The sequence below is a fragment of the Nelumbo lutea genome, chromosome 1, assembly GCF_056320005.1.
Source record: "Nelumbo lutea isolate HS-2025 chromosome 1, American lotus-T2T, whole genome shotgun sequence".
Classification (NCBI taxonomy): Eukaryota; Viridiplantae; Streptophyta; class Magnoliopsida; order Proteales; family Nelumbonaceae; genus Nelumbo; species Nelumbo lutea.
Genome location: NC_142684.1, coordinates 9,895,323 through 9,967,411, shown reverse-complemented (window position 1 = coordinate 9,967,411; position 72,089 = coordinate 9,895,323). Strand labels below are relative to the sequence as shown.

The window sequence follows — 72,089 nt, the reverse complement described above, 5'->3', positions numbered from 1 at the left end:
AGCAGGATCTTGATAGCCTTGAGCAAGTTAAACTAGACCTAGTTGAGCTATCCCAGAAGTGGCAGACCATATTTATGTGGCAGGATGGACCTCTTGCTGTACGAACAATGAAGGATGGGGATCTACTTCTTGTGGATAAGATATCTTTGGCTGATGATAGTGTGCTTGAAAGATTAAACAGTGTCTTGGAACCTGAAAGAAAATCGGTGGGTTGATCTTCTTGTTTGAGATTTGTTTTTATTTTCAGTTTTTATTACTATTAAAAAATTCTGATTGTACTTGGTGGGCATGGTTATTTGTTAGTGTTCAAGACACGTTTATATATTTGGACCTTTGTATGATAAAATAAAACTTGTTACTGTTTGATATTATGGCAAATTTTGAATAAACAGTGGCCAGCTTAGTGGACAGGATGTAATAATACGAACAGAATTATTCAGAATTGCAGAATGCAGATAATTATGCTTATTTTTCTTGTGGAAATTATGAAATGGTGCTAGTCAGAAAATTTAGTCTTTTTTGTACGGCAGTAAGACAAACTAAAAGTAAGAGTGCATGGGAATCTCCTTATTATTTGCATATATATTAGAAAACACTTTTCCTAATAGAGATCTCTTATGAATCATTTTGTGCTTTTCAGTTAATGCATTAAAGTAAATAAATATACTTTATTATTCCAATAAGTCTTATACTAATGCATAGCTTATGACTTGGCCATTCCCTATTAGTAATATTATAAAATTAAAAACATTGGAACGGCGCATTCCATGCCTATAAAGGATAATTAGAGCAGTTGTCATCCATTTGGAATTGTATAATTATATATTAATATATTATATATCTAGGGGTGCAAATGCAATTTGGGCGGGCTCAGGTGGGCAATTTGTTGAAATTTGAATGCACCTAGTCTGAAAGCACGTGGTCCAATGCACTGTAAATTCTTCAAATCGGATATTTTTAATTTAGAGGAACAATTTGGCAAATCCCCAACTATTGCTAGTACTCTTCTGACTAGCCATTTCCTATCTATCTCAATCGTGGTCCAAAGCAAGTTTTAAAGTATCAATTTATTTGATAAATTGATAGGTTTTCTATATATATATATGTGTGTGTGTGTGTGAAATCTTGGTTCAAAGCATTGATACATGTAATATGTGAATTTATTTGTGGTATGCAAAATATGCATATTGCAAGTTTTCAAATAGTATTGGTACTCATTTGCTTTTTCTTATTTTTGTTAAGTATTTCAAAAATAAATGCATTAGTAAGGAATTCTAATGTTTAAATTAGGGAAGATTTATGATGCTGGAAAGACATGTACCAGAAAAGCTTTGACCAATCACCCCTTAATTTTGATAAATACCATCCTATTGGTCAACATGTTTATGATACTGTTGATTGGTCACAAGTTGTTTTTTTTTTATATCCATGGGTTTGAAAAAATATACACATCAATACTTTGAACCATGATCCCAAACGTAACCACCTTGTTCTTACTTATTAGCTCTCTCTATGTCTCTCTCTCTCTAATTTTCATTGTTTTCGGTTTTTTTATTAACTAGTAAACATGTACGTGCATTTGCATGTGACAGTATTTCTAAAGCCATGTTCGTTTTTTGTAAAGTGGAGGGGGGAAAGTTTGGTCAATGGGACTGTGAATCCCATTGACCAATTTACCTGTGTTCAAATTTTAAATTTATGTGGAACCCACACAAAGTTTTATTTTCCTGGGTATCAGTTCCCTGAGTAAATGATATCCTTGCGACACTTGGGTAAATTGGTTTCCGAGTGGAGGGTAAATAAATAAAAAGTAAAATCTCAAAATTGCCCCCACAAGATAAGAATCTCTTCAACTTTTTTTCCCCAGATCTTGGCTCTACGTTTCTCCTCTCACCTCTCGGTTCTGCATTTCTTCTCCTCCATTCCGTTTTTCTCCTCTCACCCCTCAGCTCTGCATTTCTCCTCCTCCATTCTACTTCTCCAAAAATCACATTGTGTTTCTCCTCTTCCACTCCATAATCTTGTTGTGCGACATTGGTCCTCTTAGTTGTTGTTCCACTTAATCTAGTCATCGACTATTGGTTCTCTCAGTTGCTGTTCCGCTTAATATAGTTATCGGCTCCATCGTTGATGCTTCATCCTCCTCCACTCTGTTGCCGACACCATTGAGCTGCTCGCTGCTCACTATTTTTTTCTCCATTGAAATGGTAAGAATGGTGATGTACATAATGCATCTTTTTTTTATCCAATAATGCATCTTATTGGTCATCTTTTATTACTATTTTATTTATTTCCTTTTTATTTTGACTGTTTTCATTATAAGAAAAATCAGTTTTAGCAACGGACCAAACCGTTGCAAAAAATACTAAAAAACCGTTGCTAAAAATTATAGCAACGGTTTTTTGTCCGTGGTGGATATTGGCGTGGCTAAAACTTATAGCAATGGATATTGTACACCATGGCTAAAAGTATATATAGCCACGGTTTATACTGTTGCTAATTGTAACATTTATTGCTACGGCTTTAATACGAAATGTTGCTGCAACTTGATATAGCAACGGGTGTGTTCATGGCTAAATGTATAGTCTATTATAACGACTTATAATGAACTGTTGATAATGGTACTTTTAGCATCGGTTTAAGTAAACCGTCGCTAAAGTTTCATTATTTCATTTGAATGCCTTTGCAACTTTAAAGAAAGATTACTTTCACCTATATCTGTATGGTAAAAGTGATCTTTACAAAGAAAACCTTTACACATTTACAAAAAATATCCATAGTAGTATTTGTTCAATATTCACATTTACTCAAGTCATTTCAATACAAAAAATAAAAAAAGAATTAACAAAATTTCTTCATTGTCGTCTGAACATTTGCTTGTATACGCGTGCATTATACTCAAGACCTTTGTTTTGAGTCATAAACTTCAATCTGCGAAATTCAACAAAAAAGAATATATAAGGATTAATATCAATAATTAATTAGCTAATTAATTTCTTACATAAACTTCAATCTTTCATTTACATAAGTCATTTCAATACAAGCTGATTCCTTCCCTAATCAATTTCTTACATGGGTCTAGACTCTGGACCCAAGACTGCATATATTATAATCAACCTATGCATTTCCTGGTTTCCTTTAAGTTGCAGTAGAGCTCTTTCCCACCAGACAAATGAACCCAATAATATGTATATAGTTATGTGGTTACGGGTTGGCAATCATTGGTTTGGCTTATTATTAGCCCATCCAATCTCTGAAGTTGGTCCGATTCAATATGTGTGCACTTCTGCTAGACTGCTACAAACATCTCAAATTGTTGAACTGCCTAGATTGTATTATGGATCATTTAACAACCCCCACCCAAATCTGAAATATTGCTTATTAATTCTGTTCTGGTATCTTGATCTGCAGTTGCCTAGGTGATTTTTTTTAAGTAAAAATTATCCTAGGGTAGCTCACTAGGTTCCATAGCAACTAGCAATTGTATTTCCGTGATAATTGTCCATGATTTTCATAAGTGTAAACTTAAAGTATAGAAACTCAGCAACGAAGAATAATTTTATTACATTGAGTAAAGTAAACAAAGACTGAAAGGATGGCCAGCCTCAACTAACCTTCAAATTCATTGTTAAGTACAAATCCCCCTTGTTGCATTCCCCAAAACATAGAACTCGTCACCCTCTGTTTTGCCAGCAATTCAACTAAACCATGGCCCCATAATGATTTGTTTATATGCTTAGCAAATATATTCATGGCCAGATTGAGCAATCTCTAGTCTGTGGGCAGAAATTACTGTCTATTCTTTCACATAAATATGCAGGTAGTTTGAATGTCTGACCATTCAATATCCATTCTAATTCTTAAGAAATCCTATACAAAATTAGCAGTTGGATATGTTAATGACGGTGATTTGATGGTTATTTTATTTTTCTTGCATTAAAATATAGAATGGAATCTGTGATTCATAATCTGTGGTCAAGGATATGTTAATGATATCTAACCTTCCTTCTGTTTGAACTCAACCTGACAGGATTGATGAGAACATGGATGACACACTGGCAAATGAGAACATGGATTGATGAGAACTCAACCTCAACAGTATCTCATCCAACCGGTGGTTGGTGATTAAGATAATCGTTGTATTGATTGTATTCCTCATGATTTTCCTATTTTTTGGGGGCATAACATTATATCAAGAATAACTAAAAAGAAGAAATAGAAAGAAAGTGCCTTTTCAAAGGCCACGGGCCTTACACCGTCAAGTGATCAAGTCTCATCCCACATTTCAAAAATTATATTTGCAGTTTTGCACTGCCTTGTTGTACATAACATCATAAGCTTTTTGTGTGTATATACAATGAGAAGTCTACCATTATTCTTCCCTTATATTTTCTCGGGTAAGTTGTTGCTAGGATGACATGTCTTCATAGCTTCTTCTTCAGTTCTTTCCAATTTGCATTTCATTAGTGTGTTTGTGTGTTTGAAAGTTGAAACAAAGAGCATGATTAGTATAAATTCATTGAGTGGTCATGCTTATTCTCAGTTGACATTTGTGAATGAACAAAAGTACTAACTACTAACTATAAAGATTATGCATTTGGTTTGGCGAGTTTAAGATGTATCAATTATTGATTTGACTGTGAGACTGATGAACTCCAGCAAATTGTTAAAATATTGGTGGATGTTGATATTGCATTTTCTTGGAACTCCAATTGTTCTCATTGTAGTTTCATTTGACTGCAATCTGGTCTACCTCTGTCTTTCTTTACTTTGCTTCATCTTTTGTTTTTCTTGATCCATACTGCAAACAAACTAACCCATGTTGAAACTCAAAACTAAAATAAACCAGAATTTGCACTCAATAGTCAATTTGTTTACAAACATGGAAATGGGATCGCACAGATAACTAACAAGTAACAAGAGGGGACTGGGGTTCCTCTTAAGAAGTAAGAGTTAAGAGGAAACAAATAGGCCCATACTTTAGCCTAGATTAACTCCTAGGCAGAAGTCACATACCTAGATTTGCCCTTAACACATGAATATAATTCTCAAAAGATTTGACCCATGACCCAACAAGGATTTTGGTTTTGTATCAGGTCTGAGTCTGAAAAGAACTAATCCAAACATTACCAACTAAGATATTTACCACTGTTAATTACTCAATTTTCATGTTTAAAAGAACTGATATTTAGCCATCATCGTGTCTAAAGAACACAGGCTTCGGTTCCACCAAATGGACTTAATTTATAACTAAGTTTTAGGAAATGGACTTATATGTTATACACCCAACCGTTTGCCAAATCCTTTAAAATGCCTTTACATTCTAACAATTGACTAATTGTATCAATATTGTCACATTCCATTGGCACGTGATTGTTGTAACTTTTTAAAACCCAATTTTCTCCTTAAAACCATTCACATTCCATTGTTGTTAGATTTGACAAGGGTCACCAATTTTCAAGAACCTACACCTAGCTATTTCTTATAACTTCATGTGGACCAAACTAGATTAGATTTTAAACTTTTTACTGATTTTCAAGGGGAAATTTTCCAAGAGATGAGGGTTATGTAAGCCATGGAGCTACATGGTGCAGTAGCATAACTAGGGGTGCAAATGGATCAGATCATGATCCGATTTGATCCTATTTGATTGAATTTAGTTCACCTCTGTTCAGATCTTCACATCAGATAATATGATCCGACCAGAAAGTGGATCAGGTTAGGATCAACCCAATTACAAAGGGTTAGCAAATGGAGAAGATATGGGAAGATGAGGAGGATGAAAACAGACCTTTGTAGAAGATGAGGATGAGAACTCCAATTTCCAGAGACGAACTTGTGTTCCTTGTCTGCTAAGCACCTAAAACACATGGAAGGAAAAACGTTCTTGATAAAAAAAATGCAAAAATAAAACATGGATGATGTGCGAAATGGAATTCTGTCTCCTTGCCGTCTAAGAAGACGAAGACAAGGTTACCTTCTCTAGAGAAGACAAAGACAATATCCTATCTCCTTGTCGTCTGAGATCTAAGATCAAAGTTGATGGAGGAAGAGAAGGATGTTTTTCGTAGAATAAAACACCAAATAGCATGAAAGCCTGAAAGGGGATGTGAGTATTTACCGGAGGTCGTAAACCTCGCTAGAGATGAAAGATAAAGTGGTTGGAGTTCGGACCGTTGTAGAGGTGGGAGATGAGAACAGTTCACCCTCGACAAAATTTTCTCACTCGTCTTGCAACTTTTGTGTCTCACTAGGGTCACACCTATTTAGTGAGACCCGCGTCTCTTATTTTGAGAATACTAATCCCATCTCATCGCATCATATCTCTCAAAACAAACATGAGAAAATAGAAATATTGGCGAATATTCTTATTTTCTCATCCATATTGCACGAACCAAACGGACTGCAAGGGAAATGTTCTATATTTTTCCTTTTATATGTTCTAACCTCACCTCTAATCTTGCCTCCTTCACTTTTGCTTCCCCACTCCTTTAACCCCTAACTCTTTCTCCCCTCCATTCTCCTCTACTGAACCTCTATCCCCTTTTCCTCCTATACTCCCCAATAGCTCTTCCACATCCCTTGTTTCCTTTGCCCCTTCAACCCCATCCACCTCATGTCCTTTTCTTCTCCCCCTTTTCTGCGACTCTACTTTCAATACTTCTCGACAAAGGCAAAATAATCTCTCCACTCTATTTTTTATTACTACCATATGTTTTAAGGGTTCAGTTTAATACATGTGTTGGACATTATTGGTAACCTAATTTCACATGTTCATATTTGTAGGTTTATTTGGAGTGAACCCATCTATAAATCCTTATCCACGAGTACAAAATGTTCATATTGCCTGGAGTGAAACCATCTATAATTTCACATGTTCATATTGCTTGGAATTTGTAATAGCTTGAAACTTGTTTTACATTGTGTACAAAATCAAATCAATGGTTGTGCATTTTGGTTGGTCCATCATCATCTGGTAAAATTTCAATTGTTAGGTTACTTGCCCAGCTCACTGGAAATGTGCTAATGAATTAAATCTTTCATCTACAACTGATATTTCTGAATTGCTGGGTGTTTTGAGCAACACAACGCTTTTCGCAATTTTCGTTGTGTTATTGTACAAATTGAGTAGTACATTGGTGAATACTGTGATGCTTATTTTGGAATCATCAAAGGAGGCATTTATAATTGAGAGTGAAGATTTAATATCCAAGTGGCTAGATTTATCGTCCAGCTCCAAAATAAATGGGTATCTTTCTTCAAGTTCCACTTCTGCGTATGCAGATGTTTCTGATGGTTCCTCATTTTTCTGGATTCGTCAGTCCACATCATTGAACAACTAAAGCTGGATTTGGAAAATATCAGGTACCCGTATCTTGGACACACAAGGACCTGAGTAAGACTATGAAGAATATCCTAAACCTGCAAGAGTGTTGCAATAAACAACCATTTCTACTCAAAAGAAACTTATCTTTTCTCTCTCTCTCCCATTAACTCTTTTAATAATATCTGTTCATTAATTATGCCATTAACTCTCTCCATCCATAACTCATGCCACTACTTCTCTCTCATCTCAGTTACTCTATTAAATTGCACAAAATACGTTAACTTTATTTATATATCCATTTCAATTTAACTATATTTATATATATATATATATATATATTAGATATATTTGCATGGAACTATAATTACTATTAAAGATTAATTATATTGAAATTGGGATATTCCATGATATATAATTGCACTAAATAATCTACTTCCATTTAAAATTATAATCCATTTATATTCCATTTGAAAAAAAATAAAAATTAATTAACCATAATAAAAATATTAGTAAGTTCCTTAAATAAAACAAATAATTAATTTTATTGATACAAATATTTTTATTAATATAATAAAAAGAATTTAATTAATGAAAGGAATAAGATAAATTAAAAACTAAGATGGAATTATCAAACAATTATTAGTTTTATAATTAAATTCAATTTAGAACCAACTTAAGTTCTAGTGAAAAATAAAAATTTATATAGTTAATTAAATTTCCTAAGGAATTTAAATTTAACAAAAACTTAATATACTTAAATGAATTCAATTTTTACTAATTTAAAGAATTAATTTTAAATATAGTTTGTTATTTTAAAATCAATTTAAATTCAATTAAAAATAAGGAAAATTGTAAAAAAAATAAAAAAACTCATTGGGTTCTCTAAAAAACTTATGAAACTCCCCACTTTTTTTACCTCAACAAAAACCTTCACTATTGTTTTGAAGAAAATGTGCAAATACCTTCCTTTTGTCAGCATTCCAAATAAAAAAAATTGGATGTAATGCATGAATTTTACTTCACATCAACCTTTTTACCTTTGTCCAAGAAGAGTAAGGAGAATTATTCTTTGAATGTTGTCTAGTAAAATAAACTAGTGGAAGATAAAGTTGAAACTCTAATTATGTATGATAATGCACTAAGAAGGATAATAGTATTTTGATAACTTCAATGCCTTTGTTGCCGAAAAGCCAAGGGAAATGAGGTATTTGCACTTTTTTTCTCAAAACTATAGGGGAGGCTTTTGCTAGGGTCAAAACACAAAGGTGGTTTATAAAATTATTATAAGAGGATAATTTTTTTATAAATTTACCTAATAATAGTATAAAAATAATAACAAATAAATAAAATTAGCATTAAGATATAAAAAAAAATACAAAATTATTTAGAGAATAGGAAATTGTCACTCTCATTAAAGCGGAACTTATATTGTGATTGGATAAACCAAGCAGAACCCCCAAAAATAATACTTTAATTGAACCTAGATGGACACTATTTAATTAAAAATGTCATAGAGCTTCATCTTCAACTTTGCTTATAAATAAAGTCCATGTGTCATATGAGTCCTAACTAGTCTTCACCTTATTTTCCGTAGCCGTAACTGCAATTTTCTCTCCCAAAGAGAGAAAGAGGGGAAATGAAAAAAGTGAGGAGAGAGAGAGAAGGAAATATATTTCTAATAAATAGTAAAGTTTTTGGAGGAGATTTTTGGTACACATGTTCCATAGTAGTAAAATAATGGCGCTCCTATTTCATGCCAATTGCCAAGTTTGCTGCACTGGATGTAACCCACTGGTGCTCTTATTTCATGCCAGCTGCCAAGTTTGCTTTATTGGATGTCGAATGATCCTAATAGTAGCTAAAAGTTTTATGTTAAACTCTGCACAATACATCGGAACCGTGTATTGGGAACATCTACCAGTAGTAGTGACAAGTACGGGAGACGTTACCATAGATGTGCATGTAGGACTGATGTGATCTCCCAAGTTTGACATAAATCGTTGTTAGAACTTAGAACTGTCAATTGTCTCTAATGCTGCTGTTGGACTGCTAAAGTTGATGTCACCACTTCGCCAACTACACCAACACCATCCACCGATGTACCGATGTAGGCGACTAATTCAGCACTGATCTCTTGACGATTAACTCATGAATCATGTCCTAAAGCCCTATGCGTGCCTCACTTTTAGAATCCATATTTACCCACAACACCTGCACCTAAATTTCTATAATCTATTCAATCAGTTCTTGTTGTTTACCAACCGCAAGGAGAGAGCAAAAAGAGGGAAGTTGCTGGAGAAAAAAAATGTCAGCGAAGATACTCTAAGCAAGGTTTAAGACATGATTCAAGCCATGAAAATAGGGAATTATTTGGGCAATATTTGGCAGCCAAGTTACTAAGAAAAACAACCACTATAGCTGAACAAAACAACTTGATATTTTGGGATTCTTTTCATGAAAATATTGGCCAACATAACCTTTGGGTATCTTTAGGAGCTAAAACATTGTAAAAAAATGTGCTTTTTTGTTTAAAATACCAGTTTGTTTTGTTATTGTGATCACGAATGACCACTGTAGCTAAAAAATGAGTGAGGAAGGAGACATTGCGTTGGGTTTGGACAATTCAAACCGGATCCCAATCCATATCCATGTTTACATTAGTTATATTCAGTCTAGTCAATCAGTCTACGCCGTTTTCTAAGTCCAAACAACTCAGGCCCGACCAACTTGTCATTCATTCTATCAATTCAGGCCCTATTAACAATGGTTTGACCACACTTGTCAATTTAGGCCTAGTTAATAGTGGCCCGACCAACCCAAACTACGGGTGTTCACAGGTCGGGTTGGGTCGACTTGAGTGATTTTCTTAAATCGATCTGACCTTGTCGGTTTACTTATTGATTAAATCGAAACTGACCAACACAAACATGAAGGGTCAGTTTCTCGATTTAGTCGATTTTTAAATATATTTTAAACTGAAATATTTATATCAAAATATCTATTTATATTTAAGTTTATTTTTTTAGTTTTTATGCAAAATCAAAATATATATTTAATTCGATTAGTTTTCTTGTACAAAACTGATTTTTTTGTCAATATATATTTAAATTTATACAAAATTGAACTAAATATTGTACCATTACATTATATTTGTATTGGTTTTGCATTTTTTTGTTTTTATCATAAGTAACCATAATAAAATATATCAACATTTAACATATAAGGTAGGGACTAATCAGTGATTACATAAACACAGTATCGGTTTGACTTTCACACATGAAAGCCGAAACCGAAACTGAGTTGGTTTATTTTCTCACACAAACTGAAACCGACCGGTGGTTTTGAAAAATTGATCAACTCGGGTTGGGTTGGGCCAATTTGGTCGATTTGACATTTAATGTGAACACCCCTAACCCAAATTATTGTTAATAATTAATAATTCTAGAAATACTATTAATAATTATAAAAAAATTTTAACATGAACAATTTACCATAATTTTTAGGAAAATATTATTAACAAAACCATCATTATATTACTTCCTTTAAATTATGGAAAATTACCTATACTAATTATTTAACTAATCAATCAATATTAAAATTATCAAAATGGTTATTAAATTAATCATCTATGTTAATTAATATTATTCAAAAACCAACAATTGAATCAAGATAATTAGTTAATGATAATTAATATTACATTAATATATCTGATAATTTTCGATAATGACAATTCATATTAAAATTAATATTTCAGATAATTAGTAGAAAGTGAAAATTGATTTATGACAATTTTTATAACCACTCAAAATTATTTGCTACAATATGTTTTATTTTCTATAATAATTATTTGAAATAGTAATTAATAATTATCAACTAACAACAATTAATAGAAATAAAAAAAAAATATTCATGATAATAATTTTTTAAAATAATATTGATAGTGATATTAATAATCCTTTGATAATATCTGATATTACTTATTTTTTTTATAATAGTATTGATATTAATAGTAATTATTTATCTTTGAAAATATTAATAGCAATTAGTACTTATTAAATATTTATGAAAATTCTACAATTTCTAAAAATATTACCAATTTAATAATATATGAAAATATTAATAATTGATTGTAATTATTGTTAATAATAATTAATTAGTATCATCCTAATAATATTTGATATTTCTTAATATTAATAAATAATTATAATAAATTAGTTGAAAATAAATTACTAGAACCTACCAAAATAATCAGTAATTTTTTACAATAAATAAATAATTATCATTAATAATATTTTCTATCAACCATAAATTACCAATAATTATCATAAATTAGTAGAAAATGAATTACTAGAAATTACACGAAATCTTCAAATAAAATAACCAAAATAAATTACCAATGATTGTAAAAAATTATCATAAAATAGTAGAAATTTCTAGGAACTAGCACAAATTACCATAGAATAGTAAGAATGTCCAAAAACATCAAGGTTTTTAAAACTGAACCAAACAATAACCATTTTGGGGACCGGTTCCTGGTCGAATGGTCCGACCGTTTGGTCCGAATGGACGACCATTCTAACAAAAAAAAAAAAAGAAAACAAAAAACAGAAAAAAAAATCGTTATTCAAGCTGACGATTCGATGGTTTGACCACTCGGGTCAGCGTTTTGTTGGCCAAATCAATGGTTTTTTTCCAAAAATCGGTTTTGGGGTGAAACAGAACCTGTCAGGTGACAATTTCCTAGTTTCCGGTCCAACTGTTTGGTTTGGCCTGGTTTTGAAAACACTGAAAAATATAACTATACAATAGAAAATACTAAAAATTAGGAGTCAAAAATAACCTGTTATTTCTAGAAAATACAATAAATTACCAATAAGTTATCTTATAATTAGTATAATTAGTAGGGGGTGGCAGGAATTGGTTTTCTCATAACCAACTCTGCTGGAGCAGTATTGTGGGCTTATAGTGGACCTATTGGCATTACAGACGTGGTTGAAGCTAAAGTCAGAGCTCTTTTTATGGGCTTAACCGCTCAAGGATGGCTAGAACTATTCACTCTGCCCCCTTTGTGGTGGAGGGTGATTGAAGAAATGCCATAGGATGGGCTGCTAATCAAGAAGGGGGTCCTGGGGTTTTGGCCTGCGTGCTCAACGACACTCAAGAGCTTTTTGTTCTTTTAGATGGGTTTTTAGGGAACTGAATATGGCTGATTCTTTAGGAAAATCAGGGGTGGATAGGGCTTCATTGTATAGTGATAACACATTTCCATTGTAATATATATGTATATATTTTTTCTGTTTAGCTTGTTTGGGCTCTCTGTTTAAAGGCACAAATTTAAAAAGTTTGGAAAAAGACTGTATTTGGTTTCAAGTAAAAGGTAGGGAGAGGAAGGGAAAGGTAGGAGACCTGTAGTTCCTGTACAAAGTTGCAAACCAAACCTGTAGGGAATTGATTTTATTATTTTCTGATCTTCATTATGGGTTCATTATTTAAAAGATGATGATATGCAATTGCTATATACACAGAGAGAGAGAGAGAGAGAGAGAGAGAGGTGGACTTGTTGGGATTTTCTTTTAAGCAATTGTTAGGCATGCTCCAATGTTATTATTATCTCCAATCAATATTATCCTTGTATTGGTTTCAACTTTCTCATGAAGTAGATAGAGTTACTGAATTGAATTTGTTCTCTTCATGTGCTTATTGGTTTTATAGTCAAATTGCACAATTGCATTTGTGTCTACATATATTGGTATCATCTTACCAATCGTAGACTGTTGAAACTTGAAACTTGGAAATGTTTAGCTAAATGGAAGTTTGGATAATTTATCCATAGTGCCTCAAAGCATGCAGCTGAACTAGCTTAGTTAAATATGATTTTCATAAGTGTAAACTTAAAGTATAGAAACTCAGCAACGAAGAATAATTTTATTACATTGAGTAAAGTAAACAAAGATTGAAAGGATGTCCAGCCTCAACTAACCTTCAAATTCAGGTTCATTGTTAAGTACAAATCCCCCTTGTTGCATTCCCCAAAACATAGAACTCGTCACCCCCTGTTTTGCCAGCAATTCAACTAAACCATGGCCCCATAATGATTTGTTTATATGCTTAGCAAATATATTCATGGCCAGATTGAGCAATCTCTAGTCTGTGGGCAGAAATTACTGTCTATTCTTTCACATAAATATGCAGGCAGTCTGAATGTCAGACCATTCAATATCCATTCTAATTCTTAAGAAATCCTATACAAAATTAGCAGTTAGATATGTTAATGACAGTGATTTGATGGTTGTTTTATTTTTCTTGCATTAAAATATAGAATGGAATCTGTGATTCATAATCTGTGGTCAAGGATATGTTAATGATATCTAACCTTCCTTCTGTTTGAACTCAACCTGACAGGACTGATGAGAACATGGACGACACACTGGCAAATGAGAACATGGATTGATGAGAACTCAACCTCAACAGTATCTCATCCAACCGGTGGCTGATGATTAAGATAATCGTTGTATTGATTGTATTCCTCATGATTTTCCTATTTTTTGGGGGCATAACATTATATCAAGAATAACTAAAAAGAAATAGAAAGAAAGTACCTTTTCAAAGGCCACGTGCCTTACACCGTCAAGTGATCAAGTCTCATCCAACATTTCAAAATTATATTTGCAGTTTTGCACTGCCTTGCTGTACATAACATCATAAGCTTTTTGTGTGTATATACAATGAGAAATCTACCATTATTCTTCCCTTATATTTTCTCGGGTAAGTTGTTGTTAGGATGACATGTCTTCATAGCTTCTTCTTCAGTTCTTTCCCATTTGCATTTCATCAGTGTGTTTGTGTGTTTGAAAGTTGAAATAGAGAACAAAATTAGTATAAATTCATTGAGTGGTCGTGCTTATTCTCAGTTGACGTCTATGAATAAACAAAAGTACTAACTACTAATTATAAAGATTATGCATTTGGTTTGGCGAGTTTAAGACGTATCAATTATCGGTTTGAGTGTGAGACTGATGAACTCCAGCAAATTGTTAAAATATTGGTGGACGCTGATATGGCACTTTCTTGGCACTCCATTTGTTCTCATTGTAGTTTCATTTGAGTGCAATCTGGTCTAACTCTATCTTTCTTTACTTTGCTTCATCTTTTATTTTCCTTGATCCATACTGCAAACAAATTAACCCATGCTGAAACTCAAAACTAAAATAAACCAGAATTTGCACTCAGTAGTCAATTTGTTTACAAACATGGAAATGGGAGCGCACAACAAACTAACAAGTAATAAGAGGGGACTGGGGAGGGTTCTACTTCTTGAATTCTCTCTTTATCTATTAGAAAAAATATTTCAAATTTAATATTAATTTTCATATTTTGCAATTCTTTAATTTGTACTTAGCTACTGACTTCTTGGTAAGAAAGAAAGATTTTCACTATTTTGTTTTGGTAGTAAATAAATAATATGTTAGTATGTTAGCATTTCTTAATTTTTTTTATCAATTCCTCTGTTTATTTTGAATTTCTGTTTTTTTTTAATGCAATATTTTTATTTTTAATAAATTTCTCTGTTTTTTCCAAGGTTCTATTTTTTGTCTGAAACATATTTTGTGATTTTTTATCAATTCATGTATTTTCTACAATTTCTGCTTTTTTTGTCTGAAATATATTTTTGGCTCAAATATACATTCTTTTTATTTTTATTAATTTCTGTAATTTTTGCAATTTCTGCTATTTTTGGATGAAATATACATTTATTATTTTTTATTAATTTCTGTATTTTTCTGTACTTTTATTTATTTTTTGGATGAAACATATGTTTTTTGAGACATAGCAATGTTTTTTATCAAATTCCTCCATATTCATTGAATATGATTGACATCCTCCATTCCTCCATTTAAGTTTTCTATTACCAATATAATTTTTGTCACTTGGCAGTTAGCATCAGTCCCAAACTAAGACACGAGATCAACCTTCTTCAGAAAACAGAATTAATAGCTCCAAAGAAACAAGTCACTTAGCAGTTTAGCATCAGTTACTTGGCACTTGGCAGTTAGCATCAGTCGAAGCCACCTAGAAGCTACAATATTCTGTCTTGAGAAAACAAGCCACCTAGATATAGATATAGATTAATTTCAAACTGCTAACATTAAAAAGAAATAAAAAAACAAAAGAGTGCACACATTAATACAGTTGCATGCAGTAGGACTGTCAATGGGTCGGGGCCAATTCAACGGACCCCGAACCAATTGGATTAGTTCAGGTCTTGATATACTATCCCGATTATTATTGATTAATGTATAATATATATATATATATATATATATTATATAGGATCCATTGGAAGATCTGACTGTCCTAAGAATCAATCGGTTCGGTTTCAGGTTTAAAAACTACAGACCCTATCAGATCCAATTCAGTCATTGGTCTTTAATATTTCATGTCAAGATGATTCTGATTCTAGTGGGATTCAATCCGTTGGTAGCCGTAGCATGCATACATGTATTGTTTATGACATAGTGTGGAAAGAGTGTAAATACTAATATTTATCGTGTTTATAAATATGATATACAAGGTTTTGCACTGAACATATTTATACTTGTATTATTCTCAAATTGAACCTTAATTTTAAAAAATATAAATATAAATATATACAAAATACAAGGCTTTGCAAATTGTATTTATACTCTTTTCAAACTAACCCACAAGATGATTTTTTAGGTGGTCGGCTAAAATAGGCCAAACGGTTTTGGGATCTTTCTGGTTTGAATGATCAGTCGACTGGTTGAACCGTGTCTAAATCTGGTTGTCGAAACTCGAAACGGTTTCGTTTTATGTTTTTTGCCTTTTACGGGAGATTCGCCCGGGTCAACGATTCTGTTTAATGTCTGATCAAAGCCCATCTCCATCTCCGTCCAGTATGGGTTCGGACTTCGGATCAGCTATCAATACACGGTACTAAAAAGTCCCAACCGTACATCGGGAACATCCTCAATGAATGACAAAGAAATATTCCTAATGTGGGGCTTCAGTGGCATGTTGGGACAGGAATAGTAAAGACTCGTTGGTAACAGATCACTACTCGTCCTGCTTATCCCGAGTCCTGACTGTTCAGTCGGGTCTGCTACAGAAAAGGGAAAAAGAAGAAAAAGCGAAGAGGAAATTTTTTTTATTTGAATATTAAAAGAAAAGGATAGCCGACGAGGCCTACCAAGTACCAATGCATAGTTTTTGGGCCCACCTTTGTCTGAAGCGTGCTCGCGAGGCAGCTCGGCTGCAATGATGCTTGATAGAAATACCTGTTGAAAGGACACGTGGCACGTATCAAACTCGTGAAAAAACTTTACTGAGTTGTTTGGTCAACACATCCGACGGTAGGCAGCATCCCTGCTTGATCTCTTTCAGAGGACGCGTCTCCAAGTTCTTTGCTTCCAAGCCACGTGTCCTCAAATTCCACGTATCTGTAACCGCCATCAGCAGACTTTACAGCGGCACTCAAACACGTGGACTTGGTTGTGGACCAAACGACCATTCCACTGGCCCACCTTACATTAAAACTGGTATGAACGGGCCAGATGAAGTTAAGAAGACAAAGGATACCTTTTTGTGCGTCCCAGAAATCCACGCTGAAGGCAATTATTTGCCGTTGGATTAATTGATCAAGTTCGTAAGCGGTATGATATTGTCACACGTTGGAAACACCTTAAAATTATCTCGGCGAGAGGGAAAGGGAAGGAGAGGGTTTCGTCATGTCTGTTGTTGGTATAAAAGGACGGAACTCGTGTTCGTCACCTGCGTCATCTAGAGAGAGGTCTTGAAGTCCTTTGAGAGACGGAAAAAACTCATCTACACCATCGCTCTGGAAACCCTAACTCCATATCCTACCCATGTCTCCATTTTCGCTCGAATGCCCCCCCAGCCTTTCAGAACCCTATTCTGTAGATAGTAATCTGTTAATCACGGCCTCTGAATCTCTAGCTCTCTTTTCCGGCTTTGATAGCTCCGGGGGGAACTCTAATTTTCTCTGGGTTTCTTTTGATTCATTTGTTTCGAAACCCTAATTTCTTCATCAGAACTCTGGTATTTTTTTTGGCGACATCGAGTGTGGTGAGGCTACAAGGTTACCGAGTCCTTCTTAGGTGTTTTTTGCCCGAGTCTGTTGAGCCCTATTTATTTTCTGTAGGAAAATCTAATTGGTTTAGACGTTTCTCTGTAACCCTAGTCTTGAATCCTTGCAAGGCTAGAGATTTGTTATCTTAGTTTCAATCTGGCAAATAGAACTGATGCTTCTAGTCTTCGGAGGCGTTTGCTCCAATACACAATAACACAACTGTGGCTTGTTTGATATCGGGCTAGAAATGGTTGGAGGTGGAAGCAGGATGGACGATGGGCCCTTGGGGATAAGCAATACGAACGTTTTCGCTGCTCTCGAAAGCCTTAGGAGAAAGAAGAAATCTGACAAGGAGCATGGGTCGTCGAAGAGCAAGGGATCTTCCAAAAACCAGGCCAAGGAACCTGACCCCAGGTTTACTCGACGCCGGCGCCTCTGACGGTTAAATCTTGGGCCGATGTTGATGATGATGACGATTACTATGCAATAACAGCTCCGCCTAGTGCTTGGGGTTCAACACAACCACAACAAAGTAAGGATAGTTCAGCTCCCGTTGAGGTGTGTAGTTCGATCAACGTTTTACCTTTCTGTTTCCTTCCAGAGATATGCTTTTTGGGCGATGTTTAATTCAGTTTTACTGTTGTGACGGATTTGTTATGGGGGTACATTATTGATTCATTTTCTGTTGAAACAGTCACTCTTTGATCTCAAAAACCTTATGTCAAGATTTTTCTTCAGCCTTATCTGCAAATTCTTGTCTGTTTACAATATGCAATACTAATATCTGATTTGGATATGTATATTTTAATGCAAGTAATTATTCCGATCTATGTGGTGGTTTTGCTTGCTGTTAAGGGTGACCGTGAACTTGTCTATGTAAAAGACGTTTGCATTGTAACAACTCGTTAATGAACCAGAAGAAACGGACGTTTACTTGTTTATTCTTCTATAAATGTTGTTCCTAGAAATGATTTTGATATCCAATACTGATTGGAACTCAATATTGATATTTCTGATATGGATGGAAAAAATTGATGCTTGTGATCATTATATCTCTGAAGAAGGCTGTTTTCTTGTTTGCATACGTCAGTTGTAAGTGCTGAACGAACCCACTTCTAATGAATACGTATCTTTAACCCATTTCACTATTTCCTAATCGGATCCAATATGGATAGTGTGATTTAAGTGTATCAAAATACCAAAACTCTAAACGACAAGAGAATGAGTGTGTTTATTTAGGGCAAACTAATGTTGCATTATAAGGATACGGGAGTCAGAATCCAACGCTTGTCCAAGAGTCTGGCTTGGCAAGATGAGAAAACATAGACTCACGAAAATAGTTCATATATGATATATCATCGAAGTAGTTCACTTCCTTACTAAGCGAGCAGAAGAAAATAGTTATTCTTTTATTTTTTTCTGAATTTTGACATTGTATGCCTGCAAAAAATGTTGACTTTGTTACTAAGCAACATTTGATATAAAAAAATTATAGTAATCTTGAACATTATCTGTACACTTAAGTCAAATAAAAAATGGAATGTTACGTTGAAGTGTCATTGAGAAAGGATTATTGGACTCTGATTGTCATGGGTATGCCATCTATTTAGGAAAATCCATGCAACAATGGTGCAATTGTGCATATTTGTTTTTCCTACATTTGTGGGATGATATTTGTGTTCTTGTGCTTATTTGGCATGTGATCCTAGCAAATGTAGTCTTGATGCAATGCATATACATAATAGTCATTTTATTGTTCAATGAGGTTAATGAATCATAAATGAGGGGAACTAATAAGTTTTGCAAGTTGTCTAATTTATTAAGGGTAAAGTCCATAACTATACTTTGTTAATCATAAAAAAGTATAAAATTATACTGAAAATATTCCGATTCGCAATGCAAAAGTAGCACAATCATAAACTCAGAATTACCCACTGTTATGGAGTTCTACATGTAGATTAACCTCTTTTATTTCCATTACTAAATTCCATGAAGGTGGATGACATAGACACTAGGTAGTACTAGTTTTTCCTACCACTTAGAAGCTATCATGCCTTCAAAAGTCACCGATTTTCTTTTATTCATTTCCAGTATTTTAGAACAAAACTAAGTAAAAAAAATGTTGTGTATCTTTATTTGGTGCCAAAACACTCTTAGACACCTATGTAAGAAAATAAAATAGTGAACTATTTAACAGCTTTCTACAATTGGTTAGCTCTCATCAAGGTGAATGGTTTTTCACCCTTTCTAATGGATATAAATCCAAGCAGTCTATGATGTAAATTTCACTTTGATGACATTAGAGTAGTAAATTTTAGAAGCTGAATTCTCTTGCAAGTTGCAAGTATTTACTGTACAAAATAGCTTTTTATAACTAGAATTTTTACCAGTTAATTAAAAAATGTTAGTTTAATGACATTTTATTTTTCCAGTGGATCATGATACATTGGGTGAATTTGTTTGGCCAAAATTTCAGAAGCTCATCCCAAATTATTGGCGCTTCACACAAAACTTAGTTTATCTGAATTTTCAGTTCTATAGGATCCATACAGAGTTGTGTTCTAAGATATTTATATTCTCTTATTTGGCTGTGAATATCAGAGAGGCCTTGTGTGCCAGTCTCCTGATTACCATAAACTTGTAGTCCTACGTTGTTTGTTGTGAATCCAAGCAGTCTATGATGTAAATTTCACTTTGATGACATTAGAGTGGTAAATTTTAGAAGCTGAATTCTCTTGGAAGTTGCAAGTATTTACTGTACAAAATAGCTTTTTATAACTAGAATTTTTACCAGTTAATTAAAAAATGTTAGTTTAATGACATTTTATTTTTCCAATGGATCATGATACATTGGGTGAATTTGTTTGGCCAAAATTTCAGAAGCTCATCCCAAATTATTGGCACTTCACACAAAACTTAGTTTATCTGAATTTTCAGTTCTATAGGATCCATACAGAGTTGTGTTCCAAGATATTTATATTCTCTTATTTGGCTGTGAATATCAGAGAGGCCTTGTGTGCCAGTCTCCTGATTACCATAAACTTGTAGTCCTACATTGTTTGTTGTGAATTTTCCTACTGTTTGTGAGTGAAGTTGATCGATTACTCAATGACAAATACGGAAAAATTCGTAATTAATTCATTGATAAATCATTGTAAGTGGGAAGCCAACACAATGAGTGGTGGTGGGAAGCCAAGACAACATGTTTAAAAATGAGTGGTGGGAATGTAGACATTGAGATTGATAAGTGGGAAAACTAGAAAATATAAGGCTAGAAATGAGTTTTTCTCCATGAATCTAGGAGTAGTTTCAATAGGTAGTAAAATGAGGGAAAGTAGAATAAGGTTTGTTATGTTCAAAGAAGACCATTACAAAATCAGTAAGAAGTGATTTTCTACGAGTTTAGGGGCTAGAAGAGCAAGGGATAAAGACATGGGTTGAAGTATGGAGAAATCATTTAAGGGCATACAATGACAATTAGTAATTGTCTCCATATAGAACTCAATCTGATATGACATGTCTAGAAGCACCAACACATGGACCAATGAAAAGTTTTCATCATGTTTCGACATATTCAACAGGCCATGGGTGTGATTTGTTCTCAAAGATAGTCTATAGGTTTCTAAGGCTGTGCCCAACCTCGAACTAGAGTTGAAGGAGATAGTAGCCCTCTTATCCAAGGTTGAACTTACAAAACTAGGAGTTAAAGGAGATAGCAACTCTCTTATCTAATCTCAAAGCCTGCTGCCCAACCTCGGGTGCACTAGACAAAAGGATTTGAAAGTGGAAAATTGATGCTTCTCCTCTCTACTTTTTTAGAGAACAGTCTTAAAGACAAATGAATACAATTGAAGCCACCACAATGAGTTAGTTATAATGAACGCCACCTGAACTCTATCTCTCTCCAACACCATAAACACCCAAGATCTTCAACAACAAGATCAAGAAAGTTGAGCCAAACATATATGATACTAGAACCTTTGTTGAATCCAAGCAACAAATATCTAAAATTGACTTGATGAGCTATTAACTACAAAGTCCTAATTTTTTAAGTAGTTCAACAACCTTTGATTATTAGGACTTTTATAAGCATGTCACTTTTATGTTTCTCAATTAATGTGGAATGCAATAATTGGAAGATTTTGTAATGGTTCTCTTAAAAATTTAATATGAAGTTCAATGAACATTAAATAAACTTAATTGTTAATATATCTCAATAAGAACATGTCAAAGAACATGAAATAAGCTTTTTGGATTGGAATAGTGACCCAACCTACATTAATACAACTTTAATACATATCAACTTTAATACATATCAATAAGAGTATCTACAACTAAAACATCTTGAATATATTCAACGATTTAATATCAAAGAATGCAATAAACTTAACTATCAAATTGCAAACTTATTGTTCATTTGATTAATTGGTCAAGGTTAACCACTTTTCTATTATTAAAATTTGAAATCATAAAAGACATATAGGTATGTATTGTAATACCCTAATGGCCCATTTACTATAGATGAAACTTTACTTGAAGTCTCTGATTTAAGGTTACGGTTCATTTGTGGGGAGATTTTGGTGGGATTGGAAATGATGGGTATGGGAAAAGGCAAAACGGGTGGAAAATTTCATATTCCATTGCTTGGTTGCGAAAGGGAAAATAGTGGGAAAATCAACCCTAATAGCAATTTTTAATTAATTTATTAGTTATATTTTTATTAACCATCATTTCATATTCCATTAATTACTAATGTTTTAATGAAATAATTTTATTAGTTAATAAGAATTAATATTTTAAAATTTATTTTATTAATATTTATTAGGAATTAATAATATTATTTTTAGTATTAATTATGTTTTAATTATTTAATTATTTTTAATTAGATTTATAATAATAAAATCCTTATTGAGTTATTCATTAATTGCTTAGTTAATTCATTAGTAACTAGTTTTTGTTAATTTTAACTTGTAATTATTACATTTTTTTCTATTTTGTATTAAATTATTAATTGGATATTAATTATTTAAAATCTATAAGTAGTTAGTTTATTATTTTAATTAAATAACGTTTAAATTTTTTTAGTTTATAAGTTATAACTTGAATATTTGAATAATATTATTTATTTATAAATTGTTAAATTAGTTTTCCTTGATAAATTATTTCGTATAATATATTTTAATGAAATTATTAATTATTTAATATTTTATTTTATGATACTTATTAATGCTTTATTAAATAATTAATAATTTATGGGTTATGAATCTAGTAATAATTAATTATTTATTTAATAATTTAGTATTAATTGATTATTAAACTAAGGTTGATAAGCTAAGGTTGATTTTCCCATTAGTTTCCCTTTTGCAACCAAAATATGGAACATGGAAAAATCCACCCACCATTCCATCTTTTCCCATCCCACTAAAGGCTTCCCACAAACCAAACATAGCCTTAAATCAGAGTCTTCCAATTAATTCCAATTAATTTTGTTCTATAGTTGGCCATTAGGTTATTGCGTTACATACCTAAAAGTCTTTTATGATTTCAAATTTTATTAATAAAAAAGTGGTTAGACAAACATTGACTAGTTAACCAAGAAAACATCTCAAATGAAATTTGCATTTTATAGTTAATTATTTCATGCTCTGATACGAATTCATTGAATATATTGAAGATGTTTTAGTTGTGAATGAGGTTATTGATATGTACTAAAGTTGTGTTGATGTAAGTTGGGCCATTACTCCAATCCAAAAAGTTTATTTAATGTAAATTGACATGCTCTTACTGATATGCATTAACAGCTAAGTTTTTTATATGTTCATTGAATTTCCTATTAAGTTCTTAAGAGAATCGTTATAAAATCTTTCAATTATTTTATTTCACATTAGGACCTTGTAGCTAGTAGCTTATCAAGTCAATTTTGGGTATTTGTTGTTTGGATTCAATAAAGGTTCTTAATATGTTGGGCTTAATTTTCTTGACCTTGTTGTTGTAGATCTTTGGTGTTTAAGGTGTTGGAGAGAGAGAATTCAAGTGGTGTTCATTATAAGTAACTATGTGTGGCTTCAATTGTTTTCCTTGTCTTTAAAATTGTTTTGTGAAAAGGTAGAGAAGAGAAGTTTCAATTTTCCACTTTCAAATCATTTTGTCTAACACCTAAGGTTGGGCAACCTCGGATAAGAGAGCTACTATCTTCTGTAATTCCCAGTTGTCTTAGGTTGGGCAACAACCTTAGAAACCTGTAGAAGAAATCACAGCCCTGCTCATTGAAAGCTTTTCATTGGTCCCACTATGTTGGTGCTGAGTTGTGTATGGAGACAATTACTAATTGTCTCTACGTATATAATAAGCATCAAAGGGCCCCTTGGACATGGTTGTAGAGGCCTTAACCTTCAAAGGGACCCTTTGACATGAACATGTAACTTATCTCTATATGTATTTGATGACGATGCAGCTTTAGTCATCTAGAGAATTGATTCTAAGAAATTGGTTGCTATTGAAGATGATTCTATTTTCGAGAAATAGGAAACCAATGACTACACCAAACATATTTGGTGATTTTCATTGACATGAACCTTTTTGGGTCAATTGAATTTGAATTTGTACAAAGGGTAGCTAGTTTTGTAGTTGATTTGTTATTGTACGGTCTTGTGGGGGATCAAGGTGTAGAAGGAAGATTCACTAGTGATCTAGTTGATTTCTTGCATAGAGGTGTAAATCAGGTTGTGTAGGGTTAGCGTGTGGCCCTTTAGAGGTCAGACATGGCATGGCCCATGTCGTGGGGCTTGGCGGGCCCGGGCTAGCCAAGCCATGAGAGGCATCTTTTTTAATAAAAATTGAAAAAATAATAATAAATTTATAATAAATTAAAAAATAGTCAAAGTTTTAAAAAACTCTTAAATTTTTATTTTATATGAAATTTTATGTTTTCAATATGTAATAATAAAATGAAATTAAAAAAATTACAATTTATTTGGAATAAAATTATAAATAAAAATGTATGTATATTATATTATATGTACATGTATGTATATATAAAAACATGCATGATATGTGAAATATCATTTTATAGTTTTTTGCTATTTTAATGTTTTTAGGGTCATTATCTGTGATACAAATATGGACAAAAGATTTTGAAGAAGATGGCTCTCGAAGAAGTCAAGATTTTCTTGTATGCAACTAAAAGTCGAGATTACTTGTTTCTGATGGTATAAAACTTTGGTGTTTCAGCTAGTTGTAAGGGCCATTCTTGATCTAGACAAAGCAGAAACCTTTTTATGGTTCTTTTGGAAATTCGGGTCCATCTGGGGTGTAGGACATGTGTTTTAAGAGTGTCTTGTGGCTTATTCTGGTCCTAGTTGGTCTTACAAATCAGGAAGCTTTTCCCTTCCTACTACGGCCTAGATTGTTTTAGTTGCACACAAATGAAAAAAAGGCAGGTTGAATTTAACTCCTTGGTGCTCTAAAATTGTGTGAAGGAGGGAATCAAAGTGGGAATGCGGAATTTGTCTCCTGATGTAATGACTGCAAGTTATTGCTCTCTATTTGTCTCGTTTCAGTGTTTCAGTGCAAGTTATCACCATTGATGCACACCTTGTATTATTATTTAATCCTGGAAGCCGATATATATCTTACAATACAGTGTGACACATATTTGATGCTTTCAACCTTGATTGGAGAGTTGACATTGGCAATGTTGGACATGTTTTTTCATGGGCCCCACCTTATCTCTGGGGTGAAACTTGCTTACCAACATTTCTTCTATTAGAATATATATCTTTTGGTGTTTTCACATGAACAAATGTTTGATTGTGTAAGCTATTCATTTGCAGGTTTAATTTCTCCTGCTATATCCATGAAACCTAAACAAGCAGAGGTTTAGTGTCCTTGAACGGATTCTGCAAGTTTTTAGTCTTCCATTCAATATTTTGTACTTTTATATTTCTAAGTTCCATGCTAAGTAATTTGCTGTTGTTTTTTTTTTTTGTTGCAGATTATGTTGAAGAGTCCTGCAGCCGGGGCAATTTGAGCAAGTCGAGTTTAGACTAAAGCCAGGTGATGATATCAGTGTTGGATCTCCTAGGTTCCTCTGAATATCAGTTTTGGTAATCTTGTACAGTCACAGTTGTAATTGATCTCTACTTCTAACCATTATAAATTGATACCTAGGATCAGTCGAAATTCACTGAATCCTAGAGTTTCGTCTTGAGTTATTATTTGTTCTTTCTCTTCCTTTTGTTTTCTCTCATCAAGGAGAGCTTGCAATCAGGTTTTATATTCTACTTTCTACTCTCGAACTTACGGTATTTATTGCTCAATAGTAATACAATCTAGGCATTTCTAACTTTATCAACTAAGATGTTCCAAGTCTTGTAGATGGTTTGGGACCCTGATACACCATGTGTCCCATAGTTTCATAGGAGACTGCATATATTATAATCAACCTATGCATTTCCAGGTTTCCTTTAAGTTGCAGTAGAGCTCTTTCCCACCAGACAAATGAACCCAATAATATATATATAGTTATATAGTTACAGGTTGGCAATCATTGGTTTGGCTTATTATTAGCCCATCCAATCTCTGAAGTTGGTCCCATTCAATATGTGTGCACATCTGCTAGACTGTTACAAACATCTCAAATTGTTGAACTGCCTAGATTGTATTCTGGATTATTTAACAACCCCCACCCAATAATACTTATAATTCTGTTCTGGTATCTTGATCTGCAGTTGCCTAGGTGGTTTTTTTACTTAAAGTATAGAAACTCAGCAACGAAGAATAATTTTATTACATTGAGTAGAGATAAAGTAAACAACGATTGAAAGGATGGTAACCTCAACTAACCTTCAAATTCAGGTTCATTGTTGAGTACAAACCCCCCTTGTTGCATTCCCCAAAACATAGAACTCGTCACCCTCTGTTTTGCTAGCAATTCAACTAAACCATGACCCCATAATGATTTGTTTATATGCTTAGCAAATATTCATGGATAGATTGAACAATCTCTAGTCTGTGGGCAGAAATTACTTTTTATTCTTTCACATAAATATGCAGGCAGTCTGAATGTCTGACCATTCAATATCCATTCTTATTCTTGAGAAATCCTATACAGAATTAGCAGTTGGACATGTTAATGACGGTGATTTGATGGTTATTTTATTTTTCTTGTATTAAAATATAGAATGGAATCTGTGATTCATAATCTGTGGTCAAGGATACATTGATGATATCTAACCTTCTATTTGAACTCAACCTGATAGGATTGATGAGAACATGGATGACACTAGCAAACGAGAACATGGATTGATGAGAACTCAACCTCAATAGTATCTCATCCAATCGGTGGCTGATGATTAAGATAGTCGTTGTATTGATTGTATTTCTCATGATTTTCCTATTTTTTGGGGGCATAACATTATATCAAGAATAATTAAAAAAAATAGAAAGAAAGTGCCTTTTCAAAGGCCACGAGCCTTGCACCGTCAAGTGATGAAGTCTCATCCAACATTTCAAAAATTATATTTGCAGATTTGCGCTACCTTGTTGTACATAATATCATAAGCTTTTTGTGTGTATATACAATGAGAAGTCTACCATTATTCTTCCCTTATATTTTCTCAGGTAAGCTGTTGTTAGGATGACATGTCTTCATAGCTTCTTCTTCAGTTCTTTCTCGTTTGCATTTCGTCAGTGTGTTTGTGTTTTAAAGTTGAAACAGAGAACAAAATTAGTATAAATTCATTGAGTGGTCTACTTCTTGGCATTCCATTTGCATTTTCTTGGCATTCCATTTGTTCTCATTGTAGTTTCATTTGAGTGCAATCTAGTCTACTTTCTTTATTTTGTTTCATTTTTTATTTTCCTTGACCTATACTGTAAACAAACTAACTCGTGCTAAAACTCAAAACTAAAATGAGCTAGAATTTGCAATCAATGGTCAATTTGATTACAAACATGGAAATGAGATCGCACAATAAACTAACAAGTAACAAGAGGGGACTAGGGATCTTCTTAAGAAGTAAGAGTTAAGAAGAAACAGATAGGCTCACACTTTAGTTTAGATCAACTCTTAGGCAAAAGTCACATATCCTAGATTCGCCCTTGACACATGAATATAATTCTCAAAAGATTTGACCCATGACCCTACAAGGATTTTGGTTTTGTATCAGGTTCGAGTCTAAAAAGAACCGATCCAAACATTACCAACTAAGATATTTATCATTGTTAATTACTCAATTTTCATGTTTAAAAGAATTGATATTTAGCCATCATTGTCAATTACTCAATTTTTATAACTCAATTTTCTCCTATTGTTGTTAGATTTGACAAGGGTCACCAATTTTCAAGAACCTACACCTAGCTATTTGTTATAATTTTATGTGGACACTTTAAGCCATGGGACTGCATGGTGCAGTAGCATAACTAGGGGTGCAAATGGATCGGATCATGATCCGATTCAATCCTATTTGATTGAATTTAGTTTACATTTGTTCAGATCTTCACATTGGATAATATGATCCGACCAGAAAGTGGATCAGATTAAGATCAACCCAATTACAAAGGGCTGGCAAATGGAGAAGATATGGGAAGATGATGAGGATGAAAACAGACTTTTGTAGAAGATGAGGATGAAAACTCCAATTTTCAGAAACAAACCTGTGTTCCTTGTCTGCTAAGCACCTAAAACACATGAAAGGAAAAATGTTCTTGATAAAAAAAATGCAAAAATAAAACATGGATAATGTGCAAAACGGAATTCTGTTTCCTTGTCGTCTGAGAAGATGAAGACAAGGTTACCATCGCTAGAGAAGACAGATAATATCCTATCTCCTTGTCGTCTAAGATCTAAGATCAAAGTTGATGGAGGAAGAGAATGGTGTTTTTCGTAGAACAAAACACCAAATAGCATGAAAGCCTAAAAGGGGATGTGAGTATTTACTGGAGGCCGTAAACCTCGTTGGAGATGAAAGATAAAGTAGTTGAAGTTTGGACCATTGCAGAGGTGGGAGATGAGAACAGTCCACCCTCGATAAAGTTTTCTCACTCGTCATGCAACTTTTGTGTCTCACTGGGGTTGCACCTATTTGGTGAGACCCCGCGTCCATTATTTTGAGAATACTAATCCCATCTCATTGCATCATATCTCTCAAAACGAACATGAGAAAATAGAAATATTCAACAAATATTCTTATTTTCTCATCCATATTGCACGAACCAAACGGATTGCAAGGGAAATGTTCTAACCTCACCTCTAATCTTGCCTCCTTCACCCTCGCTTCCCCCCTCCTTCAATCCCTAATTCTTTCTCCCCTCCATTCTCCTCTACTGAACCTCTATCTCCTTTTCCTCTTATGCTCCCAACAGCTCTTCCACATCCCTCGTTTCCTTTTGCCCCTTCAACCCCGTCTACCTCATGTCCTTGTCTGCTCTCCCCCTTTTCTGCGACTCTACTTTCAATACTTCTCGACAAAGGCAAAATAATCTCCCCACTCTGTTTTTTATTACTACCATATGTTTTAAGGGTTCAGTTTAATACATGTGTTGGACATAATTGGTAACCTAATTTTACATGTTCATATTTGTAGGTTTATTTGGAGTGAACCCATCTATAAATCCTTATCCACGAGTGCAAAATGTTCATATTTCCTGGAGTGAAACCATCTATAATTTCACATGTTCATATTGCCTGGAATTTGTAATAGCTTGGAAGCTGCTTTACATTGTGTACAGAATCAAATCAATGGTTTTGCATTTTGGTTGGTCCATCATCATCTAGTAAAATTTCAATTGTTAGGTTCCTCATTTTTCTAGATTCGTCGGTTCACATCATTGAACAACTGAAGCTGGATTTGGAAAAATATCAGGTACCCGTATCTTGGACACACAAGGACCTAAGTAAGACTATGAAGAATATCCTAAACCTACAAGAGTGTTGCAATAAACAGCCATTTCTACTCAAAAGGAACTTATCTTTTCTCTCTCTCCCATTAACTCTTTAAATAATATATGTTTATTAATTATGCCATTAACTCTCTCCTTCCATAACTCATGCCACTACTTCTCTCTCATCTCAGTTACTTTATTAAATTGCATAGAATACGTTAACTTTATTTATATATCCATTTCAATTTAACTAGATTTTTATATATATTAGATATATTTGCATGGAACTACAATTATTATTAAAGATTAATTATATTGAAATTGGGATATTCCATGATATGTAATTGCACTAAATAATCTACTTCCATTTAAAATTATAATCCATTTATATTCCATTTGAAAAAAATAAAAATTAATTAACCATAATAAAAATATTACAGTAAGTTACTTAAATAAAACAAATAATTAATTTTATTGATACAAATATTTTTATTAATATAATAAAAAGAATTTAACTAATAAAAGGAATAAGATAAATTAAAAACTAAGATGGAATTATCAAACAATTATTAGTTTTATAATTAAATTCAATTTAGAACCAACTTAAGTTCTAGTGAAAAATAAAAATTTATATAGTTAATTAAATTTCCTAAGGAATTTAAATTTAACAAAAACTTAATATACTTAAATAAATTTAATTTTACTAATTTAAAGAATTAATTTTAAATATAGTTTGTTATTTTAAAATCAATTTAAATTCAATTAAAAATAAGGAAAATTAAAAAAAAAAAAAAAACTCATTGGGTTTTCTAAAAAACTTATGAAACTCCCCACTTTTTTTACCTCAACAAAAACCTTCACTATTGTTTTGAAGAAAAGGTGCAAATACCTTCCTTTTGTCAGCATTCCAAATAAAAAAATTTGGATGTAATGCATGAATTTTACTTCACATCAGCCTTTTTACCTTTGTCCAAGAAGAGTAAGTAGAATTATTCTTTGAATGTTGTCTAGTAAAATAAACTAGTGGAGGGTAAAGTTGAAACTCTAATTATGTATGATAATGCACTAACAAGGATAATAGTATTTTGATAACTTCAATGCCTTTGTTGTCGAAAAGCCAAGGGAAATGAGGTATTTGCATTTTTTCTCAAAACTATAGGGGAGGCTTTTGTTAGGGTCAAAACACAAAGGTGGTTTATAAAATTATTATAAGAGGATAATTTTTTTTTTATAATTTTACCTAATAATAGTATAAAAATAATAACAAACCAATAAAATTAGCATTAAAAAATAAAAAAATACAAAATTATCTAGAGAATAGGAAATTGTCACTCTCATTAAAGCGGAACTTATATTGTGATTGGATAAACCAAGCAGAACCCCCAAAAATAATACTTTAATTGAACTTAGATGGATACTATTTAATTAAAAATGTCGTAGAGCTTCATCTTAAACTTTGCTTATAAATAAAGTCCATTATGAGTCCTAACTAGTCTTCACTTTATTTTCTGTAGCCGTAACTGCAATTTTCTCTCCCAAAGAGAGAAAGAGGGGAAATGAAAAAAGTGAGGAGAGAGAGAAGGAAATATATTTCTAATAAACAGTAAAGTTTTTGGAGGAGATTTTCGGTACACGTGTTCCATAGTAGTAAAATAATGGGACAACCATCGGTCCGTCCGTTATCTGACCCATTGGCGCTCCTATTTCATGCCAATTGCCAAGTTCGCTGCATTGGATGTAACCCATTGGTGCTCTTATTTCATGCCAGCTGCCAAGTTCGCTTTATTGGATGTCGAATGGTCCTAGTAGTAGCTAAAAGTTTTATGTTAAACTCTGCACAATACATCGGAACCGTGTATTGGGAACATCTACCAGTGACAAGTAGGGGAGATGTTCCTAGACTGATGTGATCGCCCAAGTTTGACATAAATGGTTGTTAGAACTTAGAGATGTCAATTGCCTCTAATGTTGTCGTTGGACTGCTAAAGTTGATGTCACCACTTCACCAACTACACTAACACCATCCACCGATGTACTGATATAGACAACTAATTCAGCACTGATCTCTTGACGATTAACTCATGAAACATGTCCTAAAGCCCTATGCGTGCCTCACCTTTAGAATCATATTTACCCACATCACCTACACCTAAATTTCTATGATCCATTCAATCAGTTCTTGTTGTTTACCAACCGCAAGGAGAGAGCAAAAAGAGGGAAGTTGTTAGAAAAAGAATGTCAGCGAAGATACTCTAAGCAAGGTTTAAGACATGATTCAAGCCATGAAAATAGGGAATTATTTGGGCAATATTTGGCAGCCAAGTTACTAAGAAAAACAACCACTATAGCTGAACAAAACAACTTGATATTTTGGGATTCTTTTCATGAAAATATTGGCCAACATAACCTTTGGGAGCTAAAACATTGTAAAAAATGTGCATTTTTGTTTAAAATACTAGTTTGTTTTGTTATTGTGATCGCGAATGACCATTGTAGCTAAAAAATGAGTGAGGAAGGAGATATTGTGTCAGGTTTGGACAATTCAAACTGGATCCCAATTCATATCCATGTTTACATTAGTTATATTTAGTCTAGTCAATCAATCTACGCCGTTTTCTAAGTCCAAACAACTCAGGCCCGACCAACTTGTCATTCATTCTATCAACTCAGGCCCAATTAACAATGGTTTGACCACACTTGTCAATTTAGGCCTAGTTATATTTGTATTGTTTTTGCATTTTTTTTTGTTTTTATCATAAGTAACCATAATAAAATATATCGACATTTAACATATAAGATAGGGACTAATTAGTGATTACATAAACAAAGTATCGGTTTGACTTTCACACATGAAAGCTGAAACCGAACCGAGTTGTCGGTTTATTTTCTCACACAAACTGAAACCAACCGATGATGGTTTTGAAAAACTGACCAACTCGGGTTGGGTCGGGCCAATTTGGTCGGTTTGACATTTAATGTGAACACCCCTAACCCAAATTATTGTTAATAATTAATAAATCTAGAAATACTATTAATAATTATAAAAAAATATTAACATGAAAAATTTACCATAATTTTTAGGAAAATATTATTAACAAAACAATCATTATATTACTTCCTTTAAATTATGGAAAATTACCTATACTAATTATTTAACTAATCAATCAATATTAAAATTATGAAAATGGTTATTAAAATTAATCATCTATGATAATCAATATTATTCAAAAACCAACAATTGAATCAAGATAATTAGTTAATGATAATTAATATTACATTAATATATCTGATAATTTTCGATAATGATAATTCATATTAAAATTAATATTTAAGATAATTAATAGAAAATGAAAATTGATTTATGACAATTTTTATATCCACTCAAAATTATTTACTACAATATTTTTTATTTTCTATAATAATTATTTGAAATAGTAATTAATAATTATCAATTAACAACAATTATTAACAACTAATAGAAATTATAAAAAAATATTCATGATAATAAATTTTATTAATAATATTGATAATGATATTAATAATCCTTTAATAATATCTGATATTACTTAATTTTTTATAATAGTATTGATATTAATAGTAATTATTTATCTTTGAAAATATTAATAGCAATTAGTACTTATTAAATATTTATGAAAATTCTACAATTTCTAGAAATATTACCAATTTAATAATATATGAAAATATTAATAATTGATTGTAATTATTGTTAATAATAATTAATTAGTATCATCCTAATAATAGTGATAACACATTTTCTTTGTTTTTTTTTTGTTTGGCTTGTTTGGGCTCTCTGTTTTTTGTACATTCTCTCATGCACACCCCCTCCATTTGGTTCGAAGGGAAAGGTAGGAGACCTGTAGGTCCTGTACAAAGTTGCAAGTAGGGAATTGATTTTATTATTTTCCGATTTCATTATGGATTCAATATTTAAAAAATGATGATATGCAATTGTTATATACAGAGAGAGAGAGAGAGAGGTTGGAATTTATCTTATGTTTCTCTCTCTGATGAGTAGCTTTTGTGCTTTATGAATGATCTTTCCTTTAAGCTTTATAGGGGACATGTTGGGATTTTCTTTTATGCAATTGTTATGCATGCTCCAATGTTATTATTATCTCCAATCAATATTATCCTTGTATTGATTTCAACTTTCTCATGAAGTAGATAGAGTTACTGAATTGAATTTGTTCTCTTCATGTGCTTATTGGTTTTATAGTCAAATTGCACAATTGCATGCATGTTTTTGTGTCTATATATATTGGTCTCGTCTTACTATATGGTTGTTATGCCATTGATGTATAATATAGCCTTATTTATGATGTTCTTTCCACCAACAAAATATCATATGCACTTAAAAATTGAGTTCTGGTTATATTTCAGCAATTAAGAAATAAACCTCTGAAATTCACCTATAAATCTAGTGCCTCTAAAATTTTATAGTTGTACCGAGAATGGAAAAAATGGATCATGGTCACACATATTCTCTTGTTCAAACAAACTTCATTAAGTGCACGACAGCCTAAGTTGAAAGAAATTACATATCAACTTTCTGTTTCTTTCTTATTTTTCATCAAACCAAATACAACTTAAATCATTTGTTATTACTTCCACCCAATGTGTCCTGTTTTTCCATTTCATTCATATCGTGTTTGTGTATTTTTCGAATTTTTAATTGGAATGAACATTCCTGTTGATGGTACTGACTAGTGCGTCTGATTCTGAAACTCTCCCTGTTAAAGCTTTGCTATATTCAAGGGTAAGAAATACATCCTGGTTTAACGCATGAAGATACTAATGTATTCTTACCAGATGAACCTTTTCAAAAGCTTTTCATGCAAATACTAATGTTATTAACATGAACAGTTAAGCATAATTTTTGAATAATTTTTAGGAAAATATTATTAACAAAACCATCATTATATTACTCTCTTTAAATTATGGAAAATTACCTATACAAATTATTTAATTAGTCAATCAAAATAAAAATGATCAAAATGGTTATTAAAATTAATCATTTCTGATAATTAATATTATTCAAAGACCAACAATTGAATCTAGATAATTAGTTAGTGATAATTAATATTACATTAATATATCTGATAATTTTCGATAATGATAATTCATATTAAAATTAATATTTCAGATAATTAATAGAAAATGAAAATTGATTTATGAATTTTTTTATATCCACTCAAAATTATTTATTACAATATTTTTTTTTTATTTTCTATAATAATTATTGAAATAGTAATTAATAATTATTAATTAACAACAATTATTAACAATTAATAAAAATTATAAAAAAATATTAATGATAATAATTTTTAATAATAATATTGATAATGATATTAATAATCCATTGATAATATCTGATATCATTTAATTTTTTATAACAGTATTGATATTAATAGTAATTATTTATTTTTGAAAATGTTAATAGAAATTAGTAGTTATTAATTATTTATGAAAATTCTACAATTTCTAAAAATATTATCAATTTAATAATATCTGAAAATATTAATAATTTACTGTAATTATTGTTAATAATAATTAATTAGTATCATCCTAATAATATTTGATATTTATTAATATTAATAAATAATTATCATAAATTATTTGAAAATAAATTACTAGAAATTTCCAAAATAACCAGTAATTTATGACAATGAATAAATAATTATCAAAAATTTATTAATAATTATCATTAATAATATTTTCTGTTAACCATAACTTAGTAGAAACTAAATTTCCATAAATTACCAATAATTATCATAAATTAGTAGAAAATGAATTACTAGAAATTACATGAAATCTTCAAATAATGTAACCAAAATAAATTACCAATGATTGTCAAAAATTATCATAAAATAACAGAGGTTTCTAGGAACTAGCACAAATTATCATAAAATAGTAGGAATGTCCAAAAATATCAAGGTTTTTAAAACTGGACCAAACAAGAACCATTTTGGGGACCGGTTCCCTGGTCGAATGGTCAGACCGTTCGGTCTGAACGGACAACCCATTCTGACAAAAAAAAAAAAACAAAAAACAGCAAAATCAACGGTTTTTTGCCAAAAACTGGTTTTGCGATGAAGCAAAACTGGTCAGGTGATAGTTTCTTGGTTTTCTGGTCCGACCGTTTGGTTTGGTCCGGTTTTGAAAATATTGAAAAATATAATTATACAATAGAAAATACTAGAAATTAGTAGAACTTTGTCAAAAATAACCTGTTATTTCCAGAAAATACAATAAACTACCAATAATTTATCATATAATTAGTATACAAATTTAGTAGAAATTGACCACAAATTATCATAAAATAGTAGAAATATCCTGAAATTATTAATAAATTACCAAAAATTAGCACAAAATTACAGATAACTACTATTGATAAATTAGTAATATAGATCATAAAATTAGTAGAAATTTTCTTAAACTTTATTAACTTTCAATATAGATCATCTTATATTTTTGTCAACTAATTGGATTTATTTCATTTGCCTATAATTTCTATTATTTTATTTTCGTTTAATACAATGTAGGTTTTGCACTCCACATCTTTGTATTTGGTGATGGCATATAATATTAACGTCATTTTTTAGTTTATTAACGTTTACAGGATCCGATTTGAGATCGACGAGTATCCAATTTAACCGTTAAGAGGATCCTATTTGATACGATCTTGATTTCCTTTATCGAAGGCTTTGGCCTGGAGTGAAGGGTCCGAGAACCCACTCTGATAGCGAGAGTCGAAATAGGGGGCTTTGGTCTGGAGTGAAGGGTACGAGAACCCATTCTGATAGCAAGAGTTGAAGTAGGGGGACTGCGATGAATAGCCAAAAGATGCAGATGAGTTGAGTCGCAGAAGGCAGGGGATTCAGAGGCGACAATGTATCTAACGCCACGGGAATAAAGCAAAGGATCGGAGCCAAAGTTCATCTTAGCAGAGAGGTTTGCCGGCTGGTCATCGCCTGTCTGAATAACTTGGTAAGTTCTGGTCCCTCTCCCAATATTTCCCCTTTGACGAAGGTGGAAGCTCTTTCTAAGGAGGTAAGTTCTGGTCCTCCTCTCTTGTAGGTTTGTTCCTTTGTTATCCAAGGCCAAGTTGTGACTTCCTGCTAAACTTTGTTGGAAGTTGCAGAATAATTTCAGATGGTAGGGGGTGGCAGGGATTGGTTTTCTCATAACCAACTCTGCTGGGACGGTATTGTGGGCTTATAGTGGACCTATTGGCATTACAGACGTGGTTGAAGCTAAAGTCAGAGCTCTTTTTATGGGCTTAACCGCTTAAGGATGGCTAGAACTATTCACTCTGCCCCCTTTTGTGGAGGGTGATTTGAAGAAATGCCATAGGATGGGCTGCTAATCAAGAAGGGGGTCCTGGGATTTTGGCCCACCTGCTCAACGACACTCAAGAGCTTTTGTTCTTTTAGATGGGTTTCTAGGGAACTGAATATGACTGATTCGTTAGAAAATCAGGGGTAGATAAGGCTTCATTGTATAGCGATAACAAATTTCCATTGTATTTTTTTGGCTTTTTTGGGCTTTCTGTTTTTGTACATTCTCTCATGCACACCCCCTCCTTTTGGTTCTCGATGAAAGTTACCTCTTGTCAAAAAAAAAAAAAAAGCATATTAAGTGATTTAATATAGCAGCTCAATAAACGATCCTTGTCCCCAGATATACATTCTATACATGGTTGATTAGTATACACCATGAAAGTCATATGCAATTATATAATAAGTATTCATGCTTATCGAAAGATGCAAAGATATTTTTCCATCCTATTGATGTCTAAAGTTTTGTACTTCTGGCCTTCAAAGTACTTTAATATAGAGGTCCAGTCCATTAGGGTTCTTTCAATGCAACCAATGGGGGCTTCCGTGGCTGAGCTTTTGTTTATTGGATATATGTCTATTTCAGTCTTTCCACATGAAACCATGAGCAAGCTTAGAAGAGAAGGGGATTCCATGGGTGAGCTTTTGTTTATTGTCATCTCAGGAAGGGGTTTCTGACTCTTGTGCCTTACCATTCTGATTGTTTTTTTGCTGACACTGTAAGTATAGGACAAACCATATACCATTCTTTTGCCATCTTGGTACTACTATGAAACTTGGAAATGAAAGGAGGATGGGGAATAAAAGAGGTGGCCAATGATCCAGTTTGCTATTTCTTAAATGTTATGGTAGTACAGCACATACTCTCTCTCTCTCTCTGACACACACTGATATACACTAGAACACATGCACACAGATACCTCTGAATAATGAAATATCTAACCATTCAAATTAGTGTTGTGACAAATGAAATACCTAACCATTCAAATTAGTGTTTTGTGACAAACGGGAGACTTTGATAACAATCTCTAAGTAGTCTAGAAATCTCCAAGTAGGTATAATACCATTCCAGCATCATAGATTTACACCAAACAAGGGTTGACTTTGATAACAAATGGGAGACTTTGCTGTTAATATTTGTTTCTTTTTGCCTCTTTTTTTGTAAAGTTCCAAATATTGGGGAGACATAGTCATCCTATTTCTGTACATCACTTATATTTATATCTAATGAAATTACTGTTATTGATTAAGAAAATAATTTTTTATTAAAAAAAGGAAGAAACTTGTTTATGGAATAAGCATACCTGTACAAGTTTGTGCAGTCTTTAGCATATTGGGGTGTTTTCAGAACCTAGAACTTCGTACTTGTGCTATTTTCTAGAGAACCAAGTGCTGCTAAAGTTTTTTATCATTCCAGATTTATTTCTTCTTGGTGCAGGTTGTTTGTTAAAGGAAAATATTCTTTTCTTTAACTGAATAATGCAATTAAACTGTTGATGAGACTGCCCTTTCTGAGAAGCCAAAGGTTAAAAAACTTAAAACCCAACCAACTATTAGGCCACCATGCTGGTTGGTTGTTAGAATTTATGAACCATTGGGACAGCAAAATAGAATGGAATATTAACTGAGCCTGAATTCTTAATTCCATCTTGCACAACAAGTATGTTGGACCCAAAAATATTTAATATACATGACCTTGTTATCTACATTTTGTTGTTGTTGGGATTCTTCTTGACCTTTCTTTTACTTGTAGAGAGAAGGAAGTAGATGAATGGAATGTTAAGAATGATTTAATTGGGCCTTTCTCCATTAGATTCCAGCAACTAACATGTTTGTGTTCATAGTTATGTATTGCAACTCTTTGATGTTATTAATTTGCTTACTGAATCCATTTATCAAAAAAAAATTGCTTACTGAATCTAATTACCCAACAAATTTTGCTTATTAGGGTAGAAGATGGGAACTTTGTTAAGTATTTGGTATTTGGTGAAGGCTGTCTTGCCTGAGTCAGCTTAATAATATATAGGGCTAGGTTGGTCCCAACTTCCAAGTTAGATAGGAAGATGAAAGCTGCATTGGTTAGGGGATAAGTGTTTTTTACTTTCTCAATCTGTTATGTGGATATTTTATTGCTTTGGCAAAGGAAACCCTTTACATATTGTGCTCATTTTATTCAACAATCAAGAATACTATGCTGACCCCCAACCCCAAGCAGTAAAGAAATGTTGGACTGACATGGGAGTTTTAGCAAAAAAAATGCTCTATACCAAATTGATGTAGGATCACTGGGTAATCTTAGTAAAGTATACCTGGTTTAGGGTCAAAGGTGACGAAGGCAAAAGTTTAGAAAGTTTGGAAAAACTAAGGCTGTGTTTGGTTTGAAGGAAAAGGTAGAGAGAGGAAGGGAAAGGTAGGAAACCTGTAGGACCTATACAAAGCAAACCTGTACAATTAGGGAATTGATTTTATTATTTTCTGATCTACATTATGGATTCAATATTTAACAAATGGTGATCTACAATTGTTATGTACAGAGAGAGAGAGAGAGGTTGGAATTTATCTTATGTCTCTCTCTCTCTCTCTCTCTCTCTCTCTCTCTGATGAGTAACTTTTGTGCTTTATGAGTGATGTTTCTTTTAAGCTTTATAAGGGAGAGGTTGGAATTTTCTTTTAATAAATTGTTATGCATCTTCGATTTTATTATTATCATCTCGAATCGATATTATCCTTGTATTGGTTTCAAATTTCTCATGAAGTAGATAGAAGTTACTGAATTGAATTTGTTCTCCTCATGTGCTTAGTGATTTGCTAGTCAATTTGCACAATACTATGCATGTTTTTGTGTCTACATATATTGGTTTCATCTTACTATATGGTTGTTATGCCATTGATGTGTAATATAGCCTTATCTATGGTGTTTTTGTTTCTACATATATTGGTCTCATCTTACTATATGGTTGTTATACCATTGATATGTAATATAGCCTTATCTATGGTGTTCTTTCCACCAACAAAATATCATATGCACTTAAAAATTGAGTTCTGGTTATATTCAGCAGTTAAGAAATACACCTACGAAATTTACCTTCTAGTGCCTCTGAAATTTAGTAGTTGTACCGAGAATGGAAAAAATGGATCATGGTCACACATATTCTCTTGTTGAAACAAACTTCATTAAGTGCACAGCAGCCTAAGTTGAAGCAAACTACATATCAACTTTCTGTTTCTCTCTTATTTTTCATCAAACCAAATAAAACTTAAATCATCTGTTATTACTTCCACCCAACATATCCTGTTTTTCCATTCCATTCATACCGCATATGTGTATTTTTCAAATTTTTAATTGGAATGAACATTCCTGTTGATGGTACTGACTAGTGCGTCTGAAACTCTCCCTGTAAAGCTTTGCTATCTTCAAGGGTAAGAAATCCATCCTGGTTTAACCCATGCAAATACTAATGTATTCTTACCAAATGAACCTTTTCAAAAGGTTTTCATGCATGGGTGTATCTGTCTTTTTAGTTTCTTGGGTGGGATTTAATTTGTCTTGGTGTCCAACATTTGTCATTCAGAGATCCGATAACAGATCTAATAACAGTTTTGGGTGGGATTTAATTTGTTTTGTTGTCCAAGTTTTGTCATACAGAGATCTGATTTCAAACTGCTTTCATTAGATGCCAAACAAATTGGTCTTCCAACAATTTCAGATTTACTTAATCTTTCTAGGTCCATTACCGTGTCAAAAGGATTGATTTCCAATCACCCAAACACAACTCAAACTAGGCTCATTACCATGTCAAATCTGAGGACAAACAGAAGTCTAAAAGCTGAATTGTGTGTGCACCTGAATGTCTTTAGTCCTGTGATATTTAAAAATGGAGGTGGTAGGTTTTGCTGCAACCTCTGAGTCAATGGACACTCTTTCATCTCTTCTTCTTGTGGGAAATTCCCAAAGAGGGCCCTTCAACTGAGTCAATAATTAATATGTACAGGAGCTCCGCCTTTTGACTGTGGATTTGATATTTAGGAAGGGTGGTGTACCTTGGTTTACAACTGAATCTTGCCAGAAAGATGAACCCCTACAACTGTTGTCACACTGATAATTTAAATACGATTTGTTCTTGGAACTTGTATCTTACACACTTTTCCTCATACCCAGTTACCCCTTTAATGTCCAATTGAGTTTTTTGTATAGGTAAATGTGCGAGTAGGGCCCATTTTAATATTTTGCATAGGTAAATGCGTACGTGGGACCCACAAATAATATTTTCATGTTTGAATGTGTTATTGGGTCCCATACATGGCATTTAACATGTATGTAAGAGGGATTGACAAGTATGCTTGCCAAATAGTCTTTTGGTCTTTCTAGCTTTTGAAAAGATCTTTAAAATTTTGCAACCAAACAGTCTTTGGTCTTTGAGGATCTCTACCTGTGAAAGCTCACCAGTCTGTTGAGATCTTGAGCTTTTGGAAAATATTCCTAAAAAGACTCGCCAAACACCTCTTAGGTTAGTGGCATCTGTGGGTTTTTTTGCTGCTGGCTGGATTATGGTAATGTCTGAATTGATCAAGTCAAGAAAAGGTAGATAAATAGAGAAGCTAAAAAGGCTCCATGTTGGACCCAAAAATATTTAATATATATCAACCTTGTTATCTACATTTTTTTGTCGTTGGGATTCTTCTTGACCTTTATTTTACTTGTAGAGAGCAGGAGTAGATGAACGGAATGTTAAGAATTATTTAATTGGGCCTTTCTCCATTAGATTCCAAGAACTAACTGGTTGGTGTGCATAGTTATTTATTGCAACTCTTTGATGTTATTAATTTGTTTACTGAATCTAATTACCCAACAAAACTTTGCTTATTGAGATAGAAGATGGGAACTTTGTTAAGTAATTGGTCTTTAGTGAAAGCTGTCTTGCCTGGGTCAGCTTAATAATATGGGTAGCTAGGTTGGTTCCAACTTCCAAGTTAGATAGGAAGATGAAGGCTGCATTGGTTAGGGGATTAGTGTTATTTACTTTTTCAATCTGTTATGTGGGTATTTTATTGCTTTGACAAAGGAAACCCTTTACATATTATGCTCATTTTATTCAACAATCAAGAATACTATACTGACCCCCAACCCCAAGCAGTAAAGAAATGTTGGTCTGACATGGGAGTTTTAGCAAAAAAAATGCTCTATACCAAATTGATGTAGGATCACTGGGTAATCTTAGTGAAGTATACCTGATTTAGGGTCATAGGTGAAGAAGGCAAAAGTTTAGAAAGTTTGGAAAAACTAAGGCTGTGTTTGGTTTGAAGGAAAAAGGTAGGAAACCTGTAGGTCCTGTACAAACCAAACCTTTACAATTAGGGAATTGATTTTATTATTTTCTTATCTACATTATGGATTCAATATTTAAAAAAATGATGGTCTACAATTGTTATGCAGAAAGAGAGAGAGGTTGAAATTTATCTTATGTCTCTCTCTCTCTGATGAGTAACTTTTGTGCTTTATGAATGATCTTTCTTTTAAGCTTTATAAGGGAGAGGTTGGAATTTTCTTTTAAGCAATTGTTATGCATCTCCAATTTTATTATTATCATCTCGAATCGATATTATCCTTGTATTGGTTTCAAATTTCTCATGAAGTAGATAGTAAGTTACTGAATTGAATTTGTTCTCCTCATGTGCTTAGTGATTTGCTAATCAAATTGCACAATAGCATGCATGTTTTTGTTTCTACCTATGTTGGTCTCATCTTACTATGTGGTTGTTATGCCATTGATATGTAATATAGCCTTATCTATGGTGTTCTTTCCACCAACAAAATATCATATGCACTTAAAAATTGAGTTCTGATTATATTTCAGCAGTTAAGAAATGCACCTACGAAATTTACCTACAAATCTAGTTCCTCTGAAATTTAGTGGTTGTATAGAGAATGGAAAAAATGGATCATGGTCACACATATTCTCTTGTTGAAACAAACTTCATTAAGTGCACAACAGCCTAAGTTGAAACAAACTACATATCAACCTTCTGTTTCTTTCTTATTTTTCATCAAACCAAATACAACTTAAATAATTTGTTATTACTTCCACCCAATATATCCTGTTTTTCCATTTCATTCATACCGCATTTGTGTATTTTTTGAAATTTTAATTGGAATGAACATTCCTGTTGATGGTACTGACTAGTGCGTCTGAAACTCTCTCTGTTAAAGCTTTGCTATCTTCAAGGGTAAGAAATCCATCCTGGTTTAACCCATGCAAATACTAATGTATTCTTACCAGATGAACCTTTTCAAAAGGTTTTCATGCATGGGTGTATGTCTTTTTAGTTTCTTGGGTGGGATTTAATTTGTTTTGTTGTCCAAGTTTTGTCGTACAGAGATCTGATAACAGATCTGATTTCAGATTTGCTCAGTCTGAGTTTTCTAGGTCTGAGTTTGCTCAGTCTGAGTTTTCTAGGTCTGAGTTTGCTCAGTCTGAGTTTTCTAGGTCCATTACCGTGTCAAAAGGATTGATTTCTAATCACCCAAACAAAACTCAAACTAGGTCCATTAGCATGTTAATGCTAAGATCAAACAAAAGTCTAAAAGCTGAATTGTGTGTGTGCACCTGATTGTCTTTGGTCCTGTGATGTTTAAAAATGGAGGTGGTAGGTTTTTCTGCGTGGACACTCTTTCATCTCATCTTCTTGTGGGAATTTCCCAAAGAGGACCCTTAAACTGAGTCGATAATTAGTATGTACAGGAGCTCGGCATTTTGGTGTGTGACCTTTTTTTTTGGGCAGATGCAATTTTTTTTTTTTGTCTACTACCATATCTTACCATTACTACCTAAGGCTTATGGATTAGACGATATTGCAGGCATCAACAATCATGTAGCACCGGGATTTGGTAGTTTAGCAGCTGGAGCAAGTAAAAAGGGGTTTGTGTCACCTCTAGATGATCCAACCCATGATTGCCAAAGACAAGTTATAACATTTGGCATCAGTCCTAGCCCTCCTGATGCACTTAGTGAGAGGCCTAACTCCTTAGAAATTCTGAGGGCCTACCAGCAAAAGAATCAAAGATTTTATTTGTTGTTCGCCTTCAAAATGATTGTACTAGAAGACAAGTAGTTCCTCTAGATGATCCAACCCTGATTGCCAAAGACAGGATATAACACTTGGCATCAGTCCTGGCTCTCCTGATGCACTTAGTGAAAGGCCTAACCCCATAGAAAGTCTGAGGGCATACTAACAAAGGAATCTAATATTCTATCAGCCCTAACCCTCACTCAATGGGCCCCAACATTGTAAGTACTTTAATAGGAATCTAAGCTGTGTCCTCCTCTCTTCTAGGTTAGTTCCTTTGTTCCCACCTAAGTTATCTCTAAGGACAAGTTGAAAATTCCTGCTAAACTTTAACGGAAGTTGCAGAATAATTTCAGATGGTAGGGGGTGGCAGGGATTGGTGTTCTCATAATCAACTCTGCTGGAACAGTATTGTGGACTTATAGTGGACCTATTGGCATTACAGACATGGTTGAAGCGAAAGTCAGAGCTCTTTTTATGGGTTTAACTGCTCAAGGATGGCTAGAACTATTCACTCTGCCCCCTTTGTGGTGGAGGGTGATTGAAGAAATGCCATACGATGGGCTGCTAACCAAGAAGAGGTTCCTTGGATTTTGGCCCACTTGCTCAACGAAACTCGAGAGCTTTTTCTTCTTTAGATGGGTTCTAGGGAACTGAATATGACTGATTCTTTAGGATAATCAGGGGTGGATAGGGCTTCACTGTATAGTGCTAACACATTTCTATTGTAATTTTTTAATTTTTTTGGGGTCTCTGTTTTTTGTACATACTCTCATGCACTTCTAAACTATTAAGTAATTAAAATAGCAGCTCAAGAAATATTCCAAGTCCCCAGATATATATTCTATTCATTCGGTGTATTCTTCGGTGTAACCTTCTCAATTCTCGGTGTCATTTGGTGTTCTCTTGTGGGTGTATGGGTTACTAATTTTCTTAGGCTATATGTGTAATTTTGGATTGCTCGAGGCGCTGCTACTTTTGGGGATGGGCTTGCTGACTCCTGCAACATACCATAGCTCTCTATTTCCAAAATCAAGGTAAGTATAGGAGACACCCCGTGCTTAATTGACTTTCGTTTTATTTTAATTTTGTGTCCTCTTTTGGGTGTATGGCTTACTAATTTGCTCTGGTTATATGTGTTGGTTCGGATTGCTCGAGGCGTTGCTACTTTTGGGGAGGGCTTTCCGACTATCGCTCCATACTATTGTTTCCGGTTTCCGATAACAATGTAAGTATACAAGACACATCCCTTGCTCAATGGACTTCCATTTTCTTTTAATTCCTTCAGATAAGTGACTGACTATTTGTCATCAAGCTTTGAGTGGTGGCTCGACCGGAAATTGGCTGCCATTCAAGATAGGGCTGTCAACGGGTGGGATCCGAGTACGTTCTAGGTAGAAGCACTCCCGAACAGATCATTAATTGGGACAAAATCTTAGACCCAAAACCGTCCATTTTAACCTAAAATACACGTTGAAACAATAACATAGGTTTGAAACAAAACCATTTAAGCTAAAAAGACCACTTTTCTTATTTAAATCGCGAACTAAAATTTAAACTTTAATCATATATCGTTAATAAAATTGATAGAAAAATAGTAAGTTACTTATATGTTAAAACGTTAAACACCTTTATTTATCTATCTATCAGATTCGACACTTTAAACTTATGATAAGAGAAAAATTATAAGAAAAGGAAGGAAATAACATATGAGGCTAACAAAATAATCGGTTTTGGGAATGAATCGATTCGGGAGGGGCGAGAACCGAAACCGACCCAATCATTTATTTCAACATAATCATGGAACCGGATCCTTTATAAATGGTTGGGTCTACTCGGGCCAGTCGGGTGGACCCGAAGCGTTGACAGCCCCTTCAAGAACACGAACGATGAGAGCGATTGTGCTGCAGCGGGGTTGGTATCCCTTTTTCTTCTCCCTTCGGACCTGTACTTCGAGGTAAGGACCTTTCAATACCGCACTCGTTGTTCGTACCTTTGTTATTGAAGCATATGATGTTGTCCTGCGAAGTTGATTTTGGATTCGCACGAATTAATAGATTCTGCTAATGCAATTTCTGCCGTGTCATTGCAGGAACGTTCTAATGGGTTCGCATTGTCAACTGCCGTGTCATAATGGTTGCGATAGTGTAAGCCAACATCGCTTGTATCTGTTTAAACTTTTTATAAGGGCTTATGTTGCTTTATTGCCGTTTTTGTGCTTGTAACGTTTTTCAATTTTCTAATACTCCCCTTGGCTTCTACAGGCATTGCCACTCCAATGAGACTGCGTCGTGGGAGCTGATTCAAGCGTTCGAATTTGAGTAGCAGTCCGCCGAGGCTTTGCATACGCTGGAGTCCAAAATAAGCCACTCTAACCCATTTTTTCTATATTCACTTCTAAACTATTCCTTGTCCACCTGTTTCTGATTTGATATTATTGACAGGTGTAGGGCGTGAGCGCAAAGGAGACTCGGAAGGGATACGGATGCGGAAGCTGCGCAGGTATGTGTTTTTCGTACAATGTCTGCATACCTAAATTATATCATTTTCGGAAGACAAGGTTTGCCGGTCGTGGCAGTGGCTATAATATCCTTGGGTCTTATGGGAGCAGGCACGAAGAATGCCCGACTCACGGGCAAGATACGCAACCTCTCGCGAAGAAACTGTAAGGAAGCTGATCAACTCCTCGGTGTAAGCTTCTTAATTCTCAGCTTCATTTGGTGTTCTTGTTTGGATGTATGGGTTACTAAATTTGATTGGTTATATGCGTAGTTTTTGAATTCTCGAGGCGTTGCTACTTTTGGCGATCGGCGTACTAGCTCCTGTGCCTTACCATTGTTCCCGGTTTCGATATCAATGTAAGTATAGGAAACTTCCCGTGCTTAATTCAGTTTTGTTTTCTTTTGACTCCGTAGGATAACTGAATGGATGTTTCTTGTGGGTGTGTGGGTTAATAATTGCTCTATTACCATTGTTGTGCTTGTTATTTTTCTGAATTTGTTAATAATCCTCATCACCGACATTTTCATGCATTGCCGCTTCCAGGAAATTGCATCCGCGGAGCCGATTCAAGCGTTCGAATTGTAACAATGAACAGCCACGGCGTCGCATACGCTGGAGTCCAGAATGGGCCACTCTAACCCATTTCTTCTGTATACACTCATAAACTTTTTTCTTTCCACCTATTTCTAATTAGATATTTTTCGCAGGTGAATGGCGTGGGCGCAGAAAGAAGGCTCGGAAGTGAAACGGTTTCGGAAGCGGCATGGGTATGCGCTCGTTGTAGAATGTCCGCATCCCTAAATTTGAACATTGTTGGAATATATGGCTTGCCAGTTGTGGAGGTGACCATAATATCCTTGGTTCTTATGGGTGCAGGCACGGAGAATGCTCGACTTGCGGGCAAGATGCGCAACCTCTCGCGGCAATACTATAACGAAGCCGATCAACTCTTCGGTGTAAGCTTCTCAATTCTCAACTTCATCCGGAGTTCTCGTTTGGGTGTGTGGGTTACTATTTTGCTTTGGTTACATGCGTAGTTTAGATTGCTCGAGGCTTTGCTACGTTCCCGGTTTTCGATATCAATGAAAGTATAGGAAACATCCCAAGCTTTCTTCAGTTCCGTTTCCTTTTAATTCCGTGGGATAAATGACTTGATGTTGTCGTGGGTGTGTGGGTTACTAACTGCTCAATTGCTGTTGTTTTGCTTGTAACTTTAATTAATTTATTAATAATCCTCATGACTGACACATTCACGCATTGCCACTTTCAGGAGATTGCATCGGCGGAGATGATTCAAACGTTCGAATTGCAGCAGTGATCAGCCAAAGCCTCTCTTACGCTGGAGTCCAGAATGAGCAACTTTAACCTCTTTATTCACTCTTAGACTTTTTATTTCTCCACCTGTTTCTGATTAGATATTCTTGACAGGTGAATGGCGTGGGTACGGAAAGGAGATTCGGAAGTGATACGGATTCGGAAGCGGCACAGGCATGTGATTGTTGTAGAATGTCTGCATTCCTATATTTTAACACTTTTGGAATATAACTTTGCCGGTTGTGGAGTAATATCTTTGGTTCCTCTGGGCAGGAACGGAGAATGCTCGATTTGCAGGCAAGCTGTGGAAGCTCTCACGGCTTTACTATAAGGAAGCTGGTGCAATCTTCGGTGTAAGCTTCTCAACTCTCCGCTTCATTCTGTGTCCTCTTTTGGGTGTATGGCTTACTAATTTGCTCCGGTTATATTTGTTGGTTTGGATTGCTCGAGGCGTTGCTACTTTTGGGGAGGGCTTTCCGACTATCGCTCCATACTATTGTTTCCGGTTTCCGATAACAATGTAAGTATACAAGACACATCCCTTGCTCAATGGACTTCCATTTTCTTTTAATTCCTTCAGATAAGTGACTGACTATTTGTCATCAAGCTTTGAGTGGTGGCTCGACCGGAAATTGGCTGCCATTCAAGATAGGGCTGTCAACGGGTGGGATCCGAGTACGTTCTAGGTAGAAGCACTCCCGAACAGATCATTAATTGGGACAAAATCTTAGACCCAAAACCGTCCATTTTAACCTAAAATACACGTTGAAACAATAACATAGGTTTGAAACAAAACCATTTAAGCTAAAAAGACCACTTTTCTTATTTAAATCGCGAACTAAAATTTAAACTTTAATCATATATCGTTAATAAAATTGATAGAAAAATAGTAAGTTACTTATATGTTAAAACGTTAAACACCTTTATTTATCTATCTATCAGATTCGACACTTTAAACTTATGATAAGAGAAAAATTATAAGAAAAGGAAGGAAATAACATATGAGGCTAACAAAATAATCGGTTTTGGGAATGAATCGATTCGGGAGGGGCGAGAACCGAAACCGACCCAATCATTTATTTCAACATAATCATGGAACCGGATCCTTTATAAATGGTTGGGTCTACTCGGGCCAGTCGGGTGGACCCGAAGCGTTGACAGCCCCTTCAAGAACACGAACGATGAGAGCGATTGTGCTGCAGCGGGGTTGGTATCCCTTTTTCTTCTCCCTTCGGACCTGTACTTCGAGGTAAGGACCTTTCAATACCGCACTCGTTGTTCGTACCTTTGTTATTGAAGCATATGATGTTGTCCTGCGAAGTTGATTTTGGATTCGCACGAATTAATAGATTCTGCTAATGCAATTTCTGCCGTGTCATTGCAGGAACGTTCTAATGGGTTCGCATTGTCAACTGCCGTGTCATAATGGTTGCGATAGTGTAAGCCAACATCGCTTGTATCTGTTTAAACTTTTTATAAGGGCTTATGTTGCTTTATTGCCGTTTTTGTGCTTGTAACGTTTTTCAATTTTCTAATACTCCCCTTGGCTTCTACAGGCATTGCCACTCCAATGAGACTGCGTCGTGGGAGCTGATTCAAGCGTTCGAATTTGAGTAGCAGTCCGCCGAGGCTTTGCATACGCTGGAGTCCAAAATAAGCCACTCTAACCCATTTTTTCTATATTCACTTCTAAACTATTCCTTGTCCACCTGTTTCTGATTTGATATTATTGACAGGTGTAGGGCGTGAGCGCAAAGGAGACTCGGAAGGGATACGGATGCGGAAGCTGCGCAGGTATGTGTTTTTCGTACAATGTCTGCATACCTAAATTATATCATTTTCGGAAGACAAGGTTTGCCGGTCGTGGCAGTGGCTATAATATCCTTGGGTCTTATGGGAGCAGGCACGAAGAATGCCCGACTCACGGGCAAGATACGCAACCTCTCGCGAAGAAACTGTAAGGAAGCTGATCAACTCCTCGGTGTAAGCTTCTTAATTCTCAGCTTCATTTGGTGTTCTTGTTTGGATGTATGGGTTACTAAATTTGATTGGTTATATGCGTAGTTTTTGAATTCTCGAGGCGTTGCTACTTTTGGCGATCGGCGTACTAGCTCCTGTGCCTTACCATTGTTCCCGGTTTCGATATCAATGTAAGTATAGGAAACTTCCCGTGCTTAATTCAGTTTTGTTTTCTTTTGACTCCGTAGGATAACTGAATGGATGTTTCTTGTGGGTGTGTGGGTTAATAATTGCTCTATTACCATTGTTGTGCTTGTTATTTTTCTGAATTTGTTAATAATCCTCATCACCGACATTTTCATGCATTGCCGCTTCCAGGAAATTGCATCCGCGGAGCCGATTCAAGCGTTCGAATTGTAACAATGAACAGCCACGGCGTCGCATACGCTGGAGTCCAGAATGGGCCACTCTAACCCATTTCTTCTGTATACACTCGTAAACTTTTTTCTTTCCACCTATTTCTAATTAGATATTTTTCGCAGGTGAATGGCGTGGGCGCAGAAAGAAGGCTCGGAAGTGAAACGGTTTCGGAAGCGGCATGGGTATGCGCTCGTTGTAGAATGTCCGCATCCCTAAATTTGAACATTTTTGGAATATATGGCTTGCCAGTTGTGGAGGTGACCATAATATCCTTGGTTCTTATGGGTGCAGGCACGGAGAATGCTCGACTTGCGGGCAAGATGCGCAACCTCTCGCGGCAATACTATAACGAAGCCGATCAACTCTTCGGTGTAAGCTTCTCAATTCTCAACTTCATCCGGAGTTCTCGTTTGGGTGTGTGGGTTACTATTTTGCTTTGGTTACATGCGTAGTTTAGATTGCTCGAGGCTTTGCTACGTTCCCGGTTTTCGATATCAATGAAAGTATAGGAAACATCCCAAGCTTTCTTCAGTTCCGTTTCCTTTTAATTCCGTGGGATAAATGACTTGATGTTGTCGTGGGTGTGTGGGTTACTAACTGCTCAATTGCTGTTGTTTTGCTTGTAACTTTAATTAATTTATTAATAATCCTCATGACTGACACATTCACGCATTGCCACTTTCAGGAGATTGCATCGGCGGAGATGATTCAAACGTTCGAATTGCAGCAGTGATCAGCCAAAGCCTCTCTTACGCTGGAGTCCAGAATGAGCAACTTTAACCTCTTTATTCACTCTTAGAATTTTTATTTCTCCACCTGTTTCTGATTAGATATTCTTGACAGGTGAATGGCGTGGGTACGGAAAGGAGATTCGGAAGTGATACGGATTCGGAAGCGGCACAGGCATGTGATTGTTGTAGAATGTCTGCATTCCTATATTTTAACACTTTTGGAATATAACTTTGCCGGTTGTGGAGTAATATCTTTGGTTCCTCTGGGCAGGAACGGAGAATGCTCGATTTGCAGGCAAGCTGTGGAAGCTCTCACGGCTTTACTATAAGGAAGCTGGTGCAATCTTCGGTGTAAGCTTCTCAACTCTCCGCTTCATTCTGTGTCCTCTTTTGGGTGTATGGCTTACTAATTTGCTCCGGTTATATTTGTTGGTTTGGATTGCTCGAGGCGTTGCTACTTTTGGGGAGGGCTTTCCGACTATCGCTCCATACTATTGTTTCCGGTTTCCGATAACAATGTAAGTATACAAGACACATCCCTTGCTCAATGGACTTCCATTTTCTTTTAATTCCTTCAGATAAGTGACTGACTATTTGTCATCAAGCTTTGAGTGGTGGCTCGACCGGAAATTGGCTGCCATTCAAGATAGGGCTGTCAACGGGTGGGATCCGAGTACGTTCTAGGTAGAAGCACTCCCGAACAGATCATTAATTGGGACAAAATCTTAGACCCAAAACCGTCCATTTTAACCTAAAATACACGTTGAAACAATAACATAGGTTTGAAACAAAACCATTTAAGCTAAAAAGACCACTTTTCTTATTTAAATCGCGAACTAAAATTTAAACTTTAATCATATATCGTTAATAAAATTGATAGAAAAATAGTAAGTTACTTATATGTTAAAACGTTAAACACCTTTATTTATCTATCTATCAGATTCGACACTTTAAACTTATGATAAGAGAAAAATTATAAGAAAAGGAAGGAAATAACATATGAGGCTAACAAAATAATCGGTTTTGGGAATGAATCGATTCGGGAGGGGCGAGAACCGAAACCGACCCAATCATTTATTTCAACATAATCATGGAACCGGATCCTTTATAAATGGTTGGGTCTACTCGGGCCAGTCGGGTGGACCCGAAGCGTTGACAGCCCCTTCAAGAACACGAACGATGAGAGCGATTGTGCTGCAGCGGGGTTGGTATCCCTTTTTCTTCTCCCTTCGGACCTGTACTTCGAGGTAAGGACCTTTCAATACCGCACTCGTTGTTCGTACCTTTGTTATTGAAGCATATGATGTTGTCCTGCGAAGTTGATTTTGGATTCGCACGAATTAATAGATTCTGCTAATGCAATTTCTGCCGTGTCATTGCAGGAACGTTCTAATGGGTTCGCATTGTCAACTGCCGTGTCATAATGGTTGCGATAGTGTAAGCCAACATCGCTTGTATCTGTTTAAACTTTTTATAAGGGCTTATGTTGCTTTATTGCCGTTTTTGTGCTTGTAACGTTTTTCAATTTTCTAATACTCCCCTTGGCTTCTACAGGCATTGCCACTCCAATGAGACTGCGTCGTGGGAGCTGATTCAAGCGTTCGAATTTGAGTAGCAGTCCGCCGAGGCTTTGCATACGCTGGAGTCCAAAATAAGCCACTCTAACCCATTTTTTCTATATTCACTTCTAAACTATTCCTTGTCCACCTGTTTCTGATTTGATATTATTGACAGGTGTAGGGCGTGAGCGCAAAGGAGACTCGGAAGGGATACGGATGCGGAAGCTGCGCAGGTATGTGTTTTTCGTACAATGTCTGCATACCTAAATTATATCATTTTCGGAAGACAAGGTTTGCCGGTCGTGGCAGTGGCTATAATATCCTTGGGTCTTATGGGAGCAGGCACGAAGAATGCCCGACTCACGGGCAAGATACGCAACCTCTCGCGAAGAAACTGTAAGGAAGCTGATCAACTCCTCGGTGTAAGCTTCTTAATTCTCAGCTTCATTTGGTGTTCTTGTTTGGATGTATGGGTTACTAAATTTGATTGGTTATATGCGTAGTTTTTGAATTCTCGAGGCGTTGCTACTTTTGGCGATCGGCGTACTAGCTCCTGTGCCTTACCATTGTTCCCGGTTTCGATATCAATGTAAGTATAGGAAACTTCCCGTGCTTAATTCAGTTTTGTTTTCTTTTGACTCCGTAGGATAACTGAATGGATGTTTCTTGTGGGTGTGTGGGTTAATAATTGCTCTATTACCATTGTTGTGCTTGTTATTTTTCTGAATTTGTTAATAATCCTCATCACCGACATTTTCATGCATTGCCGCTTCCAGGAAATTGCATCCGCGGAGCCGATTCAAGCGTTCGAATTGTAACAATGAACAGCCACGGCGTCGCATACGCTGGAGTCCAGAATGGGCCACTCTAACCCATTTCTTCTGTATACACTCGTAAACTTTTTTCTTTCCACCTATTTCTAATTAGATATTTTTCGCAGGTGAATGGCGTGGGCGCAGAAAGAAGGCTCGGAAGTGAAACGGTTTCGGAAGCGGCATGGGTATGCGCTCGTTGTAGAATGTCCGCATCCCTAAATTTGAACATTGTTGGAATATATGGCTTGCCAGTTGTGGAGGTGACCATAATATCCTTGGTTCTTATGGGTGCAGGCACGGAGAATGCTCGACTTGCGGGCAAGATGCGCAACCTCTCGCGGCAATACTATAACGAAGCCGATCAACTCTTCGGTGTAAGCTTCTCAATTCTCAACTTCATCCGGAGTTCTCGTTTGGGTGTGTGGGTTACTATTTTGCTTTGGTTACATGCGTAGTTTAGATTGCTCGAGGCTTTGCTACGTTCCCGGTTTTCGATATCAATGAAAGTATAGGAAACATCCCAAGCTTTCTTCAGTTCCGTTTCCTTTTAATTCCGTGGGATAAATGACTTGATGTTGTCGTGGGTGTGTGGGTTACTAACTGCTCAATTGCTGTTGTTTTGCTTGTAACTTTAATTAATTTATTAATAATCCTCATGACTGACACATTCACGCATTGCCACTTTCAGGAGATTGCATCGGCGGAGATGATTCAAACGTTCGAATTGCAGCAGTGATCAGCCAAAGCCTCTCTTACGCTGGAGTCCAGAATGAGCAACTTTAACCTCTTTATTCACTCTTAGACTTTTTATTTCTCCACCTGTTTCTGATTAGATATTCTTGACAGGTGAATGGCGTGGGTACGGAAAGGAGATTCGGAAGTGATACGGATTCGGAAGCGGCACAGGCATGTGATTGTTGTAGAATGTCTGCATTCCTATATTTTAACACTTTTGGAATATAACTTTGCCGGTTGTGGAGTAATATCTTTGGTTCCTCTGGGCAGGAACGGAGAATGCTCGATTTGCAGGCAAGCTGTGGAAGCTCTCACGGCTTTACTATAAGGAAGCTGGTGCAATCTTCGGTGTAAGCTTCTCAACTCTCCGCTTCATTCTGTGTCCTCTTTTGGGTGTATGGCTTACTAATTTGCTCCGGTTATATTTGTTGGTTTGGATTGCTCGAGGCGTTGCTACTTTTGGGGAGGGCTTTCCGACTATCGCTCCATACTATTGTTTCCGGTTTCCGATAACAATGTAAGTATACAAGACACATCCCTTGCTCAATGGACTTCCATTTTCTTTTAATTCCTTCAGATAAGTGACTGACTATTTGTCATCAAGCTTTGAGTGGTGGCTCGACCGGAAATTGGCTGCCATTCAAGATAGGGCTGTCAACGGGTGGGATCCGAGTACGTTCTAGGTAGAAGCACTCCCGAACAGATCATTAATTGGGACAAAATCTTAGACCCAAAACCGTCCATTTTAACCTAAAATACACGTTGAAACAATAACATAGGTTTGAAACAAAACCATTTAAGCTAAAAAGACCACTTTTCTTATTTAAATCGCGAACTAAAATTTAAACTTTAATCATATATCGTTAATAAAATTGATAGAAAAATAGTAAGTTACTTATATGTTAAAACGTTAAACACCTTTATTTATCTATCTATCAGATTCGACACTTTAAACTTATGATAAGAGAAAAATTATAAGAAAAGGAAGGAAATAACATATGAGGCTAACAAAATAATCGGTTTTGGGAATGAATCGATTCGGGAGGGGCGAGAACCGAAACCGACCCAATCATTTATTTCAACATAATCATGGAACCGGATCCTTTATAAATGGTTGGGTCTACTCGGGCCAGTCGGGTGGACCCGAAGCGTTGACAGCCCCTTCAAGAACACGAACGATGAGAGCGATTGTGCTGCAGCGGGGTTGGTATCCCTTTTTCTTCTCCCTTCGGACCTGTACTTCGAGGTAAGGACCTTTCAATACCGCACTCGTTGTTCGTACCTTTGTTATTGAAGCATATGATGTTGTCCTGCGAAGTTGATTTTGGATTCGCACGAATTAATAGATTCTGCTAATGCAATTTCTGCCGTGTCATTGCAGGAACGTTCTAATGGGTTCGCATTGTCAACTGCCGTGTCATAATGGTTGCGATAGTGTAAGCCAACATCGCTTGTATCTGTTTAAACTTTTTATAAGGGCTTATGTTGCTTTATTGCCGTTTTTGTGCTTGTAACGTTTTTCAATTTTCTAATACTCCCCTTGGCTTCTACAGGCATTGCCACTCCAATGAGACTGCGTCGTGGGAGCTGATTCAAGCGTTCGAATTTGAGTAGCAGTCCGCCGAGGCTTTGCATACGCTGGAGTCCAAAATAAGCCACTCTAACCCATTTTTTCTATATTCACTTCTAAACTATTCCTTGTCCACCTGTTTCTGATTTGATATTATTGACAGGTGTAGGGCGTGAGCGCAAAGGAGACTCGGAAGGGATACGGATGCGGAAGCTGCGCAGGTATGTGTTTTTCGTACAATGTCTGCATACCTAAATTATATCATTTTCGGAAGACAAGGTTTGCCGGTCGTGGCAGTGGCTATAATATCCTTGGGTCTTATGGGAGCAGGCACGAAGAATGCCCGACTCACGGGCAAGATACGCAACCTCTCGCGAAGAAACTGTAAGGAAGCTGATCAACTCCTCGGTGTAAGCTTCTTAATTCTCAGCTTCATTTGGTGTTCTTGTTTGGATGTATGGGTTACTAAATTTGATTGGTTATATGCGTAGTTTTTGAATTCTCGAGGCGTTGCTACTTTTGGCGATCGGCGTACTAGCTCCTGTGCCTTACCATTGTTCCCGGTTTCGATATCAATGTAAGTATAGGAAACTTCCCGTGCTTAATTCAGTTTTGTTTTCTTTTGACTCCGTAGGATAACTGAATGGATGTTTCTTGTGGGTGTGTGGGTTAATAATTGCTCTATTACCATTGTTGTGCTTGTTATTTTTCTGAATTTGTTAATAATCCTCATCACCGACATTTTCATGCATTGCCGCTTCCAGGAAATTGCATCCGCGGAGCCGATTCAAGCGTTCGAATTGTAACAATGAACAGCCACGGCGTCGCATACGCTGGAGTCCAGAATGGGCCACTCTAACCCATTTCTTCTGTATACACTCGTAAACTTTTTTCTTTCCACCTATTTCTAATTAGATATTTTTCGCAGGTGAATGGCGTGGGCGCAGAAAGAAGGCTCGGAAGTGAAACGGTTTCGGAAGCGGCATGGGTATGCGCTCGTTGTAGAATGTCCGCATCCCTAAATTTGAACATTGTTGGAATATATGGCTTGCCAGTTGTGGAGGTGACCATAATATCCTTGGTTCTTATGGGTGCAGGCACGGAGAATGCTCGAGTTGCGGGCAAGATGCGCAACCTCTCGCGGCAATACTATAACGAAGCCGATCAACTCTTCGGTGTAAGCTTCTCAATTCTCAACTTCATCCGGAGTTCTCGTTTGGGTGTGTGGGTTACTATTTTGCTTTGGTTACATGCGTAGTTTAGATTGCTCGAGGCTTTGCTACGTTCCCGGTTTTCGATATCAATGAAAGTATAGGAAACATCCCAAGCTTTCTTCAGTTCCGTTTCCTTTTAATTCCGTGGGATAAATGACTTGATGTTGTCGTGGGTGTGTGGGTTACTAACTGCTCAATTGCTGTTGTTTTGCTTGTAACTTTAATTAATTTATTAATAATCCTCATGACTGACACATTCACGCATTGCCACTTTCAGGAGATTGCATCGGCGGAGATGATTCAAACGTTCGAATTGCAGCATGATCAGCCAAAGCCTCTCTTACGCTGGAGTCCAGAATGAGCAACTTTAACCTCTTTATTCACTCTTAGACTTTTTATTTCTCCACCTGTTTCTGATTAGATATTCTTGACAGGTGAATGGCGTGGGTACGGAAAGGAGATTCGGAAGTGATACGGATTCGGAAGCGGCACAGGCATGTGATTGTTGTAGAATGTCTGCATTCCTATATTTTAACACTTTTGGAATATAACTTTGCCGGTTGTGGAGTAATATCTTTGGTTCCTCTGGGCAGGAACGGAGAATGCTCGATTTGCAGGCAAGCTGTGGAAGCTCTCACGGCTTTACTATAAGGAAGCTGGTGCAATCTTCGGTGTAAGCTTCTCAACTCTCCGCTTCATTCTGTGTCCTCTTTTGGGTGTATGGCTTACTAATTTGCTCCGGTTATATTTGTTGGTTTGGATTGCTCGAGGCGTTGCTACTTTTGGGGAGGGCTTTCCGACTATCGCTCCATACTATTGTTTCCGGTTTCCGATAACAATGTAAGTATACAAGACACATCCCTTGCTCAATGGACTTCCATTTTCTTTTAATTCCTTCAGATAAGTGACTGACTATTTGTCATCAAGCTTTGAGTGGTGGCTCGACCGGAAATTGGCTGCCATTCAAGATAGGGCTGTCAACGGGTGGGATCCGAGTACGTTCTAGGTAGAAGCACTCCCGAACAGATCATTAATTGGGACAAAATCTTAGACCCAAAACCGTCCATTTTAACCTAAAATACACGTTGAAACAATAACATAGGTTTGAAACAAAACCATTTAAGCTAAAAAGACCACTTTTCTTATTTAAATCGCGAACTAAAATTTAAACTTTAATCATATATCGTTAATAAAATTGATAGAAAAATAGTAAGTTACTTATATGTTAAAACGTTAAACACCTTTATTTATCTATCTATCAGATTCGACACTTTAAACTTATGATAAGAGAAAAATTATAAGAAAAGGAAGGAAATAACATATGAGGCTAACAAAATAATCGGTTTTGGGAATGAATCGATTCGGGAGGGTCGAGTCCAAACCGACCCAATCATTTATTTCAACATAATCATGGAACCGGATCCTTTATAAATGGTTGGGTCTACTCGGGCCAGTCGGGTGGACCCGAAGCGTTGACAGCCCCTTCAAGAACACGAACGATGAGAGCGATTGTGCTGCAGCGGGGTTGGTATCCCTTTTTCTTCTCCCTTCGGACCTGTACTTCGAGGTAAGGACCTTTCAATACCGCACTCGTTGTTCGTACCTTTGTTATTGAAGCATATGATGTTGTCCTGCGAAGTTGATTTTGGATTCGCACGAATTAATAGATTCTGCTAATGCAATTTCTGCCGTGTCATTGCAGGAACGTTTTAATGGGTTCGCATTGTCAACTGCCGTGTCATAATGGTTGCGATAGTGTAAGCCAAATCGCTTGTATCTGTTTAAACTTTTTATAAGGGCTTATGTTGCTTTATTGCCGTTTTTGTGCTTGTAACGTTTTTCAATTTTCTAATACTCCCCTTGGCTTCTACAGGCATTGCCACTCCAATGAGACTGCGTCGTGGGAGCTGATTCAAGCGTTCGAATTTGAGTAGCAGTCCGCCGAGGCTTTGCATACGCTGGAGTCCAAAAATAAGCCACTCTAACCCATTTTTTCTATATTCACTTCTAAACTATTCCTTGTCCACCTGTTTCTGATTTGATATTATTGACAGGTGTAGGGCGTGAGCGCAAAGGAGACTCGGAAGGGATACGGATGCGGAAGCTGCGCAGGTATGTGTTTTTCGTACAATGTCTGCATACCTAAATTATATCATTTTCGGAAGACAAGGTTTGCCGGTCGTGGCAGTGGCTATAATATCCTTGGGTCTATGGGAGCAGGCACGAAGAATGCCCGACTCACGGGCAAGATACGCAACCTCTCGCAGAGAACCTGTCAGGAAGCTGATCAACTCCTCGGTGTAAGCCTCTAATTCTCAGCTTCATTTGGTGTTCTTGTTTGGATGTATGGGTTACTAAATTTGATTGGTTATATGCGTAGTTTTTGAATTCTCGAGGCGTTGCTACTTTTGGCGATCGGCGTACTAGCTCCTGTGCCTTACCATTGTTCCCGGTTTCGATATCAATGTAAGTATAGGAAACTTCCCGTGCTTAATTCAGTTTTGTTTTCTTTTGACTCCGTAGGATAACTGAATGGATGTTTCTTGTGGGTGTGTGGGTTAATAATTGCTCTATTACCATTGTTGTGCTTGTTATTTTTCTGAATTTGTTAATAATCCTCATCACCGACATTTTCATGCATTGCCGCTTCCAGGAAATTGCATCCGCGGAGCCGATTCAAGCGTTCGAATTGTAACAATGAACAGCCACGGCGTCGCATACGCTGGAGTCCAAAATGGGCCACTCTAACCCATTTCTTCTGTATACACTCGTAAACTTTTTTCTTTCCACCTATTTCTAATTAGATATTTTTGGCAGGTGAATGGCGTGGGCGCAGAAAGAAGGCTCGGAAGTGAAACGGTTTCGGAAGCGGCATGGGTATGCGCTCGTATTGAAGTGTCCGCATCCCTAAATTTGAACATTGTTGGAATATATGGCTTGCCAGTTGTGGAGGTGACCATAATATCCTTGGTTCTTATGGGTGCAGGCACGGAGAATGCTCGACTTGCGGGCAAGATGCGCAACCTCTCGCGGCAATACTATAACGAAGCCGATCAACTCTTCGGTGTAAGCTTCTCAATTCTCAACTTCATCCGGAGTTCTCGTTTGGGTGTGTGGGTTACTATTTTGCTTTGGTTACATGCGTAGTTTAGATTGCTCGAGGCTTTGCTACGTTCCCGGTTTTCGATATCAATGAAAGTATAGGAAACATCCCAAGCTTTCTTCAGTTCCGTTTCCTTTTAATTCCGTGGGATAAATGACTTGATGTTGTCGTGGGTGTGTGGGTTACTAACTGCTCAATTGCTGTTGTTTTGCTTGTAACTTTAATTAATTTATTAATAATCCTCATGACTGACACATTCACGCATTGCCACTTTCAGGAGATTGCATCGGCGGAGATGATTCAAACGTTCGAATTGCAGCAGTGATGAGCCAAAGCCTCTCTTACGTTGGAGTCCAGAATGAGCAACTTTAACCTCTTTATTCACTCTTAGACTTTTTATTTCTCCACCTGTTTCTGATTAGATATTCTTGACAACAAACCCAGAACCTATGTAATTATTAATTGGGACTATTGGGTCTGACCTGATAACACCTGATTACAATTGACAGCTATACTTTTAGCCTGTAATTTGACAATAAACCTACTTTTTAAAATATTTGGTAGTATATACATTTTTGAAAAATGCAAGACTATCTGGAACTATTAAGTCTGTTGTTTTAACTTCTATGATAACACAGAGCCACTATCCTTAGAAATGAGAGTCAAATATTTTAAGTCCATGTTTGTTACAATTCTTTTATTTGGGTCTGAATGTTTGTAGTTTGCTCAACTTATGATGATAGATTAAAGCAATGGTTGCTAGTTAACACTTAGTACATTAGTTTTTTGTTTATTGACCAAACAGTACTTTTTAGTAACAGGCAATATCTCCTTTGGTGTCCTTTTGATAAGAGTGATGATTGGACTGTCAAACCGTGAAGATCTGTTTGATATAGTGAATGCATGGTATCCAAATTTGGAGACTATTGCTGAGAAACTTATAGGTATTCTCTGCTGTTCTTATATGCCGGTGCTTTCAAGACTAATATAATCCTTACAAAATTGATTTCTGTTGTGTCAGAGACATTTGGAAAGGTCAATTCTTCTCCATCTTACCAGCCTGGAGGATGTGTTGGTTTTAAGCAGGTTCTCTTTAGGGTAGATAGTGCCTCTCTAGCAACTCTGTGCATAATAAGACCCCAACAGATGTCATTATTTTTCATGTTTTGTTATATATTTACAGGGATCTGCTGAAATGGTGCAAAAGAATCACAGGTCAAGGTTTTAACTTTATGGGGCTTAGCTTATCAGCTTATGAAAGTAAAAGCATTTGTCAAGAGGTTGTATTTGATTTCCACTTTTTATTCCTTCTTGTGATAATGTGATGGATGACTATCTACTTGTTTCTACTGGTTACTTAATAAACTGTGGGTTTGTATTTATTTTTGCATCTTCTTCAATTTCTTCTGAAATTCGACTGTTAATAATGAGACAAATAGCAAAGATGTGGGGAGTACCGATGTCAGAAGCAGAAACATTATATCCTCTTAATAAGCCCATAGTTCAGGTGTCTGTCTTTTCTAATCATTGTGTCTGATACGTTTGTGCTATGAGCATCAAGTACAAAAATCTGAATTTTTTTTTTCCTGCAGGATTTGCAATCAGATTTATGAGTTGGAAGGGTTACCCACAAATGCACTGAAGGCTGCATTACATGTAAGCACTTACTCTGTTTTATATTATTTGTTGCTTACTTTCTGACATTGGTTGACTTTCCTTGATGTGTTTTCTGCAGTTACATCACTAAAAGAAACCTTTTGTGGATATCTGTAGTTCACTACATGTTCTTGAGAGGATAGCATGTTCTGTTAAGTGCAATGAGCCAGTTCTTTTGGTTGGTGAAACTGTTACTGGAAAAACAACTCTTGTACAGAATCTTGCAGTGAGGCTTGGTTAATCACTTACAGTCTTGGTATTCAGTCTAGGCAGTTTGTCATTATGATGGTTCTTTTGTGTACGGGACTCTTATCATGTGGACTAGAAATTGAATGCTAATTTGCTTATCTTGCAGAACTTAAGCCAACAAAGTGACATTTCAGACTTATTGGGTGGCTTTAAGCCTACAGATCCAAGATTTATATGAATACCTGTTTATAATTTGCTTATCTATTCCCATCCCCAAACTCAATCTCCTTTTCTGAATTTCTGCTTGTCCCTGTACTTCAATTTGCTATAATGTGGAAGGTAGGAGCCAACTGTACTAGGGATCATCTATCCTGAAATTGTAGTTTTGTCTTCTTATTGTTGTTATTACAATCTTTTATCAGTTGGTTAGCTATAAACATTATCTTGTTGTGACTGGTGATATCATATGTGTCCCGATTTTTTCCATCATGGACTTGGTATTTGATAATTGCAACTTTTTTTTTGGATAATTTGTTTGATAATTGCAACTTTCCTCCACTATGATTGGATGATGATCATCATGATCCAAGCCTTACGCCAACTATATGGGATTGGTCAACATGAATCCTGTTTCGCCATTCCTCCACTATGATTGGATGATAATAACCTTGATTGCATTTTTTTTTCTTTATAGCTTCTTTTCTTGTTGATAAAGAGGCAAAATATGACAGTACTCTTCTATGCTTGTATGCAGGACAATGGGGATTTTCTTGTTTGTCTGAGAAAACATGTGTCTGATAGGAACTGGAAAATGGTTTTAAATGGATGTCAGAAAGGCCTTGGTTTTTCCAGGAAGCAAGTTTGTGAGGTTGGTAGATCTCTATCTGGTACAAAGTGAAAGCGACCTGAGTGAAGAACTCATCCAAGCTTGGGAGCGTTTTTCCATGAAACTTGAGACAGCACGTAGAGAGATTGGCTCTTCAGCTATGGTCTTTTTGTTTGTGGAAAGAGCATTTGTGACAGCAATTAAAAATGGTAATTGGGTATTACTTGACGAAATAAATTTGGCTCCTCCTGAGATGCTACAGAGAATTACAGGGGTTTTGGAAGGAGACGATAGTTTAATTTGTTTAGCTGAAAGGGGAGATGTTGATTATATTCGTTGACATCCTGATTTTCGTATATTTGCTTTTATGAATCCTGCTACTGAAGCTGGAAAGAGGAACTTGCCATATTCGTTGAGAAGCAGGTTTACATAGTATTTTGTTAATGATGTGTTAGATGAAGAATATTTGACTCCATTTGTGAAACAATTTATGGATTACAGCAGTCCCAATAGAGAATTGGTAAATAAAATTGTGTGTTTTTACAAAGAAGCCAAGAAGGAACCTGAAGAGAGGCTAATCAGAAGCCCCAGTTCAGTTTAAGGTCTCTATACTGTGCACTGGATAGTCCTTGTTTCAAGTTTATGAACAGTATGATACCATCATATTTGTAAGGTGGAAATATGCCTCCAAATGTTCCCTTTGATTGTTTACTTCTTGGATAAGGGGAAATTGAGTGATGATGCTTTCTTGGAGAATTATGTCCTGACAAAAAGTGTCAAAGAGCATTTAAGGAACTTTGCACGTGCTATTTTCATTAATAAAATCCCGTTCTTTTACAGGGTCCAACTTCTAGTGGAAAGACAAGCCTTGTTCAGTATCTTGCTGCAATAACTGGTCATGAATTTGTTCATATAAATAACCATGAGCATACTGATCTGCAAGAATACTTGGGCTCTAATTATTACTGATGCTCATGGGAAGCTTGTGTTTCAAGAAAGGTGTATTGGTTGAGGCTGTTCGAAATGGATACTGGATTGTTCTAGATGAGCTTAACCTTGCACCTTTGGATGTTCTGGAAGCATTAAACCGGTTATTAGATGACAACAGAGAGCTTTTTGTTCCTGAACTGCAGGAAACAGTGATTGCTCATCCAGATTTTATGCTTTTTGCCACCCAAAACCCACCAACATTTTATGGTGGGCGTAAGATGCTTTCTTGAGCATTTCGCAACCATTTTGTTGAAATACATGTTGATGAGATTCCTGAAGATGAATTGAGCACAATACTAGAGAGGAGGTGCAAAATTCCTGAAGGTTATGCGAAAAAATGGTTGAAATTATGAAGAACTTGCAGTTGCATCGCCAGAGTAGCAAAGTTTTTGCTGGAAAGCATGGTTTCATAACTCCAAGGGATCTGTTTCAATGGGCTGATTGTTTTCATACCTTTGGTAACTCATATTAAGATCTGGCCAAAGATGGTTATTTTCTTTTGTCTGAAGGGTTGCGAGATGAAAATGAGAATAAAGTTGTCCAGGAGATCTTGGAGAGACATCTTGGGGTAAAACCTGCCACAGACAACTTGTACCGGCAGGTTTGTTCCCTCCCTCCCTCTCTTGTGCTCATTATTGTCTTGACAACAGAAAGTGGAATTGCCTGTTGTGCAGTTATACTTTATTTTTGTGTTTTTAGATGGATTTTTGTTTTTTGATTGTTTATTTGAGCATGGAGTAGGAAAGTATGTCGTTCATAATCCTGTAACTTGGCAGTTCTGATCTTGTTATCTTAATCCAAGGAAGTACAGTTTGTTCATGTAGCTTCGGACATGTTTGTTCAGTTGAATGTTGACTGCTTCTGTTGGAGTTTAGATGATTGGTTATAGGGATATCATCAGTTCAGAGGTTTTTTCTTCTGTGGTTTCATTTGTCCTCTCTCTTTAGGAGTCAGGAATAATTGAGATAGAAATGATTCCTAGGTGGTAATTGGATACATTTCATGAACAAGTAGTGTGAATCATCATAGAAAATATGAATCTTTGTTAATTATCTGGAAGTCAATGTGCTACTTGAATTCCTTTTTTGGTCATTTTTTTTCCTTTTATGAAGCTGATGGGAATTTTATATTTGTGTATAAACTTCGCTAACTGTTTAACCTTTTATAATTCAGGAACCAGCTGATAGTCTTTCTGTTTTAAACTTCAGTGAATGATCAGAAGTGTCAGAGTCTTGGAAAGTATGATTTTGTGAACTTGTAAGCTGAACCTACTTCATGTGGAGGTTATATTTTCTTGTTGAGTGTTGCTTCAAGTTGCATGAGCCTGTCCTTCTTGTTGGTGAGACTGGTGGTGGGAAGACAACTGCTTGCCAGTTACTTAGCATTATTTTAAAGTTAAAATTGCATATTTTGAATTGCCATCAGTACGCGGAGACATCTGATTTTCTTGGGGTTTGTTTCTTTCTTTTACAGATTTTCTTTAATGAGGGATTGCATTTTAGTGGTTTCTGTTTTGAAACTTCTGATTGCTTATTGCTGTTAGAATATGATAATCTACAAGTTAACCATCATAAAAAGTTCAGGGGTTTTATCCTGTACGAGGTAGGTCAAGATTAACAGGAGAGTTCAAATATTTGGTTGAAAAACTGATACTGTCAAAGGCTTTTCTCCACTCTCCTGGCGACAATGCATGTATTATCCTGTCCATGTCAATATTTCCTTGAATGAGGTTCTTTTACTTGCTTGATGCTTTATGTATGCTTATGCATTTCTCTCAGTGCAGATGATATCTACAGACATTGTCCAAGCTTCTTCAACTCTTGATTGGCTGACAAGAATTATAGATAGTTATAGACAAGGTGTGGTTTCACACTCTGACGTCACTGAGCAGGATCTTGATAGCCTTGAGCAAGTTAAACTAGACCTAGTTGAGCTATCCCAGAAGTGGCAGACCATATTTATGTGGCAGGATGGACCTCTTGCTGTACGAACAATGAAGGATGGGGATCTACTTCTTGTGGATAAGATATCTTTGGCTGATGATAGTGTGCTTGAAAGATTAAACAGTGTCTTGGAACCTGAAAGAAAATCGGTGGGTTGATCTTCTTGTTTGAGATTTGTTTTTATTTTCAGTTTTTATTACTATTAAAAAATTCTGATTGTACTTGGTGGGCATGGTTATTTGTTAGTGTTCAAGACACGTTTATATATTTGGACCTTTGTATGATAAAATAAAACTTGTTACTGTTTGATATTATGGCAAATTTTGAATAAACAGTGGCCAGCTTAGTGGACAGGATGTAATAATACGAACAGAATTATTCAGAATTGCAGAATGCAGATAATTATGCTTATTTTTCTTGTGGAAATTATGAAATGGTGCTAGTCAGAAAATTTAGTCTTTTTTGTACGGCAGTAAGACAAACTAAAAGTAAGAGTGCATGGGAATCTCCTTATTATTTGCATATATATTAGAAAACACTTTTCCTAATAGAGATCTCTTATGAATCATTTTGTGCTTTTCAGTTAATGCATTAAAGTAAATAAATATACTTTATTATTCCAATAAGTCTTATACTAATGCATAGCTTATGACTTGGCCATTCCCTATTAGTAATATTATAAAATTAAAAACATTGGAACGGCGCATTCCATGCCTATAAAGGATAATTAGAGCAGTTGTCATCCATTTGGAATTGTATAATTATATATTAATATATTATATATCTAGGGGTGCAAATGCAATTTGGGCGGGCTCAGGTGGGCAATTTGTTGAAATTTGAATGCACCTAGTCTGAAAGCACGTGGTCCAATGCACTGTAAATTCTTCAAATCGGATATTTTTAATTTAGAGGAACAATTTGGCAAATCCCCAACTATTGCTAGTACTCTTCTGACTAGCCATTTCCTATCTATCTCAATCGTGGTCCAAAGCAAGTTTTAAAGTATCAATTTATTTGATAAATTGATAGGTTTTCTATATATATATATGTGTGTGTGTGTGTGAAATCTTGGTTCAAAGCATTGATACATGTAATATGTGAATTTATTTGTGGTATGCAAAATATGCATATTGCAAGTTTTCAAATAGTATTGGTACTCATTTGCTTTTTCTTATTTTTGTTAAGTATTTCAAAAATAAATGCATTAGTAAGGAATTCTAATGTTTAAATTAGGGAAGATTTATGATGCTGGAAAGACATGTACCAGAAAAGCTTTGACCAATCACCCCTTAATTTTGATAAATACCATCCTATTGGTCAACATGTTTATGATACTGTTGATTGGTCACAAGTTGTTTTTTTTTTATATCCATGGGTTTGAAAAAATATACACATCAATACTTTGAACCATGATCCCAAACGTAACCACCTTGTTCTTACTTATTAGCTCTCTCTATGTCTCTCTCTCTCTAATTTTCATTGTTTTCGGTTTTTTTATTAACTAGTAAACATGTACGTGCATTTGCATGTGACAGTATTTCTAAAGCCATGTTCGTTTTTTGTAAAGTGGAGGGGGGAAAGTTTGGTCAATGGGACTGTGAATCCCATTGACCAATTTACCTGTGTTCAAATTTTAAATTTATGTGGAACCCACACAAAGTTTTATTTTCCTGGGTATCAGTTCCCTGAGTAAATGATATCCTTGCGACACTTGGGTAAATTGGTTTCCGAGTGGAGGGTAAATAAATAAAAAGTAAAATCTCAAAATTGCCCCCACAAGATAAGAATCTCTTCAACTTTTTTTCCCCAGATCTTGGCTCTACGTTTCTCCTCTCACCTCTCGGTTCTGCATTTCTTCTCCTCCATTCCGTTTTTCTCCTCTCACCCCTCAGCTCTGCATTTCTCCTCCTCCATTCTACTTCTCCAAAAATCACATTGTGTTTCTCCTCTTCCACTCCATAATCTTGTTGTGCGACATTGGTCCTCTTAGTTGTTGTTCCACTTAATCTAGTCATCGACTATTGGTTCTCTCAGTTGCTGTTCCGCTTAATATAGTTATCGGCTCCATCGTTGATGCTTCATCCTCCTCCACTCTGTTGCCGACACCATTGAGCTGCTCGCTGCTCACTATTTTTTTCTCCATTGAAATGGTAAGAATGGTGATGTACATAATGCATCTTTTTTTTATCCAATAATGCATCTTATTGGTCATCTTTTATTACTATTTTATTTATTTCCTTTTTATTTTGACTGTTTTCATTATAAGAAAAATCAGTTTTAGCAACGGACCAAACCGTTGCAAAAAATACTAAAAAACCGTTGCTAAAAATTATAGCAACGGTTTTTTGTCCGTGGTGGATATTGGCGTGGCTAAAACTTATAGCAATGGATATTGTACACCATGGCTAAAAGTATATATAGCCACGGTTTATACTGTTGCTAATTGTAACATTTATTGCTACGGCTTTAATACGAAATGTTGCTGCAACTTGATATAGCAACGGGTGTGTTCATGGCTAAATGTATAGTCTATTATAACGACTTATAATGAACTGTTGATAATGGTACTTTTAGCATCGGTTTAAGTAAACCGTCGCTAAAGTTTCATTATTTCATTTGAATGCCTTTGCAACTTTAAAGAAAGATTACTTTCACCTATATCTGTATGGTAAAAGTGATCTTTACAAAGAAAACCTTTACACATTTACAAAAAATATCCATAGTAGTATTTGTTCAATATTCACATTTACTCAAGTCATTTCAATACAAAAAATAAAAAAAGAATTAACAAAATTTCTTCATTGTCGTCTGAACATTTGCTTGTATACGCGTGCATTATACTCAAGACCTTTGTTTTGAGTCATAAACTTCAATCTGCGAAATTCAACAAAAAAGAATATATAAGGATTAATATCAATAATTAATTAGCTAATTAATTTCTTACATAAACTTCAATCTTTCATTTACATAAGTCATTTCAATACAAGCTGATTCCTTCCCTAATCAATTTCTTACATGGGTCTAGACTCTGGACCCAAGACTGCATATATTATAATCAACCTATGCATTTCCTGGTTTCCTTTAAGTTGCAGTAGAGCTCTTTCCCACCAGACAAATGAACCCAATAATATGTATATAGTTATGTGGTTACGGGTTGGCAATCATTGGTTTGGCTTATTATTAGCCCATCCAATCTCTGAAGTTGGTCCGATTCAATATGTGTGCACTTCTGCTAGACTGCTACAAACATCTCAAATTGTTGAACTGCCTAGATTGTATTATGGATCATTTAACAACCCCCACCCAAATCTGAAATATTGCTTATTAATTCTGTTCTGGTATCTTGATCTGCAGTTGCCTAGGTGATTTTTTTTAAGTAAAAATTATCCTAGGGTAGCTCACTAGGTTCCATAGCAACTAGCAATTGTATTTCCGTGATAATTGTCCATGATTTTCATAAGTGTAAACTTAAAGTATAGAAACTCAGCAACGAAGAATAATTTTATTACATTGAGTAAAGTAAACAAAGACTGAAAGGATGGCCAGCCTCAACTAACCTTCAAATTCATTGTTAAGTACAAATCCCCCTTGTTGCATTCCCCAAAACATAGAACTCGTCACCCTCTGTTTTGCCAGCAATTCAACTAAACCATGGCCCCATAATGATTTGTTTATATGCTTAGCAAATATATTCATGGCCAGATTGAGCAATCTCTAGTCTGTGGGCAGAAATTACTGTCTATTCTTTCACATAAATATGCAGGTAGTTTGAATGTCTGACCATTCAATATCCATTCTAATTCTTAAGAAATCCTATACAAAATTAGCAGTTGGATATGTTAATGACGGTGATTTGATGGTTATTTTATTTTTCTTGCATTAAAATATAGAATGGAATCTGTGATTCATAATCTGTGGTCAAGGATATGTTAATGATATCTAACCTTCCTTCTGTTTGAACTCAACCTGACAGGATTGATGAGAACATGGATGACACACTGGCAAATGAGAACATGGATTGATGAGAACTCAACCTCAACAGTATCTCATCCAACCGGTGGTTGGTGATTAAGATAATCGTTGTATTGATTGTATTCCTCATGATTTTCCTATTTTTTGGGGGCATAACATTATATCAAGAATAACTAAAAAGAAGAAATAGAAAGAAAGTGCCTTTTCAAAGGCCACGGGCCTTACACCGTCAAGTGATCAAGTCTCATCCCACATTTCAAAAATTATATTTGCAGTTTTGCACTGCCTTGTTGTACATAACATCATAAGCTTTTTGTGTGTATATACAATGAGAAGTCTACCATTATTCTTCCCTTATATTTTCTCGGGTAAGTTGTTGCTAGGATGACATGTCTTCATAGCTTCTTCTTCAGTTCTTTCCAATTTGCATTTCATTAGTGTGTTTGTGTGTTTGAAAGTTGAAACAAAGAGCATGATTAGTATAAATTCATTGAGTGGTCATGCTTATTCTCAGTTGACATTTGTGAATGAACAAAAGTACTAACTACTAACTATAAAGATTATGCATTTGGTTTGGCGAGTTTAAGATGTATCAATTATTGATTTGACTGTGAGACTGATGAACTCCAGCAAATTGTTAAAATATTGGTGGATGTTGATATTGCATTTTCTTGGAACTCCAATTGTTCTCATTGTAGTTTCATTTGACTGCAATCTGGTCTACCTCTGTCTTTCTTTACTTTGCTTCATCTTTTGTTTTTCTTGATCCATACTGCAAACAAACTAACCCATGTTGAAACTCAAAACTAAAATAAACCAGAATTTGCACTCAATAGTCAATTTGTTTACAAACATGGAAATGGGATCGCACAGATAACTAACAAGTAACAAGAGGGGACTGGGGTTCCTCTTAAGAAGTAAGAGTTAAGAGGAAACAAATAGGCCCATACTTTAGCCTAGATTAACTCCTAGGCAGAAGTCACATACCTAGATTTGCCCTTAACACATGAATATAATTCTCAAAAGATTTGACCCATGACCCAACAAGGATTTTGGTTTTGTATCAGGTCTGAGTCTGAAAAGAACTAATCCAAACATTACCAACTAAGATATTTACCACTGTTAATTACTCAATTTTCATGTTTAAAAGAACTGATATTTAGCCATCATCGTGTCTAAAGAACACAGGCTTCGGTTCCACCAAATGGACTTAATTTATAACTAAGTTTTAGGAAATGGACTTATATGTTATACACCCAACCGTTTGCCAAATCCTTTAAAATGCCTTTACATTCTAACAATTGACTAATTGTATCAATATTGTCACATTCCATTGGCACGTGATTGTTGTAACTTTTTAAAACCCAATTTTCTCCTTAAAACCATTCACATTCCATTGTTGTTAGATTTGACAAGGGTCACCAATTTTCAAGAACCTACACCTAGCTATTTCTTATAACTTCATGTGGACCAAACTAGATTAGATTTTAAACTTTTTACTGATTTTCAAGGGGAAATTTTCCAAGAGATGAGGGTTATGTAAGCCATGGAGCTACATGGTGCAGTAGCATAACTAGGGGTGCAAATGGATCAGATCATGATCCGATTTGATCCTATTTGATTGAATTTAGTTCACCTCTGTTCAGATCTTCACATCAGATAATATGATCCGACCAGAAAGTGGATCAGGTTAGGATCAACCCAATTACAAAGGGTTAGCAAATGGAGAAGATATGGGAAGATGAGGAGGATGAAAACAGACCTTTGTAGAAGATGAGGATGAGAACTCCAATTTCCAGAGACGAACTTGTGTTCCTTGTCTGCTAAGCACCTAAAACACATGGAAGGAAAAACGTTCTTGATAAAAAAAATGCAAAAATAAAACATGGATGATGTGCGAAATGGAATTCTGTCTCCTTGCCGTCTAAGAAGACGAAGACAAGGTTACCTTCTCTAGAGAAGACAAAGACAATATCCTATCTCCTTGTCGTCTGAGATCTAAGATCAAAGTTGATGGAGGAAGAGAAGGATGTTTTTCGTAGAATAAAACACCAAATAGCATGAAAGCCTGAAAGGGGATGTGAGTATTTACCGGAGGTCGTAAACCTCGCTAGAGATGAAAGATAAAGTGGTTGGAGTTCGGACCGTTGTAGAGGTGGGAGATGAGAACAGTTCACCCTCGACAAAATTTTCTCACTCGTCTTGCAACTTTTGTGTCTCACTAGGGTCACACCTATTTAGTGAGACCCGCGTCTCTTATTTTGAGAATACTAATCCCATCTCATCGCATCATATCTCTCAAAACAAACATGAGAAAATAGAAATATTGGCGAATATTCTTATTTTCTCATCCATATTGCACGAACCAAACGGACTGCAAGGGAAATGTTCTATATTTTTCCTTTTATATGTTCTAACCTCACCTCTAATCTTGCCTCCTTCACTTTTGCTTCCCCACTCCTTTAACCCCTAACTCTTTCTCCCCTCCATTCTCCTCTACTGAACCTCTATCCCCTTTTCCTCCTATACTCCCCAATAGCTCTTCCACATCCCTTGTTTCCTTTGCCCCTTCAACCCCATCCACCTCATGTCCTTTTCTTCTCCCCCTTTTCTGCGACTCTACTTTCAATACTTCTCGACAAAGGCAAAATAATCTCTCCACTCTATTTTTTATTACTACCATATGTTTTAAGGGTTCAGTTTAATACATGTGTTGGACATTATTGGTAACCTAATTTCACATGTTCATATTTGTAGGTTTATTTGGAGTGAACCCATCTATAAATCCTTATCCACGAGTACAAAATGTTCATATTGCCTGGAGTGAAACCATCTATAATTTCACATGTT

General features: G+C 35.4%; 3 long non-coding RNA genes across 28 annotated transcripts in view; all 3 read left to right on the top strand.

Annotated features, from left to right (window-relative positions):
- LOC148873452 (uncharacterized) overlaps positions 1–481 on the top strand; it is an 11,926-nt gene extending 11,445 nt beyond the window's left edge. For all 17 annotated transcript variants that reach the window (XR_016098377.1, XR_016098378.1, XR_016098396.1 and 14 more), the window contains one exon: positions 1–481. This exon is cut by the window's left edge and continues 103 nt beyond it. This is a non-coding gene — a long non-coding RNA (uncharacterized LOC148873452).
- Positions 482–17,035: 16,554 nt separating this feature from the next.
- LOC148873451 (uncharacterized) lies at positions 17,036–25,648 on the top strand. Of its 2 annotated transcripts, XR_016104770.1 has the most exons (3): positions 17,036–17,993; positions 25,268–25,311; positions 25,429–25,648. It is a non-coding gene; the product is annotated as an uncharacterized LOC148873451 (long non-coding RNA). The 2 variants fall into 2 exon arrangements; XR_016104771.1 differs by lacking the exon at positions 25,268–25,311 and having other exon boundaries at positions 17,062–17,993.
- Positions 25,649–60,120: 34,472 nt separating this feature from the next.
- Positions 60,121–65,691, top strand: LOC148873450 (uncharacterized). Of its 9 annotated transcripts, none has more exons than XR_016100208.1 (8): positions 60,121–60,607; positions 60,685–60,761; positions 60,847–60,943; positions 61,256–61,319; positions 61,399–61,847; positions 62,263–63,925; positions 64,498–65,016; positions 65,108–65,691. It is a non-coding gene; the product is annotated as an uncharacterized LOC148873450 (long non-coding RNA). The 9 variants fall into 9 exon arrangements; XR_016100213.1 differs by having other exon boundaries at positions 60,123–60,607; positions 60,685–60,749; positions 61,399–61,575; XR_016100215.1 differs by having other exon boundaries at positions 60,123–60,607; positions 61,399–61,470.
- Positions 65,692–72,089: the final 6,398 nt, after the last annotated feature.